Source organism: Benincasa hispida, chromosome 2, assembly GCF_027475165.1.
Source record: "Benincasa hispida cultivar pf3 chromosome 2, pf3_genome.v1.1, whole genome shotgun sequence".
Taxonomy (NCBI): Eukaryota; Viridiplantae; Streptophyta; class Magnoliopsida; order Cucurbitales; family Cucurbitaceae; genus Benincasa; species Benincasa hispida.
Window position 1 is genome coordinate 6,829,667 of NC_143479.1, and position 60,948 is coordinate 6,890,614.

At 34.3% G+C, this 60,948-nt stretch overlaps 3 protein-coding genes across 5 annotated transcripts; 1 reads left to right on the forward strand and 2 right to left on the reverse strand.

Moving 5' to 3' along the window:
* Positions 1 to 24,885: 24,885 nt before the first annotated feature.
* LOC120070652 (uncharacterized) lies at positions 24,886 to 28,220 on the reverse strand. Of its 2 annotated transcripts, none has more exons than XM_039022484.2 (3): positions 27,812 to 28,220; positions 27,515 to 27,638; positions 24,886 to 26,731 (listed from the first exon to the last, which is right to left on the reverse strand). In XM_039022484.2, the coding sequence occupies exons 2-3, from the start codon at positions 27,623 to 27,625 to the stop codon at positions 25,421 to 25,423; spliced, it is 1,422 nt and encodes a 473-aa protein (XP_038878412.1). In that variant the 5' UTR covers positions 27,626 to 27,638; positions 27,812 to 28,220; the 3' UTR covers positions 24,886 to 25,420. The 2 variants fall into 2 exon arrangements, with proteins under 2 accessions (XP_038878412.1, XP_038878411.1); XM_039022483.2 differs by having other exon boundaries at positions 27,515 to 27,633; positions 27,812 to 28,114.
* Positions 28,221 to 29,062: 842 nt separating this feature from the next.
* Positions 29,063 to 43,550, reverse strand: LOC120070638 (mitochondrial import inner membrane translocase subunit PAM16 like 2-like). Of its 2 annotated transcripts, none has more exons than XM_039022467.2 (5): positions 43,106 to 43,550; positions 31,421 to 31,475; positions 30,694 to 30,781; positions 29,431 to 29,564; positions 29,063 to 29,344 (listed from the first exon to the last, which is right to left on the reverse strand). In XM_039022467.2, exons 2-5 carry the CDS (start codon positions 31,421 to 31,423, stop codon positions 29,219 to 29,221), a joined length of 351 nt encoding a protein of 116 aa, XP_038878395.1. In that variant the 5' UTR covers positions 31,424 to 31,475; positions 43,106 to 43,550; the 3' UTR covers positions 29,063 to 29,218. The 2 variants fall into 2 exon arrangements, with proteins under 2 accessions (XP_038878395.1, XP_038878396.1); XM_039022468.2 differs by having other exon boundaries at positions 31,421 to 31,525; positions 43,106 to 43,513.
* Positions 43,551 to 57,230: 13,680 nt separating this feature from the next.
* LOC120070538 (HNH endonuclease domain-containing protein) lies at positions 57,231 to 59,778 on the forward strand. The gene is made up of 3 exons (XM_039022325.2): positions 57,231 to 57,583; positions 57,750 to 57,872; positions 59,479 to 59,778. Exons 1-3 carry the CDS (start codon positions 57,322 to 57,324, stop codon positions 59,634 to 59,636), a joined length of 543 nt encoding a protein of 180 aa, XP_038878253.1. The 5' UTR covers positions 57,231 to 57,321; the 3' UTR covers positions 59,637 to 59,778.
* Positions 59,779 to 60,948: the final 1,170 nt, after the last annotated feature.

Below are 60,948 nucleotides of genomic sequence, written 5' to 3' on the forward strand. Positions count from 1 at the left end.
CCCAACCCTTATAAACCAATCTGTAAATAAAGACAATAAATCTATAGTTCAATCCCGAAAATATCCAAAAATTGCAAAATCCATACATTCATCAACATAAGTGCATATAATATGCAATGCCCACCATAAAGTGAATTTTAATTCTGAAAATTAAATTTAGGAACCAAAAACTCCATTTGATACCAATTGAAGGACTGTAAGGTCCGATGCGAAAGCGGAGATCGGTCCCAAGTTTTTAATTTCACAAAATATTAACAATTCAGAGATAAACACTATGCATTTTAACCAAAAAAAAATTACAACATGCTTAATCAAGAGAAAATAGGGTTTAGATTTACTAACCCTTGAAGTCATAAATGTTCACATATTCCCTTTCAATTGGTCACGAACACTTCAATTTCTTGGATTACGAACAAAAACAGCAACACACAAAATGCCCACCACCACAAAAGAACCTCCTATATTCTTTGATAATTTTTTGGGAGAGAGAAAACTATTTTCGAGAGGAGGATCTTTTCTTTTCGTGAGAATGCAAGACACATTTTTTCACACAGATGTTCTGTGTTTTGAAATAAGAAGAAGAACCTTCTGAAAACCAACTCCCACTCACGATCCTAATTGAGAGAAAAATAGGGAAGGAGTTATTAACTTCCTCATTTAATTTAATTCAAAAATTATAATTGAATAAAATAAATTTAATATACATATATGATAACGAGCTTATCATATATTATACATTAAACTATATGTTATGTAGAATATAACAAATAACCTATAATTTTTATATTGTATCAAATACAATATAACCTGTAGTTAGAATTCTCTCAATAATATATGAAATTTAATATAAATCAAATTTATATTAAATAAATGAATCTAATTCATATAATTAATATTTGAATCATATTCAAATATTTATATTCTCTTAAATTAAACTTTATATTATAATGTATCAAATATATTATATTAATTATATCACGTATAATTAATTAAAATTAATTATATCATATTTAATTAATAATCCCCTATTTAATTTGAACAATTCAAATTAATCCAAAATTGATTCTCAATAATCCCTGTTGAGCTATAGAGGGGATTTTATGGACCTGTAGATTGAAGCTCTAATGATACTTGGATAATCAATTAAAATCTTTAAATTAAATTACCCAACTTCCATTAACTGTCAGTCATTCCACTAAAGACCGACAACTACACTCTTCGCACTACATATATATTTCTGTGTCCATTGGATATAACTAGTCAACAGAGCGATGTCTCTTCGCTTGTAAGTACAGTTGGGTCAAAATTGTTATTTTTCCCTTGTAGTTACATCTAACTCCTTAAGTACCATCGATCCCTCTAATGAACAATAAGTCATAATCCAACTATGACCAAACCCCTCTCGGGCCAAGAAAGGATGTGGCGTCATATTATTCAAGCCCCAAAATCAGTCCTTAAGGGAGCAATTTATCTACTTACCCTGACAGTAGGGAAGAAGTGAATTCCATCTTGTGTAGCCGTGTTCCTAGCTCCTCAATCAGGCAAATAACCAAAATGGTAGGCATATTGAGTCGGCGAACTAGCCACACTCACCCATGTAAATGAAAGGACCGCCTTCATAGGCAGAAGTTCATAACTCACTCAGGATTCAAAATCGTAGGCATTTTGAGTCTGCTAGCACTGTCTCAAGCATCGTACATTGACAAGATGTTGCTCAAGTACTCGATGTAGGACTCCAAGAGGGGCCTACTGCCATTCAGGCATGGAGTCACTTTGTTCAAGGACATGTGTCCTAAGACGCCTCAAAAGGTTGAGGAGATGAGATAGGTCCCATATGCGTTTGCCATTGGCAGTTTGATGTACGTGATGCTTTGTACTCGTCTAGACATCTGCTACGTTGTGGCTATAGTCAGTAGGTATTAGTCTAACCCAGGCTAGGGTGGACCGCAGTGAAGAACATCCTCAAGTATCTTCGAAGAACGAGGGACAACATACTCGTGTATGGATCTAGGGATTTGATCCTTATTGGATACATGGATTCTGACTTTCAGACTGATAAGGACTCTCACAAGTCCACATCAGGGTCCATCTTTACTCTTATGGAGGAGCTGTAGTGTGGTGAAACACTAAGAAGGGGTGCATCACCGACTCCACTATGGAGGCGGAGTACGTAGTGACTTGCGAAGCTGCTAATGAGGTCGTTTGGCTTAAGAAGTTCTTGACAGAACTGGAAGTTGTTCCAGATATGTCTAGGCCCATTACCCTATATTGTGATAATAGTGGGGCAGTGGCTGTCACACCCCATCCCAAGCTCGCGCTCCTAAGGCCGAAGCGAGGTATGATATTAACTAATGCTACTTTAGTTAACCTATTAGTTTCTTTTACTATAACAGCAGTGAAAAGTATTACATGTTTTTATTAGAAACTAGTTTACAAACTCAAGTTATATTTACATGAAAAACTTATCCCGAAAACCAATCTCATTTAATACTATTTCTAAACTTGTGGCAGACCTTAACCAACACCGCAACCTGGACTCATCAGCTACATGCAAGATAAACACAAAGACAAACCATGAGCTTTATAAAGTTCAGTGAGTGGCAAAACAAATACAAGTCTTCCACAAACATTATCACGAGGTTCTTAGGCAAACTCCCACCATATCATGAAGCTTTCACAACCCACCTACACACACGGTAGATGGTTAACATATCATAATTAAAATATCAACCTATGTGCACATAGTTCTCCCTATCATGGGCTTAGAAGCTAGGCTCATCGGCCCTCTGACCATCCCATTTCAAGGTTTCTCTGTCCCACAGGCTCAGCACTAGACTCCTCGGTCCTCTAACCATCCTGTAATGATTCATTTTAGGCTCAGGTTCTAGGTCCTTAAACCCCCTGACTATCCCAACGTCATACATATCTCATAGTATAACCTACAACATATTAAATCACAATATGCTTAAGACAAAAAAGGAAGAAACCATTCACAATGATTTGTTGAGAACTTTCTTCGAAGTTCACCCGGTTTCCCTTGTTCCACCGTTGGACCCTATTTCAAGTTTAAATTTAAGCTTAGTTTACTATCTCTTTCGAGCCTTATCTCAAGACATTCTCTTCTTAAAAAATGTGTGAAAATGTCTTAACTATAATACCTTAAAATTTCTCCTTAAAATTCCTTGGCGAAAGTTCCGAGTCGCAAGTTAATTCCTCTTGGCTCGACTGTCTCCTCACTGATGAGCACCTTTCGGTTCTCCATGATTTTGACAACCTTAAAGTTAGAATTTCGTTAAGGCAGCCCTCACACTGAAACTACACTTAATTTGGCAACTTTTGGTCCAAAAATAACCTGATTTGCACGAGTAGTTTGGAAAACTTCTTATTTGAAGTTAGCCTATGCGTCTGTCCGTACAATCCTGCTCCCTTTGCATCTTTGCTTGCACCTCCGATCGAGCACCGCTTTCCCTTCTCTGAGTATCTCTTATTTTTCCCTCTCTTTGTGGTTTTTAAGTACTTAACCGATGTGTGGGTCGAAGTGAGGAATTCTCCCCTTTTATAGGCGTTCCATACTCTCATTTCCCCGACACCTCCTCCCTTGGCCATATCCAAGTGTTTTCCTTAGCATCTGCTAACTTCCAGCCTTCTCCACCTCCTGCTTGAGGTATCTTCATCTCACACCATCAACGCAACCCTTGCATCAACGCAACCTTAAGTGTCTTTCTCTTCCATAGCCAACGTTTGAGGCTTAACTTTGCATGTTTACTCGTGCACCCACCTCATTTTCTTAAGGCCTAAGACTCCTTCCTAGCATGCCACATGTCTGGATGACGTCCTCCATATGCGTTCATCCTCCATATGCACTCATTCTTCATATGCATTCATCTCATATGCATCCATCCAACTCAATATGCGTTTAACTAAGATGATGACCAACACCCCTTTCAACGCATACTGCTAGCCTCAGATATCAACGCATAGCCTATCAACAACGCATAGCATATTACCAACGCATAGCGACCCTTGGGTCAACTTGGTTCTCAACTCAACACCATCGCATCTCCTATAACCAACGCAACCCAACTCATTTACCTTGTTACCGCAAGCCTTAACAACTTGGTTCTCAAATCACTATGCTCATTCCATCGCATGGCTTATGCCTTAGCAAGGCCGCCCATCCAACGTATCCATCGTGCATGCCATCGCATACTACCAACGCACTCCCTCGGTTGCATACACGCACACCATCGGCCGCACTCCTTCGGTCGCATACCGTAGGCCGCTCCATAACACGCCCTCGGTCGTACACTTTCACGTAGCAAGGCCATCGTAGACCATCAACGCATAGCATGGTCGCATGACATCAACGCATAGAACCGCGTGCATGACATCAACGCATAGCTATGTCACATGACATCAACGCATAGCACGGTCGCATGACATCAACGCATAGCGCACGCATGTCATCAACGCATACCTTTGCCCGCATGCTCTCGCGTCCAATGCATCCATTGTGTCCGCCTCCATCGCCGCATGTCTCTATCGCCACATGCCATCCACCAGCGCATGCCTCACAACGTGTCATCGCATGCCATCGCATCACCACATGCCCTTTGCACCGCATGTCCTCGCACCACCGCAACCTACCAATGCATCTCCTTCAGCTGCATGCCTTTGGCCGCATGGACGCATACCATTGTGTCCAATGCATCCAACGTAGCCGTCGCACCCCATGCGTTGATCGAACCTCCAAAAACAGTGGCTGCCGCATGCGTTATTCTTGGCCCTACTTCAATCTCTCTCTCCATGCCCAAATAACCTCTCAAAACTTTATGGCCAACGCATGGCACTACATCAACGCATAGTCCAACACTTAGACACTTTCACCTTAGCTTCCACCGCATGGTTATACTTAGCCAAATCTTTACTAGTTATGGCTTATTTTCAAAGTTTTTAACAAATTCTTTTTATTACTTAGAAATTTTCCTACTCTTTGTCTTAGGATTTAACTCATTTTTAGTTAATTCCTTTTATTTTCAGCTATGAAATGGAAAATGGATTCCGAGTTTCACAGTGGTGTACTCTAAGGAGCCAAGGAGCCACAGGTGCGGCAAACACATAGAGCGAAAGTATCATCTAATCCGCGAAATAGTGCATCGAGGGGACGTGATCGTCACGAAGATTGCTTCGGAGCACAATATTGCTGACCCATTTACGAAGCTCTCACGGCTACAATGTTTGAGGGTCACCTTTAGAGCATGGGTCTACAAGATCGCCCGCGGCTAGACTAGGGCAAGTGGGAGATTTTCTTATACTAGGCTTTTATGCCCTAGTTTATTGTTTTGTACTAGTTTTATGTACACCCTACTTTGCATTAGGACAAGTGGGAGGTTGTTGGGGTTGATGCTCTAAAGTCTCGTGTCCTGTAGTTTGTAAACTATTTGTACGAACGCTTGTGTTGTATAATATATGATATTTACTTCACATCTTGATTTTGCTCAGTTGTATTTTTTATTTTCTTTTCCACAAACCAATAAACATAAAACCCTTGGTTATCTGTATGTAATTTAAGCCTGTATGTGGTGACATATAAGTGGATCATGTCTTGAGTTATAGGAGGTAAACCTTATCCTGGTAACGCTACGGATGCGGCCCGCTTTGTGGAATGGTCAAAAGTGTTGTGACTTGTCACAGATGGTCTGATCCTGATCATTCGTGTAGAGAACATGCGAGCGGTGGCGTCCTATATAAAAAGTTTGTATAAGACCGGACCACGAAGTGTTAATGTCTCGTTATATAACACTATTCATGACAGAAACTTCACTTCACTAGGATGACCATAGAAAACATGACCTCAATCCTAAGTGAGTTGGGAACTCTTGTTATTGAGGGAAGTCCTTTGATTTGTATGGGTGCGAGTGGCCAGGTCGTCAATTCAAACCTGTCATTTTAGGGATTCGTCTAATTTGAGAGATGGAAACTCAGCTATACAAGATGGAATTCACTCATTCCCCGAGGTAGGGGCAAGTAGATAGATAGCTCCCTCAAGGGCTGATTCCAGGGCTTGAACGATGTGGCACCACACACCTTCTCTTGGCCCGAGAGGTGTTCACACATAGTTGGACTATGTTGTATTGTTCATTAGAGGAATCAATGGTACTTAAGGAGTGAGATGTAACTACAAGGGCAAAACGGTAAATTGGTTCAGCTATACTTACGAGCATCTGTGAAGGGTCATCGTACTCATGATTGATTATATCCGATGGACACAGAAATATATATGTAGTAAGAAGAGTTCAGCCGTTGGTCTTTAGTGGAATACCTGGCAGTTAATGAATGGTGGATCTCGTGGCTAAAGAGTTTAGTCAACTATTCACGTACCGTTGGAGCTTCGAGCCACAAGTCCATTAGGTCCCATAGGTAGCTTGGATAAAGTCGAGAATTAGTGTTTGGGTCAGTTTGAAATGTTCAAATTGACAAGAGAGATTTCGATTATATATGGTATAATTGAACTGGTTAATTATATATGATATAATTGGCTAAATGTATGAGATACATTATTTTGGAGAAAATTAGATAAAAATATGATTTATATCAAGTGGAGGAGAAATTACTATAGTAGATATGTGATATCAATCAAATGTCACTTTGTCTTTCGAACTCCTCAAACTCACTTTCTTTCCAATGTATGCAATCTAGAACATAAGGGTAAGAATATAATATGATTATATTCATTTATTATTAAATTGGTTAATTATGAGATAATTGGCCGACATATTCTCCTCAATCGTGCGTTAGTGGGAGCAGCCGTGTTCGGTTATGTTAATCGAAGAATAAAATGAAAATTTGTTTCATTTTGCAAAAAGTTTTAATCGCAATTGGTGTGGAAACGTAAACGATCGCCTAGCTTGAGAGCCTATACGATAGAGTCTCATCGTCTAAACGATCGAACACCAGCGTCTAAACGATCGCTCCCCTTTACCTAAATGACCGCTTAGCTTTCCTAAACGATCTCTTAGCTTGCCGCATTTTCTAAACGATCGTATACCTATTACTAAACAATCACTTAGTAAAACCTACACGATCGTGTAGCATTTTCTAAACGATAAGCATCCCTGCTATACGATAGCAGTCTCCTACATGCTTATCATCTACACGATTAGCTTTTTCTCCTACCTCTACCAAATTCACCAAAGATCACACTTTAGATTCTAACTCTGAGAATACCAGGGGCTCCAAATAGTGGTGTCGTCCCCCCTTCTTACTTGTTCATGCTTATTCGTGTTGCTGCCATAGCTGACTATTTTGTTGGGTGATAGAATTCGTAGAGGTTCTTCCGTTGCGTTTGAGTTTATTTTTTAAGAAAGTCTTCAACTGTTATGAGAACTCATTCCCTTGTTTTTTTTATTTATCAAAGCATGCCATTAATTAGTGTTAAATTTGCATAACTATCTGTTAGAATGTATGTGTTGTATTTCTGTCACGATGAAATCGGAAAGATCCGAATGCGCTCATGGATGTTCTTCGTTAAGATTTTTATCTTACAATATCACACCTTCTTTTTGCAGACGATAGTATAATTTTCTGCAAAGCTAATGAATCAGACATGATCAATCTTAAAAGAATTATATTAGTCTTTGAATTAGCCTCTGGAGAGAAAATAAATATGGAGAAATCAGCAACAAATTTTTCCCCGAATATAAACAGTGACAGAGCTAAATTCTTTTGCACTATTTTAAAAATATCTCTTATGGATTCTCTTGGTCACTATTTAGGCATTCCCTCAAATCTAACAAGGAAAATATCCATGGATTTCAGATACATTCAAGAAAAAATATGGAAATCAATTCAAGGATGAAAGAGATCTTTATTCTCCAAAGCTGGTAAGGAAATACTGATAAAAAATATAGGTCAAGCTTTGCCTACTTATGTTATTAGTCTATTTAGATTACCAAACAAGTTTGGCAATGACAACACAAGATCCTTCTCAAAATTTTTGTGGGGATCTAAACACAACAAAAGGAAAATACACTGGATGAATTGGAAATGAATGTGTCTTCCAAAGATTTTGGTAGTCTAAATTTTTTAGAGCTAAGGGGTTTTAATTAAGATCTTATTGCTAAACGGGTATGGAGAATTTTGGAGAATTCAAATGAGTTTGTCATGGAAATTTTGAAGAAACTCTGCTTCCTAATGAATATATTCTTAATGCTAATTATAATTTTGACTCTTCTATTATTTGAAAAAGTATTTGTTGGGGAAAAGACCTTTTGATTAAAGAACTACATTATAGAATTGGTAATGGTTCATCAGTCTAGTTCTTCTTTGATTCTTAGCTCCCTTGTCCAAACACATTTAAGCCCATTTGCCTCAATTCTCTAACAAAAAGATTAAGAGTTTTTTATTTTATTCTCCTAAATGGAAAATGGAATGAGAATCTATTGAATGAGTATTTATTTGAAGATAATATAAATTGCATAAAAAAAACATCCCTATAAATATCAAAATTCTTGATAAATTAATATGGCATTTTGACAAAATAGGAACTTACTCAATAAAATCTGGTTATAGACTATTCGTGAAGAAGTTCATTGAGGATGAATCATCAAGTGAAGACCCCATGTCCAGAATGTGGATGAATGTATGGATTAAAAATTCCCTTCAAAGTCAAACATTTCTTATGGCGTACAATTCATGATATCCTTCCTACTAGAATCAACTCAGAAGAAAAGGATTAGAAATCTCACCTCTATGTCCTTTATGCAAAGAAGAAGAAAAGTGCATTGATCATATTCTCTTTGAATGTCCTAGAGCATTCACCATTTGGAACTTGATTTTGGACTGCCCGAGTGTCTTTAAAGACTTTAATCTCAATTTTATTGATAGATGGATTCATATCTCTACAAGCTCTTTCCATGATGAATTAACTCTAATTGTCATTGCATGCTAGGCAATATGGTATGACAGAAATAGTATCATCCATGGAAAGCCCATCGCAAACACTGAAATCAAAATTTAATGGATCCAAAATTATTTGATTGAAACTACAAAAGAAACAATTCATACAGATCGAATTCAAAAAATTCGAAGACTATAATTTCTCTCTCTGGCCTGAAATGGCTCAAACCAAAAGAAGGCATGATTAAAGTGAATGTTGTTGCTGCATGGAAGAAAAATCCTTCGATTACAAGAATCGAAACAGTTTGTCGTGACTTCACTGAAAATCTTAAAGCAATATGCCAAGATTGCTTGAACTTCGTCTATGAACCTCCTTCAACTGAATTGAAAGCTATATTAGAAGGAATTAGACCATCCATCAAGTTGAGATTTAACAAAATAGAGATTGAATCAAACTGTTCAACAACAATAAACATCTTAAAAAGGAATTAGCTTACCTTAGTGAAGCCTAGTGCATATCTGAAGAAGTCTGGAAGCTCGCTAAAAAATTTCAGGATATTTCCTTCTCTTTTGTAAATCGAAAAAATAATGTTATTATCAACAGTAAAACAGTTACATTCTGTTTATTAGTTACAACAATTTATTTGTTACATTCTGTTATAACAATTTATTTGTTACAACAGTTATGATTCTGTTTGAGTTTGTTTGTATTTTTCAGTTGTTAGTTAGTCAAGCAAACTAACAAGTTCTTCTATAAAACGAAATTGAAGTATGTAAATACAATAAGTGAAATTAATAAGAAAGTATTTTCACATACCTTTTCTCTCCATTTGTTATGGTATCAGAGCATTTCCGCAAGAGAGAAAATTAAAAACCCACCCGAACGCCATTACCCTCGTGCAATCCTATCATGACGACATCAGAGAGTTCAACATCCGACAACTCTTCGGAACTCGACGCCCAAATGAATCCCTTCATCCTTCATCATTCAATCATCCCAACCACCAATCTGGTATCTACACCACTTGCAGGATCATGCAACTACTCTTCATGGAGCAGAGCAATGAAACTTGCATTATCAGGGAAGAACAAGATTGGTTTTATTACTAGAACGACTGAAAAACCATCAGAAGGAAGCTTACAATCATCATGGAGATGTAATAATGATGTGATAACCTCATGGATTATCAACTCAGTCTCAAAAGAAATTGCTGCCAGCTTAGTTTACAGGGGAAGCGTCAAAGAGATATGGGATGAATTAAAAGAAAGGTACTGTCAGTCCAATGGGCCACATATATACCAGTTGAGAAATGATCTTGTAACTACTACTCAAGGAAACCTTTCAGTGGAAGTATATTACGCACAAATCACTACGATATGGCAAGAACTTCTTGAATACAGACCAACGAATGAATGTACTTGTCAAGGGTAAAGAAGATGATAGAATTCTTGAATGAAGAATTTGTAATGACATTCCTTATGGGCTTAAACGAGTCATATGCATAAATCAGAGCACAAATTCTATTGATCGACCCTCTGCCAACAATAAACAAGGTATTCTCTCTTATCATCCAAGAAGAAAGGCAAAGATCCATTGGATCCACACCTACAATTGAAAGTATAACTCTAATGGCTAATGCTGAGAAAAGGTTTACATCTGAGAAATCTAAGAAGAAAGATACTTGGCCAGTATGCACTAACTGTGGATATAGAGGTCATATTTCTGACAAATGTTATAGACTACATGGTTATCCACCAAGGCATAGACTAGCAAATAACAATTCAGTCCATCAACAAAGGCCGCAGAACTCTATGCAAACTAGTAATGAAAAGCCATTAGAAGCTCCTAAGAGTAATCAGACTGCCTTCTTTGCCAGCCTGAATAATGACCAATACTCACAGCTCTTGAACATGCTGCAAACACACTTGAATACTCAACAAATTGATTAGATCCCTAAGACAGATACTACCCACATAGCTGGTACATGTCTTTCTACTTCACTCATCGATTTTTGTTGGATCATTGATTCTGGAGCCTCTTCTCATATATGCCATGATAAATCTATGTTTAAAGAACTACACAGCACTCAAAATATGTCGGTTATACTACCAACTAAAGCTCGTTTGAAGGTTGAGTATGTAGGGGACATTCTAATAGCAAAACAGTTGATATTGAAGGATGTTCTATACATTCCTGATTTCAAATTCAACCTGCTATCAGTGAGTGCTTTACTTAAGGATGGAAGATATTCTATATCCTTTACTAACACCAATTGTATCATTCAGGACAAGTCAATTTCGAGAACGATTGGGAGGGCTGAACTAATCAGTGACCTATACTTACTCAAAGTAAATGATGAAAAGAATAAAGACTTGTCTATTGAATCTGCTGTGTTTTTGTGTAAAGCTTCTGCAACTACTTGGCATAATCATATGGGACACCTCTCTATTAGTAGAATAAAAGAATTGTCAAAGATTATAGAGATTTCTGATTTCTCAAATTGTAAACAATTCTGTCACATTTGTCCTTTAGCTAAACAGAAGCGTCTTTCATTTCCTGCCTTAAATAATGTTGCTGAGAATATTTTCGACCTTGTGCACTGTGATATATGGCGTCCCTTTAAAACTCAAACACATGTAGGTCACACTTACTTTGCCACCATTGTTGATGATAAATCAAGGTACACATGGATACATCTCTTGGTAAATAAAAGTGAGATTCTACAAGTCATTCCCAGTTTCTTCAAACTTGTTGAGACTCAATTCTCGAAGAAAATGTAAAGTTTACGTTCTGATAATGCTCCTGAATTAAATTTCAGAGAATTTTTTGCCAAAACAGGAACTACTCATCAGTTCTCCTGTGCATATACTCTTCAACAGAATTCAGTGGTTGAAAGCAAACATCAACACCTCCTCAACGTTGCAAGAGCCCTAATGTTTCAGTTCAATGTTCCTCTCACTTTTTGGGGAGAATGCATCCTCACTGCAGCATACTTAATCAACAGAACACCTATGGTTTTACTATCCAACAGCACTCCCTATGTTGTTCTGTTTAACAAAATTGTTGACTATGGCTTCATAAAGACATTTGGATGCCTTGCCTATGCTTCTACACCAATAGTCAACAGGTCTAAATTCGATCCAAGAGCAAGACCATGTGTCTTCATGGGATATCCATCAGATATAAAGGGCTATAAGCTATATGATATGACTAAAATGACATTTTTTATCTCCAGGGATGTCTTATTCTTTGAAGAAAGGTTCCCATTCCAGTCTGTCAAAGAAGACAACAAGCCCATTTCACATGATTTTATTGATCACTTTGTCATACCAAGCCCACTATTTGATCACTTTGAAAACAAAGGTATTACTGAAAATCTTGTTGTTAATACCTTAGAACGCTTATGTGAGGATAACCACGGTATTGATGATTCACAACCTCATATTGAAACCTCAGAAGAAACCAATCCTACCACCCAAACAACCATTCCCATAGCCCCAAGAAGGTCATCGAGAGCACATTACCCACCTCCTACCTAAAAGACTTTCACTGTAACCTCACATCCCACAGAAAATCACCTTTTCCTCTTTACAAATACCTTTCATATAATACTTACAACCAAAACCATAAGACATACATCCTAAACGTCACTTCCATCTATGAACCCACCTATTACCACCAAGCCGCGAACCACCAGATTTGGAAGAAGGCTATGGCAGAAGAAATAGAAGCCATGGAACGAACTAATACATGGACTATTGTCTCTCTTCCAAAGAATCATCATACCATAGGCAGTAAATGGGTTTACAAAGTCAAGTACAAACAAGATGGAACAGTTGACAAATATAAGGCAAGACTTGTAGCAAAAAGCTACAATCAACAAGAAGAAATAGATTTCTCAGACACCTTCTCACCTATCGCCAAAATTGTCACTGTTAAAGTCTTCTTCGCCCTTGCTACATCCTACAATTGGTCACTCACTCAAATGGACATCAATAATGCCTTCCTAAATGGTGATTTGTTTGAAGAAGTGCATATGTCTTTGCCATTGGGTTATCAAACCTCACAAGTACCATGGAAAGGTGAGAAACTAGCCTGCAAACTTAACAAATCTATATATGGGCTGAAACAAGCCTCGAGACAATGGTCTCTCAAGTTTACAGCTGCTCTATCTTCACATGGCTTTCATCAATCCAAGTCTGATTATTCTCTTTTTACCCAAGGACATGGACATGATTTTGTAGCATTATTGGTATATGTAGATGACATATTACTAACTGGACCATCCCCTCAAATAATCAGCTCAGTCAAAGAAGTCCTCAAAGGACATTTCAAACTCAAGGATTTAGGCCATGCGAAATATTTTCTGGGATTAAAATTATCCAGATCTCAACAAGGGATCATGATTTCCCAAAGAAAATATTGCCTCCAAATACTTGAGGATACTGGATTTCTTGAAGCTAAACCAGCTACAACTCCTATGGATCCCAATTTGAAACTATCAAAGAATGAAGGAGAGCTTCTAAAGGCAGATGACATCACATGTTATAGGAGACTGATTGGCAGGCTTATATATCTTCAAATATCTCGGCCAGACATATGCTTTGTTGTTCATCGGCTAAGCCAATTCATCCACAGCCCCACTAAAGCTCACTTAAATGCCGCTCATCACTTACTCAGGTACCTAAAACGGTATCCTGGACAAGGCATTTTAATCAGCCCTATCACTTCCTTTCATTTAAAAGCCTTTGTGGATGCTGATTGGGGATCATGTCCTGTTACTAGAAGATCCATTACTGGTTTCTGCATATTCCTAGGGGCATCTATCATATCATGGAAATCAAAGAAACAAGTCACCGTTTCTAGATCTTCTGCAGAAGCGGAGTACAGGGCACTAGCCTCAGTTACTAGTGAATTCATATGGATCTCTCAACTCCTCAAAGATCTTCAGGTTAAGATCCTAATGCCCACTACTGTATTCTGGACAATCAAGCTGCTATTGCCATTGCCTCTAATCCAATGTTTCATGAGAGGACAAAACACATAGAAATTGATTGTCATTTTGTTCAGGACAAGATAGGAAATTGATTGTCATTTTGTTCGGGACAAGATAGCTGATGGGTTCCTTAAGGTTCTCTCTATCCAATCTAGTCAACAACTCGCAGACATGTTCACTAAAGCATTGCTTACATCTGTTTTGTCTAAACTAGTATCCAAGTTGGGCATCATTGACATTCATCGTCCAACTTGAGGGGGAGTATCAATAGTAAAACAGTTACATTCTGTTTATTAGTTACCACAATTTATTTGTTACATTCTATTATAACAATTTATTTATTACAACAGTTATAATTCTGTTTGAGTTTGTTTGTATTTTTCAGCTGTTAGTTAGTCAAGCAAACTAACAAGTTTTCTATAAAAGGAACTTGAAGTATGTAAATACAATAAGTGAAAGTAATAAGAAAGTATTTCCACATACCTTTTCTCTCCATTTGTTAGTTATGGCTAATGAAATAGTTATTAGGGCTAAGAGATTTAGAAATTTTGGGCTTTGGTGTAAAGATTTTCCTGATTGGGCTTATGCCCTTGTTGCTTTTGATGCCCGTGAGGCTTAATAAAGAACTCATTTCTCAAAAAAGAAAAATCGTGTTCTTAATATCTATATTAAACAAATAGATATAATGTCACATCCCTTCCCAGATTACCCTCCTAATTCGAGAAGAGATGTGAAGACGGCAGTTGCCAACCCTCTTATGACAACTACTGCCCAACATACTTCTATAAACTTGTGACCTTGGTTTTTGTTAAACCTGATTAGCAGTTTATAATTATCCAAAACTTAATACATAATCATAGCAACAACTCAAGGCATACAGACTACTACTAATCAGAATATCAACTTCAACATACATAACAGTTTCAAGAAAACCAGACCTATTTACAACAGCAGTTCGATACAAATTCTATCCTGTTTCCATGTCATGTTCATATAAAAAACCAAGGTTTTAACAGGACTTAGTGGACCACCTAAAATTCAAGCCTCCTATGATTCTTGAGTAGTGACTGACTGGTAGAACCACTAGGCCTCGGGATGACGACCACTACCTGGGGAGAAAAACATTAAAAAGGGTGACCTTTAAATGCCTAGTGAGTGACTTCTTTAAAGGAAACATGCTTTCATTAACTCATGATTTAAACATGCTCATAATAAAACATATGCATTCGCATTCCAGGGTTCAAAAATAAAAATTTAAAAATGTGAAATCATAGCACATAAACCCTGGATAAAACTCATCAACATTCCTTGTAAAATTCTTCTACTCCCTTACTTGAACATGTGGGAGAGCCTTTTTGCTCAATCCCTAATAACCTTAGTTGAAAGAGAGCCTTTTTGCTCGATCTCATCAACATCAATATTCTAGATCTTACGTGCACATAGAACTGGATATGATCCCGCTTACCTTACCATACATTCGATAGCAAGGATCGTCATATAATTGAGTACCTTACCATACCTTCAATACCAAATGCTCAAGAGTGGGTTTTACTTAGTAAATATTTACATTAACATCATAAACATCATACTCATCATCATGCTTAAGGAAATCAGTAAATAACTCATTTTAAATGCTAAGTCATGGTATAAAACTCAAGTGGAATGCAAAAATGTCTTTAAATCATTAACATGCATTCATGCTTAACTCCCTTTACTTAAAGCATGCGTTGAAACATCACAATTAAAACAACTATGCGTTGGTAAAATCAAGATAAATCTGACTATGCGTTGGAAATTCATGAGTAAAATACTTGGCAAATATTTTGAAAACTAGTCACTCACTGTCTTTGGGTTACTTCCTTAAAGGATTGTAGGTCTCCCCTATATGCTTCTGCCCTGTAAGATTAATGGGAGTCTTTGGTTACGCCTTAGCTTCCTTTTGATTTTAACTTATTATTCAAGGTAACGCATATTAACCCTCAAGTTTAGTTCAATGCATCTTTTCATTTCTTTTCCTACTCAACGCATCCTTAGCATACTATATTTAGCGCATAACCATACTTAACCCAATTTTTACCTTGCGATCAACTAAGGTGTATGTGGCAACTCGCACAAGATACTCTCATGTATCAAAATGTGTTGCCTTCGTCTATACGACTATGGCTTGCCCACACTTAACGTCTGTTGGTCAGCTACTCACTTATGTGTGGCTTGTAGTTGTCTGCTTGTTCATCCAACCAAAATTTCATATATCACTTCCAGTTTGAATAACTTAAATTCCAGATACAATCTCGTGAAACTTCCTTCTAAAAACTTATTCCTAAACATCTCAACTACCTTACCTTAGAACTCCAACTCTGGTTCCTTTCTCCCGAGGGGATTCACCAATTCTTATAACTCGCCCGTGTGGCCTTAGATTCTCAAATACTTGAAGAAATTCTTTCACTTATAGCTCAAATCCATGGAAATTCCTCTCTGAAAACCTTGTCTTAACTGCTTCAAAGTTTAAGCTTAAGTTGGCAGAAACTCTTCTCCTTTGGCTTTCGTAAAAGTGCCAAAACCAAGCACCTCAATTTAACCTTTCCTTTTACTTAAGTTGCATGGTTATTAAGTTTCTTAAAATGACAGCTGGCACACTTAACCCATTTTTAGGGCCTCTAAGCACGCCACGAAGTCTACTAATCAAGTGTTTAAGTTGAATGCTTAAGTCTCTTACTGACGCTCAGGCTTGCATTTCTGCTAGCCTTCTGCCTCGGCCAACGCATACCATGGGTAACGTCGCATTCCCTTGCTCGTGTATCACTATTCAACACATACACCAATTTTACCTTAGACACTCGTGCTTAGACCTATTGCTCATGAACGCATCTCTTACCTCTAGCACGCCTCTGCACTCTTCGGCTACCATGCATTCACTTAGGCAACCTCAATTGCTTGTATCTATCCGTCCTAGGCCCTCACTGAACTCTAAAGCCCTTGATGCATACCTCCTATTAGACTTGGTCAACTTTCCACCCTTAAGTTCTTGAGCCTACAAACGCCCATGCATTCCTCACTTATCTTATCTTTCCCAAAATTTGTCTAAGTGTTGGTTGCTCTTTGCTACTCAAGATCACCTCACTTCAAGACTTAGAATTTTTTTCTCATCTCTACCTCACACGCACACTCATTATAACTTCCATAATTTTCAACTACTACAAACATTATAATCACATATTTACAAGAGCTTATACACATAATTAAATTTAAACGTTATTAACAAGTAAAATAGGATTAGGGATTTACATATAATGCACGATAGTTTATTATAATTTAGTAATCTATATCACTTTAATTTTGACTATTACATGTATAATCCTCCTAACCTAAAAACCTGGATCTGTGACTAACTAGAGATGTTCATGATTGAGTTTTGGACATATGCCAAATCGAACAGAACCATTTGTTTGTTCTAAATCGAACTAACCGAACTGCAAATATTGGTTCGATTTTTTGTTTATCTATTATATATAATATATATTTTTTAATATATATATGTATGTATATATATATACATATACATATACTATACATATATACATATACTATACATATATATATATATATATATATATACACTAATATACATACAAACTTATGTATGTATACACACACAAACACACACACACACATATATACACAGATATATATATATATATATATATATATATATTATAGTTCAATTTGATTCGATTTTATAATATATATGTGTGGTTCGATTTGGCTTTGGATTTGATTTTCAAATTAATAACCGAACCAAAAAAATTGATATCCTTATAATTTCGAATTGGGTTGAACCGTCACTTCAATAAAAAATTAAATTTATTATTCGATTTGGTTTGGACTTATCGATTTGTTTGATTTGGTCATATTAATGAACACCCCTCCTAAGGACCACGGAATTAACCCATAATAGTTTAATATATCATTTTGTTTTTATTTTATTCAAGTGGTATAAAAAAAATTATCAAGAATTTTTATTCTCCGGCTTTTAGTAGTATCGGTAATTTTTATTTCTATTTTTATTTTTAAAAAATTGAAGGAAAAAAAAAGAAAAAAGAAAAAAGACTCCAATTAGTTATTATTTATTTTGATTTTTAAACATATTAATTAATTAATTATGAACATAATATGTATGAACATGGACTCTTTATATTTTATTTCCATTAAATATTTTGTGCATTTTTCTTGTTTCTTTTAAATGATTTTTTAGCACACGTTTAAAATGAAATTAAACATTTGCTTCTGTTTCGATTTCTAAATTATATATATATACATTTGTTGAATTATGAAGACCGTGTTTTGAAACGATAGAGTAAATTAAACAAATCATAGAGCTCACTAGCTTTTGCTAGATTTTTATTAGTGTAACTTCATCAAAATCTATAGAACAAAAAAAAAAGATCAGAGGCTAATATGCAAAGTAAAATCGTAGAGAGAATATAAAAAGCTCATAAATTAGAAGATTAAATTACCATTTTGGTATCAATACTTTGGGACTTGTTGTCTTTGTACCTTAATTAAATCTCAACGGCTAGTTTGTAGTTGATTTTTTTAAAAACAAATAATATTTTTTTAGTCTTTTTTTTTATATATTGTTGCTATTTATTCTTTTTATAGTATATTTTCTTATCTGAAAATTACTTTTATTATTATTTAACTAATTGTATTGAAAATTAACTTTGAAATATTGAATTTTAAACTATAACTTCACCTTTAAAAAGGTGAGACTAAAATTGGACTGGTATCGAAATAGTTGAATTAAAATTATATTTCAAAATAGGTTTAAATATTATTTTGGTCACTATACTTTTGGTGTGGTTCATTTTGGTTTTTGTACTTTTAAAATGTTCATTTTGGTCCATTTTGTTCATTTTGATCCTTATACTTTTAACATGTTCATTTTGGTCGTTATACTTACAATCTATAAAGCACAGATACTTCATGTGAGGCAAAAAAATCAGTATCAAACACATATCAGATACTAATACTTCCAGGTACTTCCCAGATACGTATCTGACACACGATTTGACATATCTATGCGTACTTTTTTTTTAAGAAAAAAGAAAGTAACTCATCTAATCTATCCCAATCTAAAATTAGGCAACTTATTTAAAAAGCTCACTATTCGAGTCCAAACTAAAAGAAAAAAAAATAACGGACCAAACCCTAGACTAGAATCATCTAATCTCCATCTTCACATTTGAGTCCTCACAAAGTCCACCAAAATATAAATCATTTGAATATCTTCAATAATAAGTTTTTCGTTTATCTTCATACTTCTCTCTAATATTCTTCTTCTTTCTCTTTTGCAATATGAGTCACTTTTCTATTGCATTTTATTAGCTATTGTACTTCAACATCTTAGATGTTGCTTTTTTTGTATTGTATTTCAGTGTTTGTATTCTATTTTGTGCTATTGTTATTAACTTCTATGCTAAACTTATCTATATCCTATATTTTTTTAAAGAAAAAAAAGTATATTTAACGTATCAGTATCCTCGTTTTTTAGAAATATATATATTACAAAAATGACGCATCCTTAGACATATCCGTATCTTAGTTTTTTAGAAATTGGCGAATCGTCGTATCCGATCGTATCGTATCGTGTGGCCGTATCTGTGTCTGTGCTTCATAGCAATTACAACTTTGATTCATTTTAATCCTTAAAATTTCAAAAAGTGATTAGTTTGATCCCTTAAAAATAAAATGAAAATTAAAATGAATGGATCAAAAGTATCACTTTTTAGTACAATGACCAAAATGAACCAAAGTTAAAAGTATAAGGACTATAATAAATATTTTGAAAGTAAAATGACAAAAATAACTAAAATTAAAAGTATAGAGATCAAAATGAACCTTTTAAAAATACAAGAACTAAAATAAATCAAAACAAAAAAAATACAAAAACCAATATAATATTTAAACCTTTAAATATGATGAGAGCGAGGAAATTGAACAAATACGGAAAAGATAGATCTTGCAAGTTAGAGAAAGTGATGGGAAATTGACAAAGAATTATCACGTTTATTATTAAAAAAATATATACAACAACAACAATTAATACCAGCTGAATTAGGTTGAAGTGGCCATTTTGGTCATGTCAAAATACATAATGACAAAAATGTTAATAGAAAAAAGTACATGGGTGTACTTGCAAAAAATAAAATCAAGTTGAATTATATTTAAAGGTTCCATTTTTTTTCCAATTTAGTTGTTGAAGTATACAAATTTGCATAAAAGTTCTTATAAAAAATTATTTTAGAATAAAATATTTCAGGTTTGGTATTTGATGGGCCTTATTTTTATTTTATTTTATTTACAAAAACAAATTTTCATTGAATGTTTTTTTGTTTTAATCTCTCACTTTGATTACAAAGCTGGCTAGTTTGAATATATGAGTCATGCTTTGTGTTAGGATATGGATTGAGAAAATTTTTGTAGTTATCTACCTATAGAGGAGATGTCTTCATTAATTTATCAAGTTCGAGAAAAGTCATAATTAATGTAAGTCATTTGGTGTGATTGATTATCACACCAAATCAACGAAGAGAATTGTCCAAAAATATGAAGATCTTTAAGTAACTATTTAATCCAAGACAAATCAAGTGTTGTAATTGCTAAAGCTCAGTACTCTGCCACAATTGAGCTTCTTTGAGATTGTTGATTGTTTCTTAGTAGCCCACGATATAAGACCATTGTTAACAACTATGATAAAGCCATTTGTAGACCTTTTGTCAAGAGAATTTCATGTTCAATCAGAGAGAACATGTTGTCAAATTTATATCCCTGAAGTAGATTTTGATAATGATATTCCTTTGGAGACAGTCTCATTTATGTATCGTAAGACATGCTTTGCTATTATTAAATGACAAGGGGAAGGAGTATACATACACTGAGATAATTTTATCATAATAAATGTTATTTATCTATCGATATTGTATAGCTCCAACTATGGCTCAATAGGATTTACTGTCATTAGGAGAACATGGACTATCACCAATATCTTGAAAGGAATTCAAGGCTAAGGGAGTGTTACAAGGCTTACAGCCAACCATTTTGTCATAAGACATATTTCTTATTTTAATAATATGAGAAAAGTATTCCATATCTATTTAGATGTATGATATGTTATGGTCATTTTTTACCAATAATTACTAATTCGGAAGAGCGGACTATTAAGTATAAAACTAGAATAATGACAGTCAGGATCATAGAGTATATGAAATAGGTCAATGGACCAAGGGAGGAAGAGACCAACGGAGGAAAGATGTTGGGCCATGTCTCGACCTCAGAGGTCGAGACTGAGGTGAGCTTCTTTCCTCACTTGAAGACCCACCCCTCTATAAATAAGAAGTCGTAAGTATCACTCAAGGTAAGCAATTTTTCTGATTTCTAGCTTGCTCTGTCCCTTTTTTTATTACTTACTTAAGCGTGGGAGGTTATTTAGCATGCACCACACCAGTATTTCTTTCTTTTATGTTTTGTAAGTCGTCTTTCTTTCTCGAAATTATAAATTTATCATTGATGACATGTAAAGGTCAGACAAATTTTCCAATCTAAGATTTGTCATCACCATCCTGAAACCACAATTTTTAGTTTTTCTTCCAAATTCAATGGATGTAAAATTAAAGTCATTTTGTATTAGCTTTTTGAATACTTAATTAACAATATGAATTATATATATATAAAAGCAAAAGAATCTTGTATTTATCCAAATGAACTCCACAAATTTTTTGGTGAATTTTATTTCTCAAAATTATTTTAAAGTGGGAAAATTTTGCGTGAATTCAAATTTGATATTTCAAGTCAATTTATCCCTCTATAATTTTATTGGCATTTGTGGTCATAGTATAACTTTACCATTTCATACTTTCACAATTTTCATATCCTAATTCCTAACTTCTATACGTCATTGGGAAACTATTAGATCAAATTTGTATAAAAAGAAAATGTCAATATTATATATATAATGTGTTAGTAATTAAGAGGTCTATCATTCGAAATCTCCTTACTCCTATTATACTTCAAGAAAAAGAAAGAAAGAAAGAAAGAACAGGCAAATTGAAAAAACCACCTCTAAATTATGGTAATAGTTGCAATTACATCCTTAAACTATAAATTGACCCTTCAAACTACTACAAAATATTAAAATTTGATCCTCAAATTTATAATAGTCGTAGAAATTGAATTCCCAAATGACAAAAATTGAACTCCCAAATTTATACAATTGTTAACGTTTCTATAATTATGTAAGTTTGACGTCTCATTATGAATATTGATTTAAGTTTGAGGTCTCAAATTTTACAATAAAAATTTTGAGAATATAACTATAACGACCACCCTATTTAGGCATGATTTTCATAATTTGACCAAAAAGATAATATGTATGGGGATTACCCAACATCCATGACTTTAATTCAACTTCAAGACCAAAATTTTTAAAATTACAGGCTGGAAACCACAATTATGTTATTTAAAAAAGAAAATAAGCTTTATATTTCAATTTTAGTTCCATTCTAAAAACTTTTCATATCTTTTAAAGGCTTTTTTTTTTTTTTTTTTTTTACTTACTTTACAAAATGCATACACTAGAAATAAGAAAATTCAAACTTAAACTAGAAATCTAATTTGTTAGATGAACCATTAATTACTAAATATCTTTTATTGAGATTGCAAAATTATGTTTTCACGTGGAGGTTTCATTTATTATTAATATTATTTTAAAAACGAATCATTTAATTGTTCTGTTGAAAAATATTATTGTGTGTTGAAGTGAATTCCATTAATGAAATAGAAGATTATAAAAGATGAAAATTGATGATGAAATTAAATGACAACAGTTGGAAAGCATAGAAGTAAATTAATATGGAAGCTTCAAAATGAATGATTGTTGGGCTTGAACTTTGAGGTGTAAGGCTTTTTTTTTTTTTCCTTTTTTATAAATATATATATAATAATAATAATAATAATATGATTTAAATCCTATTTTAGTCCTTAAACTTTGAATCTTGTTCTATTTTAGTCCTTAAAACTTTTTAAAACGTTCATTATAGTCCCTCAACTTTTAAAATGTGTGTACTTTGGTACCTACTATTAAGTTTTTGTTAACTCTTAAATAAAATGGTGAGATAATTTATACTTTTTGATGACTAAGGTATCAAATAACTTGGCTACCCTAAAAATCTAGGATTTCAATTTTTGAATTAGGTGGTTAAACGATTTTCTATCAGAGATCTCAAATGTCATCTTACATTTAAGATTTTGGTCGTTTACCATTTTAGCGTGTTGCCATTTTAGCATGTTGGTTGTTGACATTTTACTTCACCATCATCTTACTGAACCTATGTTAGATGTAATTTCATCTTTAGTTAACAAAATCTTAACACCAAAATAAACTATTTTTAAAAGTTCATTTTTTAAAAAAAAAAATTATGGATCAAATAAAACAAGATTGAAAGTTTGAAAACCAAAATAGGATTTAGTCTGATAATAAATTAAAAAATTGATTGAGTTTTCAACTTTTGACCAAAAAAAACTCTTTTTGGAAAATAAAAGAGACAAGACTAAATTTTGCCCCTCTTTTTTCTTCTTCATTCTTTCTCTTTCCTATCAATGAGTGTTCACAACACACCTTCCTTTGAAATATCCCCACCTTGTTTCTTACTTTTTCAAAAGCAAATAGTTTAACCAAATTTTGCTTTCAATTTGTCCCATTTGGAATTGCATTTGTAACAGCAAAATATAATTGAGAGAGAATCTTAACCAAGGAAGATGTTTAAGTCTTGGTAACTATTTCAATTGATTTTTTAAAATTAAGTTTATTTTTTTTCTTAATTTCTTATCATAGTTTGCATCATTCACAAGAATAAATTCATAGTCAAATTTCAAAAAAAAAAAAAAAAAAAAAAAAAGTTTTTCCAAGAAAGATTTAATTTTCAAATTTTGACTTAGTTTCTAAAAATATTAGTAAAAGGTAGATGATAAAGTAAAAAAAAAAAAAAAATTTAAAGTTGAAAGAGGTATTTATATAATTAATTTTCAAAAATTAAAAATCAAATAGGATCCTAGTAATTTTGATTATTTGTTCATTTAGTAAAATCACTTTTCAACTTACTATTGTGTTTAAAAATCATGCTCATTCTAACTTTTGAATTCCATTTCCCTAAAAATTTATCATTTTCTCTGATTCTTTTTCACATCTATTCTTTAATATCCACAAAATTTGAATTGATTCAAATTTTTGTTGTTAAACTTTGATAAAACAATTTAGATTTAACAAAGTTATTTTCGATAAGCATATAAGTTTTAAGAAAAATTTCTAATAATAAATTTGATATCAGTATTAAAATAATTAAAATAATATGACTACTTGGTCATTATAAACCGAACTGTTTCGTAGTTTCTTGGGTTAGGGAGTGGACTAATTTCAGTCCAACCCTTGTCATGGGTTTGAGGCCTACTAGGTGAAGAATATTATACTTAAACCACAAATTTTTAATATTAATTTACCAGATACCTATGTTTCTTTAGTTTTAAAATTGAAATGAACGTTATTTTTAGTTCCTATACTGAAAACCGACTAATTTAGGGAAAAAGAGGGGAAAAAAAGAAAGAAATTTGAAAAGATTCGATTTCATATTGTTATGTTATGTGCTTTTTCAAGTTCCTATTTGTCTCACCCTTACTATAAAACATATAATATATTCAAGATATGTGAGAACTGACATAACAATACACAATTACACAATTACGTAATTACTAGCTTCGAACTTCATTTTTAAATTGAGAAAGAAACAGCAAATTCAGGATGGGGCTTAAAAATACCTAGCATGAGAATTCAATACCAATATTTAGTAAATAATTTTTCATTTATCATTTTTCTGATTTGACATTAATTAAAATTAACGGAACCGAATCTAAGGAAGAAACCCATAATTGCCTTGGATCATTTCCGAATTTCTACTTTGTTATTCCATAAAAAAGGAGGTACATTTACATGGGAACCTAAATTAAAGCAATTTCAATAAGGTGGAAAGTTTTCTTCATTCTCTAGATAACAACAAAAAGTAGATAGCTTACTTTGTTGTGTGATGGAATGGGAAAGTGGTAAAGGGAACACAACTTTGTCAAAATAGAAATAGTTATGTTGAATTGTAAAGCCATGAGGTCTCAAGATTCAAACCCATAAAGCAAAGTGATAGATGCACAGCACTATTAAAAGTCTTTGGTGATTGGGAGTGGGACCTTCCCTAAAAAGCAAATTCTCTTATCAAACTAGCCTTTATTTAACATGGACATGTTTGTTATCCATCAATTTACCCAATGGGCCTAAACCGGCCCAGCCCATTGTCCACATTCAGGCCCATGTGGGCTTTGATGATTGAAGTTTTATCAAATAAATCCTATAGGGTATTCATTTTGGTGTATTGGAGGACAATAGTATCAGCTTTTCCAGATATCTATTTGGTTGTATAACTTAGAAACTAAAATTTCAAGTTAAGAACCTTACCTAAAGGCTGATAGACTGTGGAGGTGTCTCCGTACATGGAAGGTTTGAACTTTGGTGGTGGTGGTGGTGCAGATACTTCCTTCATGGCAGCAAGAGCAGCCTTTTTTCTTTGTTTATGCTCTCTCCATTTTCTTAGCTGGTCTTCAATGGCTTCTTTTGCTTTCTCAGCCATTTCAGCTCTAGTGGCAGCCTGTTCTGCACGTGATCTGAACTCCCCAATTCTAATTGTTGCTGCTTCTAGTTCCTTCTTCAACTTTTCCAATTCATCCGTGCACTCAGAACTGATGTGATGGAAAATTTTGTCTGGTGAGAATTTAGAGGTTGAGTCAATATTTTCAATTGATGACTGATATTCCTTTGAAGTAAACGTTAGGGTGACACTGTCATTCCTTCTTTCATTGACTGCAAGGTTCGAATCTCCTTCCATGCTTGTAGAGTTTCTCTCAAAAAGTGGCTTCACTTCGTCCAAGTCCTGAACAGCAAGATGAAGGTCGGATTTTGCACTCTCATCTTTGGCTTCAGTTGCCACTAATGCTGCAACTTTTGACCTTCCTTTATGAAGCTCAGATTTCAGCAATGCAATTTCAACCTGAGCACTAGCTTCTCTATCTCTCATCTCATCCATTTCAAGTTTCATCTTCTCCAACTGGTTTTTAAGTGTTTCGATCTCAAAAGTTTCTTCATTTGCGAAGTTCGCTTCTTTTAATTCATTTTGTTCCATGTCTAATTCGGTTTGTTTGCTCATCTCTTCTAATTGCTTGTGCAACTTAATCACTTTTTCCTTAGCCAGCTCTGGCTCAGCATCTTTTGCTGATAATGCAGCAGACATCTCCTTCTCGGCGCCACAAGCAACAAATTTTGACAAACGAATCACTTTGTTCAGTTCTGAGATGTGTCTTATGAGATCTACGGTCTTTTCCTTTTCCAAGCCACCATTATTTTCTAGCAACTCTACTTTTGTAATACCCTTAGCCCCTGGTTCTCCATAGGCAGAAAGTTCTGTTTCAATGCCAAGAAGCTCACTCTTAGCAACCTGAAGCTGCTCTTGAAAATTGTCAGTCGCCAAGGATTGATCAATCGTTTCATTCTGCTTTGGTTCAAGTTCATCCAGCAGCACTCTAGCTTCCCCAATTTTCAGCAACTCAGAAAGTTTGTTGATGGCTTTCTGTTGTTGTTCCAGCTTGAGAAGAGCCTCCATACAAGCCGCATCCTTTGCTTCAAGTTGAAGCTTGTAATTAGCCAAATCCTTTACCAACTCGTGAAACTCTCTTTCCTTCTCATACCCCTATGATAATTTTTTTTAAGTAAGAACAATAATATTGTCAAAATTAAAATGATAAATGGTCGCCTAGTGCATGGTAAGAGAATGTTTTATGAACCATACTTGCCTAGAATCAATAGAACCTCTATGATGTGAGGTTATCTATCATGAAAATAGATCACTATAATAAACTTAAAAAAAGTAACGAGAGTTTGCCGACATGAACATAACTCGACTAATATAAACTTGTACAATCAATCTCTAGGTCTCAGGTTTGATCCCCCACCCGTATAGTAAAAAAAATAATGATAATAGAAGTTTAAAAAATTGGTTAATACGGTACAAATAAACTAGATCAGTGCATATAAATATAGTATTTTAAAACGTTCTTTTGAGGGTGTGCCTAGGTGCGCCTAGGCTCAAGGTGCAGGTTTGGTGTCTCGTCTTAAAAAAGTGAGGCTCACAAAATAAGGCATGCCTGAGGCACCTTTTGTGAAGTCTCAAGGCTCAAAATCTTAGGTCTTGAGGCTTTTTTATTATTTTAAAAAATAATAATAATTAAAAAATTTCCTTCTTTTTTAACTTAAATAATGAAATTTAGTGAGCTAAATGTAAAATGGTCTTTATTGCACCTTGAGCTTTAGAAAACTTATAAATTTACCAAATAAAAATTAAGTAGAAGCTCAACAATAGAACAAACAAGAACAACCCGTTCTATAGGTGTACTTCCTCGTAAAAAGAGCGACTATCATTGCCATAAGAAAAAATATCTGGTTGATCTAGGAATAAACCACAGAAAAATCTTACATTATTGGCTGTAAGCTTGTGTTTATTCTGATCACCTCTCGCACCAAACAGAGAAATACCGGCTTGTACAGAATCAATAGGTTTCGTATCGATCTCACCCACTCTTTCCATTTCCAGAACTTACCTAATTAAAATGAAATTCAACCTCAAGATTTTAGGAGAACAATTCACAAAAGAAAATTAATAGAGAATCAAAAGCATGAATGAAACGTATAAGAGGAAGCAGAAACAAGCGAAGATCAAAGAGTAGAAATATGTCATGAATTATAATGATAAACGGAAATGAAATAGCAATACCTGGAAGATTGAGAAGCCAAAATGTGAAAGAGGGGAAGTTGAGAAGGAAATAGGAGGGGAGGCAGAGAAGGAAGGTAGATTTGGGAGGATTGTTCATGTTGGTTGATATCGGAGGAAATAGTGATCTCCGTTTGGGATTCGGAGGTACCAAGGCGGCGGGAATCGTCAGAAACGAAGAAGGGAGGAATATTACAGAGGCGTTTCTCCTTTCTTCTTCTTGGCGCTGTCGTAAAGACAAATTGCAGCTTTTATTATACTCACAAACTTTGGGAAATTTAGTGAGGAAAACTTATTCCCTCGTGGGTTAGTGGTCTATCTGCACCCATTACCATATTTTTATTGAAAAAATGTTAAACAGTAATCCAGGGGAAAATATTCTTTTAGAAGAATGAAAAAAAATTATCACCCAATAATTTGTGATTGCGTTACACAGATATAGATGCATCCCATGCACTCAAGTATCTTTTTTCTCAATTAAAATTTATCATGTGTCAAATGTTTTTCTAAAAATGAATTGAACTATTTTTTTCTTACAATGTAATAAAAATGGATGTACATAGGTGAAGTCTAGACCTTGATCGAATGATTTAGAAAATGAGTTGTTTGATCAAGAAGACCACTGAAGTTGGAAGAGTGAAATAAGAAAATGACTCTGATTTTCGATGTGCATTTTTCAAACTTTGGTATTGAATGATTTTCATCCATGGATAGGAAAATAAACAAATTAACAAAAGTTAAGATCATTGATATAGTATTTATATTATATAGATAATATATATTCATAATATACCTAAAAATGATAAGCTTGAAAGAGACGAAAAGAATGAATTTTATTCAAAGAAAGTGTGTAATGACTAAGTGACCGACCTTGGATGCGTATTCAAACTTTGGTATTGAATAATTTTCATTGGCAGATAGAAAAAACAAAAGTAGAATGTCATTGATATAGTTTTTATATATCCATAATATACCCAAAAGAAAATGAACACGCAATAAATCACTTAATTGTAAATGAAATAAAGTAAAATAATTCTTATATACTATATTAATAATATTGCTACTAAACATATATACAATCAATGACATAACCTATCATTAACAGAACTTAATTTGTGGTTAGATCTGTATCATTGATACAACCTCAATTAGTGATATATTCAAATTAAAGTTAAAATTTTGCCTTCAATTGAGCTACTTATTATTTTGTATAAAGTTGTCATATATGCAATTGCCTAAATGATAATTTAGGTATTACCTTCAAGAACCACTAACTAGCTTAAATTATAAGGGAAATGGTATGTAAACATAGACTGACGTCGATTTCATCATTCATGTTGGCCATCACCAAATTCAAAAATTATACAAAATCAGTAAAATGTGCAAAACACAACACATTCCTCAAGACGCTCAGCTAGGGGCATCTTGACCTTTGCTCTGATAGATTGTTTCTAATCGTTCCTTGGCTCTGTGAACTTTTGACTGAAGATAAAAGCTTCCAGTTTGAGCATTCCTTTCAAACAAAGCATCATATTTCTGCACAAATAGGAAGGTTTGTCAAAAACCTATTCATAATATATAAATGACCAGAAATATTATAGTGAAAATCAATGGATTTTGACCTTCATAACTTCCTCCCATGGCATTTCCTCGGTGACGCCGAGAATCTGCCTGGCTTCTTGCTCCGTCATCACTTTGCTTGTTCTGCGAACAGTGTTTTGTATTGTTTCTTGAGCAACACCGGACTTTGCAGCATCTGCAACACATAAAAGAAACTTGATATTGAGTATATCTATAACTACCCACGTCAAATTCTCCCACATTAAGTAAAGGCTTGGAGAAAGTATCTTCTTAGTCCGTAGGTTTCAAGTCTAATTTCTATTTGGTTTGTAGGATTCAAAAAGTCACTCTTTTAGTTCGAGTTTAGCATTTGGTTTCAATTTAGTCCTTAATTTTCAAAATGTTATAATTTTACCATTGAAGTTAAAAGTGTAGATCTTGAAACCTAGGGACAAATTGAAACAAAACTCAAATCTCGAGGGTAAAATTATATCATTTTGAAACCTAGGGACTAAATTGAAATCAAACTCAAAATTTAAGAACTAAAATTATAACATTTTGAAATTTAGGGATCAAATGAAAATTTTCCCCCAAACAAAATTTGTCCAAGTGGAAATTTAGGGATCAAGAAGGTAATTTTGCCAAAAAAAAAACTTTGTATAAACAACCAAATTTGTCCAAACTAATAAAGTACATGTCCAATAAAAGCATTTTGTCCAAAGATCTTGAAGATATTGTTCAGCCTTTTAAGGGTGCCCAGAGGTTGGAAGTGCTTGTCATACAGGTCATGAACACTCAAAAAGGTTTTGTATCTATTTGTCAACAAAAAGACTAATAATTATAATCTATGCGCAATATAAAACTTAGCTTTTATTTGCAAAACGCTTGACAATGTCGCAGGCTAGAAAAATAACAAAGTTCTTTTGACCACTTGTCGAAAATCTAAGAATAGATTATTCAGGCTTTCAAAGATGAGGAAGGATGTAAAGATAGAAATTCAGGATGTCAACATTCCCCAAGTACATTAAGAAAAAAAAAAAGCTTTGATACCAATTTCAATCATCTGAAAGCAGAATAAAACTATGCGCATAAAGAACTTTGTTGTCATTGGCAAAATGCTTGTTCATCCCAAGCTCACATGTACATTATAGCTTCTAATAGTTCAATGTGAAAGTTTCTTTTGTTCTATATATCAAGTTCCCATCAACCCCGCCAAAAAGATTTTACTCCAATAACCATGATATTGACGACAAATTGGCCAACTTCCGATAGGACCTAGTAGAAAGAAGGAAAAAAAAATGGTGGAATAAAAAGTGTGCACTTACTTGCAATGGCTTGACGATAGGCTTGAACAAAAGCCCTTGCAAGTATCCCAGAGCCCATAACAATTAAATTGGCAAGAATTTTTGCAGCCTGTCCAATACATACAAGCAAAGAGGCTCTCTTATATGAAGTTCTTAAACTGAATAAGACAATTTAAAAATTATGCAATAACTACTCTCCTCTATCAAAACTAAAGACATTGACATAGCAGAAATAAATACACCAGTTCTAATTAGATGGCACTGATTTGATGGGTAAAAAAACAATGTACAGTCGAAGAAAAGATAACATGACACAAGTGATACACAAATACATTTCAAATATGCTTAAGTTGAAACGCTTTAGAAAGCGGGATGACAAGAAAGGTCAGCATTATTTCACAAAATATCTAGAACAGACACAAAGAGGAGGGGAAAAAAGGGAAAAAGGAAAATGGGATGTAATATGAGGAAAATATCTACAAGACTTGTGTCTCTCTCGTCTTTTCCCTGGCCAAAACTTCGGCCAGAGAAAAATTGGAAACGAAATGAAAACTATGAATTAAACCCCATAATCTATAATCAATGTGGAAACAAATTACCTAATGGATGAGATAGAAACATAATAATTCAAATAAAATTAACATAAATGAAGTTTAGACATCTGCTCTTGATTCCATATTTATTTCTCATTATCTTAGAAATCAATCCTCCATCAAGTCAGAAGGAGAGAAAGAAAGAAGAGAGATACCATGATTAATTGGCTGGCCTTGAGAACAGGTCCTGAATCGTAAAAGCCGCTAGAGCTGCAAAATCAATCAAAGCAGCTATTTAGCTGTTAGGTTTCTTGTAAACCCTACAAACAAAAAAAGAAAAACAAGAATCTAAGAACAGGGGCATACCCAACCCCATCTTAAATATATTTCTGATAAACAAAATAACAAGCAAACAACAGAGTTCCAAGCTCATTAATGCAAGGAAATAAGAACAAAGCAATAACAAACAGAAAATTATTCAGCTCCTTCGAGAGTGCAAAAAATACTCTCAAATTCCTCAGCCTTCAGCCAAATTATTCACACCCTTCACTATGCCTCCAAACCCCTACATAAAACCTCTCTCTGGTACCCACACAAAAATGTAACTAACTATACTCTTCCTCAGCCCAAAAGAAATTGTGAATTCTCCTTCTTACCCCTTACCCCCACGTGTGGATAATTGGGGGGCTCACAATACCCACCGTTTCTAGATTCACCTTGCCCTCAAGGTGAAGATCAGTAAATTGTTGCTTCATAAAATCCGAGGCCTTCTAAGTAGCTTCACTATCAAGATGTTTTGGTCATTTGATCAACCATTCTTTCTTAACCACTCCCGTCGGTAACACCAGTCATTCATTCAATTAGAAATGTTGATTAACAATCGACCATAATAGCCGTTAATTACTTAAATGTGAGACCATGTGAGTACAACAGGAAATTAGTTTGTTCAGTAGTTTGTTATTAGATTGCTTTTTCTGTTTTACTTTTCACATCTTTCTCATGTATTGACATCTGGCTATTTATAGCTTGTTTCCCTTAGTGAGAATTTTGAGGCAATTTAGTTTACACTCAAGTGCAATATGGTATCAGAAGTATTTTTCATTTCTCTCTCTTGAATGTTGTCCACGAAATTTCTTCGAAATTTCCCATGGTTGCTACAAGACTTGGATTGACGTTTTCATCCTCGTCCTCTTAATCTTCTTCTTCTACTGCTTTACCTCAATCTGTGGTAGATCAGTATGCTAATCCCTATTTTCTTCACCAATCGGACAGCAAAAATCTTGTTCTCTTCTCTGATTTGCTTACCGAGTCAAATTACACTACCTGAAGCAATGCTACGATCCTAGCGCTCACGGTCAAGAACAAATTAGGGTTCGTGAACACGTTGTTGAAACCTTATGGAGAGTTGTTGAATTTGTGGATCATATGCAACAATGTTGTTACCGTATGGATTCTTAATTCCATATTGAAAGAAATCGCTGCTAGTGTCAATTTCTTGGATTCAACCAAAAATATTTGGATCGATCTGCAACAACGATATCAACGCAAGAATCATCCTCGAAGCTATCAACTTCAATGTGAGTGTCTAATTTGGCCCAAGATAAGTCCTCTGTCACTACCTATTTTGTGAAGTTGAAGACAATTTGGAACGAACTTGCATCTTATCGTCCGATTTGTAATTGCGATCGTTGTACATGCGGTGGTGTTTTAGCCTTTATCATGGGTTTAAATGACTCTTTTCTCTCAGATTCACACTCAACTACTTATGGAGCCTGAGCTGACTATTCAATGCGCATCATTTTCTACTGCTGCTCCCCTCGCTACACTGACGATAAAGAATTCTTCAAATTCTAATCAACTTTGGTTTGTCACAGAAAAATGAACGACTAAGTGCACTCATTGTGGCTCCAAACTGTGGATCATTGTTACAAAGTTCATGGCTATCCTTCGAGATATCGCACCAAATCGAATTCTAGAAAAACAGAGGCTTCGAACAGTGAATTCTTCCTCGGCAATTTCACTTGTTGATTCCTTGCACACTTTGACTTCTGAACAGTGACAAGGACTCCTTGCTTTTCTTTAAACTCTTGACACAGCTTAAACTTCTAAGGCCTCATCTACTGCTCACGTTGCAGATACTGTTCACTATGTCTCTTTTCCTTCTCATTCATGGTTGTTAGATTCTGGTGCATCTGCTCATATTAGTTACCAGCGGGATTTATTTGTCAATATGAAGCCAGTTAGTGGTGTTTATGTCACTTTATCTGATCAGACACGAATTGTTGTTGAATATGTTGGGGATGTCAAACTTACATCCAGATTACTGTTGTGTGATGTTCTATTCATCCTTACATTCACTTTCCATTTGGTTTCTGTGAGTGTGTTGCTTACTGATCAGTCTCTTGTTATTAAACTTGCTGGTGATTCGTATTTAATTCAGGACAAGTTCTCCTCCAAAACGATTGGGCAGACTGACCTTTGGCAGGGAGTGTATGTTTTGAAGAGTTCCTTGCTTTATTCACCTACTGTTTGTTCTGTATTACCTGTTGTTTGCCAACTTGTTTCTGTTAATGTTTGGCATGATAGACTTGGACATCCTTCTTTTAAGCATCTGTTAATGTTTGGCATGTTTTACATTTTCTTCCCCCCACACATCCACCGTGTTGCATTTGTCCCCTCACTAAACAGCATCGTTTAGAATTTCATTCGAAAAATAACATGGCAGATTTTGCTTTTGATTTGATACACTGATATTTAGGGACCCTATCAAGCACCAACTCATGTCGGTTTTCGCTATTTTATTACTCTTGTGGATGATTTTTCAAGATATACGTGGATTTATTTGATGAAACATAAAGCAGAAGCCTTGTCTATTATACCACGTTTTTCTGCCATTGTTGAAACACAGTACGGTGTCTGCATGAAAAAATTTAGATCCGACAATGCTCCTGAGCTTGCTTTCAAAGAATTTTTTTCTTTTTAAAGGAGTACTGCATCAGATTTCATGTGTGGCTCGTCCTGAACAGAATTCTGTCGTAGAACGTAAGCATCAGCACTTACTCTATGTTGCTCCTTCTTTGTTGTTTCAGTCTCATGTAGATCCAATTTTGGGGAGAATGTGTTTTGACTGCTTCTTTCCTTATTAATCATCTTCCATCTCCTTTATTGAAGTGGACAACTCCTTTTTATCAGTTGAATGGGAAACAAGCTGACTATTCTAATACAAAGGTTTTTGGCAGCCTCTGCCTTGCTTCTACCTTACAGGCTAATCGATAGAAATTTCTTGGTTATCCTCCAGCAATAAAGGGCTATCGTCTTTATGATATTGAACACAAGAAGATCTTTATCTCTGGAGATGTTATATTTCATGAGCACATATTACCTTTTCATACTGTCATTGAACAGGATGTTCTTGATTCATTTCCAGTAGGGGTGTTCAAAAGAACCGAACAACCCAACCCAACCCACTGGTTTGGGTTGGTTCTAAAATAAAAATGGTTTGGTTTGGGTTTTTGTTAATGAACCCAAGCAGGTCGGTTCGAATCGTGGGTTCAGAGGGCAAATTTTGGTTTGAACCGAACCGATCCAATTAGCTAGCCCAACCCATTTACATTTTTTTAGGGTTTCCGTTTCTTCACCATCAATGCACAATAGGTCGACACGATGCCTTTAGGGATTCGTGTTTGGCTTTTTGGATTTTTTGGAACGTCTACATCTTCATTCTCCGTCTTCTCTTCACAGTCGTTCATCGTGGCTTCCGATCTTCTGTCGCTTCACATCGTCTGGCGTCTCTTCTTCCATCGCCTCCATTCTCAATCTTCCATCTCAGTTGCTTCCATCGTCTGGCGTCTTCTTCTTCACCATCGTGTTTCTTCACAATCGTTTCTTCACCGTCGGTTCATTCTCCACCGTCACCTTCACATTGTAGTCAGTCAATCACGCCGGTTCATTCTCTACCATCACCTTCATGTTACGTCATTTCTTTGCCTTCACACCAACACCGGTTAGCCATTCAACTCCCTTTTTCTTCTTTTTGTTTTTATATATTTATTTGTCACTGGTTCACGATTCACCCAAGCTCAAAAGCTTTTTTGTTTTTCTTTATTTGTTAATATTGTAGATGGAAAACAGTGAGTTGATCGACAATGAATCACCACCTATAGATATTCCAGATGCATGTTCTAAACCATTGACAATGACAGTCATTGGCAAGAGGAAACCAACTAGGCCATCATCTTCAGTGTGGGATCACTTTACAAAGATGGAAAAGTCTAACATTGAAGGTTTAAGATGCAAATATAAATATTGCGATAAAGATTATGCTTGCAACACTTCTTCATGTGGAACTAGTACCTTATGGAAGCATTTGAGAAAACAATACAAAAATTATTCATTCAGAGAGCAACCTAAAGGGCAAACCATACTAAAGTTTCAACCGAATGAAACTGATGTTAAAGATGATATCAATATGAATTTTCTGTCTACTGCCTTTAGTCAACAAAGAGTTAGAAATGCATGTGCTAAGATGCTAGTATTGTCTGAGATACCATTTAGATTTGTAGAGACAAAGGGGTTTAAAGAACTTTGTAATGCTACATGTCCTAAGTTTGATATTCCTTCAAAAATCACAATTGCTAGGGATATTTATCAGGTGTATGCGGATGAAAAAAAATTGTTGAAATCACTGAATAAATACTCCAATTTACTATGGATTAATGGAGTAAAAGCAGTGCTGGTTGAAATCTGGTTTGAAAGAAATCAAAGAGTGTTCAATGGGATTGAAACTCCTTGGTATAATCGCTTTGAGGCAGCAAAGCTCAATGCCTCACTTTGGTGCTTCCTTTCTAATTGCTTTGAAGCCTACTCCGTGCAAGACATAAGTTTAAATTGACAATCTTTTTGTCAATTGGAAGATTAACCGAAGCATCAAAAATAGAGACAGCAGCTTCGCTTTCTTTAGTACTCTTATTTGTTTTAGCTTCTTGATGTATTTTAGATTTTTATAGCCTAGTTCTATATTTTGTTCGGCTGCAACTTTCAGCTTGTATTGTTTCATTAGACTTCTCTTATTTTAGCCATTGTTAGCTTTCTCTATTTGTTGGATATGATGAGGGTGTTATGGGGGTGTCAACCTAATTGAGATGTGCGGGTGCACCTACTGATCCTATGGTTTCCTGATTGATTTCCTTGTATTTGCCTTTATTATCAAAGTACTCATCTCTTGTACTAATTATATTGTTTAATAAAGGTTGTTTCCTTTTCCAAAAAAAAAAAAAAAAAAAACTTTAATCAAAAGTGATCAAAGAGTGAGCCTAACAATAGATACTTTGACTTCCTTACAGAACATCAATTGCATGGTTCTTACAGCACATTTTGTTGATCCTGAATGGAATTTACAGAAAACAATATTGAATTTTTGCCAGTGCCTAATTATAAGGGAGAGACAATTTGTAAAGTAATTGATGTTGTTTATTGGATTGGGGTATTAATAAAGTTTTTTTCAATTACTATTGATAATGCAACTTCAAATGATTCGACAATCTCATATATGAAGAGAAAACTAAAGATTTGGAAGTCTTTTATTTTAGATGGTGAACTATTGCATATGAGATGTTGTGCTCATATTATGAACTTGATTGTCAATGAGGGATTGAAAGAATTGCATGATTTGATGGCTAGTGTGCGAAATCTTGTAAGATTGTTAGATCTCCTCCTGAGCGATTTAAAAAAAAAAATTAGAGTGTGTTGGACATGAAAAGATTGAATCTAAAGCCTTTGTTTTGTCTGAATGTGTCTATAAGATGGGATTCAACATATTTTATGCTTGATCATGCTTTAAAATTTGAAAAGGCTTTTAAATGCTTAGAAGAAGAGGATGGAGATCTTGTACATCACTTTACTGAAGATGAGAATGGAAAGAAAAGAAAGAGGCCACCAACCTTAGCCGATTGGAACCATGTTAGAACATTTGTCAAATTTTTGAATTCTATGATCTGACATTGAAGGTTAGTGGCTCAACTTATGTCATTTCTAATACATTCTTTCATGAACTTTGTAGGATTCAACGACGTTTAATAGGTTGGAGCCAAAATGTAAATAGTGTGATATATACTGCGGCTTCCAATATGAGAATGAAATTTGATAAGTATTGGGGATCTTTTGACAAGATGAACAAAGTGTTGTTTCTAGTTATTGTGCTTGATCCACGATATAAGTTGGATTATGTGTCCTTTTGTTTCATAAGTATCTATGGGGATGGAATTGTTAGAACAATGACTGATGAGGTGAAAGTTAGTTTGATACAATTGTATGAGTTTAATAAGACAGGTGATTTAAGTGGTTATGCTTTTGAACAACCATGTCACATAGTTAGAAATAAGTGAGAATTGCGATGACATCGAAATGGATTTACAATCAGAATACAAACGAAAAAGAAAAGAGAAAATTTTGAATGAAATAAGAAATAATGTAGAGAGATATTTGTCAAAACCTAATGAGGATCTGACCGAAAATTGACATTTTGAATTGGTGGAAATCAAATGCTCCCAAATACAAAGTTTTATCACAAGTTGCTCGAGATGTCTTAGTCGTACCAGTGTCAACAGTTGCTTTTGAATCAACATTTAGTACAGGAGGTAGAATAGTTGATTCTTTTAGAAGTTCTTTAAGTCCTAAGATGTTGGAGGCTTTAATAGGTACACAAAATTGGCTACGTAAGAAGCTGATGTTATTAGATCTTACTCCATAAATTGAAGAATAGGAAACTTGTGATCAAGTTTTATCAGGTATATAGTGTTACCTTTTATATATTTACTCTATATTAATATATTGAAATTGTGATAACATTCTTGTATAATTAATTTTTAAAATCTTGTTTAGGGTTCAAGGAGCAATGTAAGATTACCGACGAGGGGTTTGGAAAATTATGAGAAAGTTTCTCAGAGAAACACTCAAATTTTGTGGTAAGTGATCAATAAAAAAATTACAAAAACTTTGATAATACTCTAATATTTTCATACATACACAGGATCATGAATGGATCGTTGAAGACTATTGGTTGCTATCAAAAATTCAATGGATTGCTCTTTTTAATGGATTTTATGGACACTACAGTCGTATTTATGGATTTTGAAGACTTTTGTAGATATTATAGTCTTGCTTATAGATTTTTTAGGCACTTGAGAACATTGTTGTCTTTATTGTGAATTTTGTAAACATTATAATCTTTCTTGTGAATTTTGGAGACTCGTTTTGTTCTTGTAGGTTTTGGATATTGTTATTGTGGAATCTTATGTTTTAGCATTTTTAATTTGATTCCATGTATGTTTCTTTTATTTCAATGAATATTATGTAGTTGCTTCATAACTTTGAACATTATTAGGTCATTTAACATTTTCCATATGAGGTAATGAGTAAAGAACTAAGGTCCTTTCAAGCTTTTTTCAAAGAGAACCGATGGAACCGAACCAACCCAACCCATTTTTTACGAGTTGGTTTGGTTTGAGTTCATAATTTAACAAGGATTAATTTGGGTTAGAAAAATACACAAACCGAAGCATAGGATTAGGCCTAAAATATCCTAAACCCAACCCAACCCACAGACACATCTAATTTCCATACTTCGTTTTACCTGAGTTTGGGTACAAAGACGGTGTTTTTAAATGCCCAAGGCGCAATGGCTCTCTGGAGCCTAGGCACAAGGCGCACAAAAAGAAGCAGGCTTTTTTTTTGTGAGGTGCACTATATATAAAAATATTACATTACAAAGAGAAAGCATATTTGAAGTGGAAATATGGAAGGGAAAAAAAAAGACTCCAAACACAAGAAATTTTGCATTTAGGCTTAGTAAACTTGATTCTTTTAGTTAATAAACAATGAAAACCCTTAAATATTACTGTTTCTTTAAAAATAATAAAGAAGCCTCAAGGCCTAGGGCTTTGAGCCTTGGGGCTTCACAAAAGGCGCGCGCCTTATTTTGTGAGCCTCACCTTTCCAAGCAAGCCGCCAAACCTGTGCCTTAGGCCTAGGCATGCGCCCGAGAGGGCTTTTTAAAACATCGTACACAGGTATGTCGTCTCTATCACTCAACATGATGTTGACAATGATGTTCTAATAACTCCTAAGTCTCAACATGACATACCTTTAAGTTCATCTGCTAATAACAATGATGCTTCTCTTAATCCTGAGTCTAGCATGATGACGTAGCTATTTGACAATGATGTCTCTTCTAAGTCTCGGCATGATAATTTTGTTCTTGTCAGATGTTCCTCCTAAGTCTCAACAAAATGTTCTTCAAGCTCATAATGATGATATCCTGTAAGGGTGTTCAAATGACCAGAACAACCCAGACTATTCAACCCAAACTATAAGGGTTGGATTGGGTTAATTTTGTTTTTAGGTTGGGTCGGGTTGAATATTTCTATTTTTTCTTAGGGTCGGGGGTTCTAGGGTTGAATAAAAAAATGTGGGTTGACCCAACCCAAATTACATATATATTAATAAAATTATATATTTCTTTTAGAACTAATGAATTTTTTAATTCTTTATGTTTTTTTGGTCTTTTTAAATATAAAAAATATTTAAAAATATTTACACTTTATAGCAAAAAGTTCCAAAAGTACAAGCACTTTTAGAACTTTTTGCTACAAAGTGTAAATATTTTTGGGATTTTTCTATTTATAAGAATCTCCCTTTTTCTTTTAAGAATGTTTTTGTATAAAGTTTGTAAGATATTTGGTATGTAAGAATTTAGTTTCATGAGATTTTAGTTATCAGATGTGTTGTAGTTAAATTTAAATATTTTAAATTAAGAATAAAATTAATATTAACCCGACAACACAACCAAACTCAACCCAACCCAAATTTTGAAGGTTGGGTTGAGTTGGAGCCCATGTTTGGGTTTGGTCCAAAATAATGTCACAAAGGTTGGGTTGGGTAGGAGATCATGTTTGGGTCATTTGGGTTGCCAACTTGACCAACTCAAATTTTCAGGTTGGTCCAAAAAAAAAATGCCACAATCCAACCCAACCAAACACATATATATACCCCTAATATCCTGAATGAGCATTCTGTTTTACCATTATCTCATAATGATGCTTCACTAAATGAGACTCATGTTCACACTGAACCCCTCTAGAGGTCATCTCGTGTTTCCAAGATGCCTTCTTATTTGCGGGACTATCATTGTAGCATGTTACATTCTGTACCATTACTATCTACATCAACCAAATATCCTTTGGATCAAATTGTGGCATATGACAGATTATCATCTAATCATAAACATTTTTTGCTCAATGTGTCTTCTGTTTATGAACCACAATTTTATCATCAGGTTGCTCCCTTCCCTCATGGACAAAATGCTATGAAAGATGAGTTATAAGCTTTGGAAGTCAATCATACTAGTCAGTGGTTCCTCTTCCCATTGGCAAACATTCTATAGGCTGCAAATGGATTTATAAAGTGAAACATAAGCCCGATGGAACTGTGGAACGTTATAAGGCGTAGCTAGTTGCAAAAGGTTATACACAACAGGAGGGCAAAGTTAGTCACCACTGAGGTACTCCTCTCTATTGCCACATCTTCACCTTGGTCGTTGATTCAACTAGATGTAAGTAATGCTTTCTTGCATGGTGACTTATATGAAGAAGTCTATATGAACTTGCCTTTTGGGTACAAACATGAAGTTGTTAGTCAAAAGGGGGAGTGTCTTGTTTGCAAACTTCATAAGTCAACTTATGGTCTTAAACAAACATCCAGACAGTGGTTTGATAAGTTTTCTCACGTTTTGCCGAAACTTGGTTTTTTTATCAATCTAAATCTGATTACTCATTGTTTACTCGTGGGAAAAATTCGAGCTTTGTGGCTTTGTTAGTCTATGTTGACGATATTATAATTACCGGTGCATCTTTGTCTCTGATTGATTCTTTATAAGCTGATCTAAATGATGTTTTCAAGCTGAAAGATCTTGGCCCTTTGAAGTATTTTCTTGGTTTGGAGCTTGCTTGCTCTACTAAGGGCATCTTGTAAAGTCAACGAAACTATACTCTTCAATTACTTGAAGACACTGGCTTTCTATCTTTTAAACCAAATTATGTTCCTCTTGATCCACATCTCAAGTTAAAAACAGATGATGTTGAGGCTTTACAAGATCTTCCTGTATATTGGTGACTCATTGGTCCTTTGTTTTATCTTACTATTTCTTGTCCAGACATAGCTTTTGTAGTTCACAAATTAAGTCAATATGTTGCTCAACCAAGGAGTGCCCACTTGTGTGTTGTCCATTCTTTGATACGTTACCTTAAAGGCTCTCCTGGCCAAGGCATTTTTTTTCAACTTCTTCTTCATTTCAGCTTAAAGCATTTTCTAATGCAGATTGGGGTTCATTCCTTGAATCAAGAAAGTCCAGGACTGGTTTTTGCGTGTTCCTTGGTGATTCTCTTACCTCTTGGAAAGCTAAGAAGCAAACGGTTGTGTCTCGTTCTTCCACATAAGCTAAATACCGTGCCTTGGTTGCTGTTACAAGTGAACTAACTTGGCTAAAGCAGTTGCTTAATGAGTTGCATATTGTCTCTCCCTCTCCTACCTTGGTGTTTTGTGATAACACCTCTGCTATTCATATTGCTTCAAATCCAATCTTCCATGAACGGATGAAGCATATTGAAGTGGACTACCATTTTGTTCGAGATAAAGTTGTTCGGGGCAAGATCAAACTTCTTCCAACCCATTCTTTATGCAATTGGCAGATATATTCACTAAGGCCTTGCCTTTCATTTCTCATTTTGTTGTCCAAGATGGGCATTTTGTACATTTTTACACATTCAAATCCTCCATCTTTAGGGGAGTATTAAGGAAATTAGTTTGTTAAGTAGTTTGTTATTAGATAGTTATTCTGTTTTACTTTTCACGTCTTTCTCGTGTATTGACATCTGGCTATTTATAGTTTGTTTCCCTTAACGAGAATTTTGAGGCAAGTTTAATTTACACTCAAGTGAAAGACACATGAATGTTCATTCCAAGAAATGCAAACCACAAAAATGTGTTCTAACAAATAAGATATAGTCAGTCAATTTGTCATCAATTCCAATTTAACTACTACAAAAATAAGCATATAATCCCCAAAAGTTAATTTTTCACATTCGAACAGCCTTTATCGAATCAATCAAAATCTTTCATAAATACTTGAAACAAAACATATAGTTTCAAATAGCAATTTCAGCAGAAGCATTTCATCAAATCAAATCATTCAAACCTTTCGGTAAGTTTTAGAAGTAACAAAGTACTTGCAATTTGAGATCAGACAAAATACTTCCAATTCACATTCAAAATAGTAATATACTTTCATTTGATCAATTAAACTAAAAATATGCAAAACACTTTTAAGTCGATCCTCAAACCACATAAAGCATACTTTCAAACATTTATCAAATCACAATAGTCAAAACTTCTATATCAAAATGTATATCGTGGAAGGGATCTGGAAACTACTTGATCAACAATCCTACAATAAAATCACTTTTTTTAACAAATATCAATTTCCTCAGTCTAAACAATTAAGACAGAGGTTGGAAATTATAACTCAATTCAAAAACCTTAATCAACGTTGAGAGAGCGTTCAAGATGGATAATCTTACCCAAAATCAACCATAGAGCTTAACTGATCGATCCAAGTTAGTTCAAAACTACAAACAACACGCTTTCGCGGGTAAAAAAAGAAAAATAAACTAATCTAATACACTTTAATCAAGTGTGAACCGGCTCAAGCGCGTTAATATTTATGGAACCTTAATCAAAAAAACTCCGAAACTGATTCAAACACAAGAACAGATGAGCTCCTAGCGTTCAGAATAACATTCGAACACTTCAATTCAATTAGAAAAGGAAGTTAAAGGAACAATCCTTACCGAAAAGGCTCCGGTCCTTGTTGGTTGGTGTTAGAAAACGTCCGAATTTGTTGGTTGTGGGTAAAATGACTAGAGATCAATCGGAGTGTCGGACGACGTCGAAGCTTGTCGAAACGGAGATAAACGATGCTGCCAAGGCCTGGGCAAAGCCGTTCGAAGTCGTGCTCACGTGGGTGAGGTCGTGAAAAGATGAGCCGCCGGAGTCTGTCGGACGTCGATGCTGTCGTCGGAGGCTCGCTGCTCGTGGTCAGTGATCGCCGGAGAACGAGATTGAGCAAGTGGGCGGCGGCACCAAGGGGAAAGAGGAAGAGGGTAACCTCTCTAGAGTTTTTCCCTTTTTTCCGCTTTTCTATTTTGTTTTTCCTTTTTTTTTTTTTTTTTTTTTTTTTTTTTTTTTTTTTTTTGCCCTTTTCGCTCTTTTGTGACCTCACAGATGGAACAAATTTCTTTTCCACAAGATCTGTGGATTCTCGAACATAAGAATTTGATAATTAATTACAATTTTACAATCCAACATTTTGAGAATTCAAATATTTTATTTTAATTTACTTTAAATCTACTCACCCAAAATAGATTAAAATAATATTCCAAATAACTCAATTAAGTCTAAAAATTAACTTTAATTAACCATTCAATTTAATCTATTTTTATCTAAATTACTTAATTAATTAAATCCAAAATAAACTTCATTTGACAAAAATTAACTTCAGCTTATTAAACTAGGATATGTAATATCCTGCACCCTATTTTATTTTAAAAAGTTAGGAGTTAAAACTACATGGATTGCACGTGTTACATAAGGTTAAAAATGAAATGCACTCGTATATGTAGGGAATTTTTTCCACCAAAATTTTAATATTTTTTATCTATTTAGATTTTTATATTAAGAGAACCGGCAGATTAATAGTATTTACATTTATAATTAGAAAACTTTAAAATAAAGTTAAACTATTTTTATTAGAATTACAAACTTACTTCTAACATATCTATAATTACTATTCATATTTAAAAATAATAATAATAAATAAATAAAAAGATCATTATTTTCAAATACTATTCCATCTAGATCTCAATCTAAAAATTAATTTAAACATCAAACTCGATCTCATAATAAAAAGTTAATTAAATAAATATGGATGTTTGTTGAAAAAAACATATAAGGTTATAAAGTTTAACAAGATGTGGGGAAAAAAAACAAACATGTGCACTACAAATAAGAAAGATTAGTAAAATGTCTACCTATAGAAATGTTATATGGATAGTAGTATCACAAAAAATTAGAAAATATAGAACCTGGTATACCGAAAAGAATCTGAGGCCAACGACTTCATGTTGTCTCCTTATGACGATTTTACTCACCATAGTGCCTGATTTTCATGAGTAATTGTTTCCTAGGATAGAACACGTCCACAAGATCCAACGAACTATATTTTGTGGAAATAAATCGAACTTGCACAAATTTATAAGAGGGGAGAAAAGTTTTGGGAGAGAAAAATGTTTATGGAAAAAGTTGATAAAAGCAATTTGAAGAAGAGGCATATTGATAGATATAATTCATGGTCGTTCGAATAGTAATGTCTCTTATTCAAGTTGGTTATTTTCAAAAGAACATGTTCATTCATGAAATAATACAACTCTACATGAAAGTTCACTACCATTTATTTTAATAAGAAATACAAAAAATAATAAAATAAAGTTGTCAACTAAACATTAAAAAAAAAGAAGAAGAAGAAAAAAACAAAAACAAAACTTCAATATAGTTCTATTGAGTTGTAAAAACATGTTGTTATTAAAATAAAATGGATAAAGATGGTAGAATAAAACCAAATATTATAAGAGATATCTTAGAAAATTGATAGCATAATTTAATCACGATTTAAAAAAAATAAATCTAAAAAAAGTAGTGAGACCGAGATTACAAAATTAAAACCAAAAGAAAATGAAGGAATACCTTATGGAAACTAAAGGTTCAACCTAATTATTTGTAGAGAAAAGTTTAAAATTTTAATTTGATTTTATAAAATTAATTTAGATCCGATTCACAAATTTTAATTTAGATTCGTGACTTGTGACTTCGAGGTGATGGAGTTTAGAACATATAATATTTTTTTCGATATTAGGTAAAATTAAAGAATAAGATTTTTTAACCTTTATTTTAGAAAATTTTAAGTTTTTTTTTTTAAAAAAAAAAAACATGTACTATATATATATTGAAAATTTATACTCATTCACAGTTATAGCAAAAAAAAAAAAAAGGAACAATTTATTCAATAGTTTAATGTAAAATTACGTATGACATTAAATCTCAAATTCAAAATTTATAAAAATGGCAAAAAAAAAACGAATTTTAGAAAAAAAATAATCCAATAAGATAAGATAAACTTTAGAAAAAAATACTAGATTTTAGAAAAGCAAATCCATGCTAAAATTTTGTTTAAAAAAATGGTTAATGATAAAATTGTGATACAAAATCAAATAAACACTATTTTTTTTATTAAATCTCGTTAAAAAAATCGTGAACGATGCAATTTTAACTAAAAAAATCAATGATCCAGGTGTCAAATTACACAAAATAAATTTATAATCGTAATTTATGGTGGACAAAAGGTAAAATCAAAAGTTTATTTCTCATGGTTCCTCCCTTTAGATAGTAGTGATTTTTTCCATTTTTTCTTATTACCGACCTTAAATGTAAAGTGAATTGTAGGGAGCCAACAATATAAGGAAAGTTTGAGTGCTTTTATTTATTTTTTTCTAATGATTAAATCAAAAATCAAATTGTTTTGTTCAGTCTTCATAATACATTCATCTTCATATATATGTAAAGGAAAAAAATTACATTCATATAAAAAGAAACTTGATGGATGCTAAACCGAGCGTAACTTAATTGACATATAAGTGTGCTAGAAAACTACGACGTCTGCTTCGAATCTCCCTATCCTAATCGTACTAAAAAAAGGAACTCGACCGATTAAAGGGGATAATTCTGATTAAAAAAAAAATCCAATAAACACACAAATTACATTTTCTCCAAAAGAGTTGAGAAATACAAAACTTTCATGGCACTTCTAACTTAACTTCTAACATTATTTTGTTTTGTTCAGTACTATAATGACTTAACTAATTAGATTGGGCACGACTAGACTTTTAGTTAATAGTTTCAAGTATAATTAGTCTGTCGAAATGATTAGAGTTAACCACTAGTCACAATCAATTTTCACATTAAACATGTGGTGAAGGTCAAAAGCAATGTGTATATTTATAAGAGATACATTTTTTTATGGTATTTGAAGCGTGAACTTGGTAGATAACTAAAATTGTAATATTGTTTAAAATTAAGGGTTAAGATTGTAGATATTTATTTAAACTTGTTAATAAAAAGGTATGTTTATTCAAACCGGTTATTTTGAAATTGAAAATTTTTGGGTCGGTGGGATAAATGGCCAAGATAAAACAATATTTTTTTAAAAATGACCAAAACTATTTTAATATATAAAAATGGTTAAATGACTAAATCTATTGTAGATTTACCCTTGCAATCAAATCACGTGTATTTTAAAAATGAATCTCATAAACTAAAAACAATATGTAATAAAATCTAAATTACCGAGACCTAAAACCTAGGAAAACACATTTAATACTAGTTTAACAAACTAAAAAAAATACAAGTGGCTATTAAATTCCCTACAACCTTTCAAAACACATCGGAGACATTATTTATCATTAAAAAGTAAATACCTTGTACTACAAAATATTATTCAAATCCCATAGCAAATAATTTTAAGGACTAAAATATTTATTTGAGTCATGTAAATAAAATGGATTAAAAAAAGCCACACGAATACATAGAGACTATTAATTCCTCCCCAACCTTTCAAAATCATATACATCATCTCTCCTTGAAAAACAAATGTCTTTGACGGCTAAAATATTTATTTGAGTAATGTAAATACAATCGATTAAAAAAGAAGCCACACAATTACATTGAATTTAACTGCAAAAATCTTTTTTGAATATGGAAATACACACTCTATTAAAAAATAAGGATACGTAATTTTTTATTTATTTATTTTAACTAAATAAGAAAGGTATTAGGGTAAACAAAACAAAGTCAAAGAGAAAATAAAATATACATACATTCTACCGAAACTTTGGCTTGAACTTTGTTGTCGGTTAAATTATTTCTAGAATTATCTCATATAGGCTTAAAAAAAATAGTGTCTTGATTTCTCTATCTAAATTCATAACCTCTTTTTGCAATAAAAAGATGTAAACACCATTGAAAGGATGGAGAGTCTAATCCGACCATGATCACCTTAAGAGATGATTTAGAGGAAAGCTAGAGTATAAGTGAATCATCGCTAGTTTGGATAAGATTTTGAATAAATAAGCTTTTGACATTTGCACAAGAAATTAGTAAACTTGTAGATTTGATGCGTATATATATATATATATATATTTTTAAACAAATACTTGAGGTTAGAGATTATAGCACGAAATTAAATATCTAATCCTAAAATAAAATTAAAATTGATTATTTAAAGGGGAAAAAAACCAGCAGAAGCTTTTTTTTTTTGCTACTGTATTACTGTGTTGGTTGCAATCCAAAATAGGAATGTGGACAACGCAAACTATCTGCAAAAGGGATTTTTTTTAAAAAAAATTAATTTTATAATAAAAATCAGCATTTTGTTGATTATATATATATATAATACGTACGTGTGTATATATATATATTAGGGGAAAAAAAAAAGGAGAAATCATTTTCTTTAGTGCTGTGTTGATCGCGGACGAACTATGAAGTCACCTGGGATTCATAAACCACTAGGGAAGAGAAAACAAGCACTGAATTTTAAATTAAAGTTGTAATCTTATCTAATAATCAGAGACTAAATCCCAACAAAATCTCGTCAATTTTAATAATGTTATAGATTTTACTAAAACAATTGGGATATCATTAGAGAATTAATTGGGAATATGGGCCTACGCATCACATTTGGACTTAAATTAGAGAATTAAAGAAATTATATTTTTCAATTGGATGCCCTATTTTTCAATTGGGAATGATGTAAGTCTGCAGTTAAGAACTGACTAGCAACTCAATTCCAAATGAAAGATTTGGAATATGCCCAATTTGTTCTAAGTACATAGATCTTTCAGGATCGTAAGAACAAAGTGTTAGCACTATCTCAGGTATCGTACATTGAAAGATGTTGCTCAAGTACTCGATGCAAGACTTCAAGAGGGGCCTACTGCCATTCAAGCATGGAGTCACTTTGTCTAAGGACATGTGTCCTAAGATGCCTCAAGAGGTTAAGGAGATGAGAAGGGTCTCATATGCATCTACCGTTGGCAGTTTGATGTATGTGATGCTCTGTACTCGTCCAGAGATCTACTACGTTGTGAGCATAGTCAGTAGGTATCAGTCTAACCCAGGCCAGGGTCACTGGACCGTAGTGAAGAACATCCTCAAGTATCTTCAGAGAACGAGGGACTACATGCTTGTGTATGGTTATAGGGATTTGATCCTTAACGGATACACGGATTTTGACTTTCAGACTGATAAGGACTCTCGCAAGTCCACATCATGGTCGGTATTTACTCTTAACGAAGGAGTTGTAGTGTGGCGAAGCACTAAGTAGGGGTGCATCGCCGACTCCACTATGGAGGCGGAGTACGTAGCGGCTTGCAAAGCTGCTAAGGAGGCCGTCTAACTCAGGAAGTTCTTGACAGAACTGGAAGTTGTTCCACATATGTCTAGGCCCATTACCCTCCATCGTGATAATAATAGGGGTAGTGGCAAACTCCAAGGAGCCGATGAGTCACAGGCACGAAAAACACATAGAGAGGAAGTATCATCTAATCTGCGAGATAGTGCATCGAGGGGACGTGATCGTCACGAAGATCGCTTCGGAGCAATTGGTGACCCGTTTACAAAGGCTCTCACGGCTACAGTGTTTGAGGGTCACCTACAGAGCATGGGTCTACAGGATCGTCCGCGGCTGGACTAGGGCAAGTGAAAGATTTTATTGTATTGGGCTTTTATGCCCTAGTTTATTGTTTTGTACTAGTTTTTTGTACACCCTACTTCGCTTTAGGACAGGTGGAAAATTGTTAGGGTTGATGCCCTAAAGTCTCGTGTCCTGTAGTTTGTAAACAGTTTGTATGAATGCTTGTGTTGTTAATATATGATATTTACTTCACATCTTGTATTTTGCTCAGTTACTTGTTTTATTTGCTTTACCACAAACCAATAAACATAAAATCCTAGTTATCTGTATGTGACTCAAACATGTATGTGGTGACGTACAAGTGGATCATGTCTTGAGTGATAACCAAAATGGTTTGTAGTATATGGATATAGGAGGGAAACTCTATCCCGATCATTCGTGTTGGGGACATGCGAGTGATAACTTGTAGAAATACAAGTTATTTATATTGCCTTATTCAGATATTACGGCCAAAAGAGAGTAAAGTTGCGTCAATTGTATGAAAATTAGCTAAGAAATACAATAATTACAATTTATCGCAAATACACCCACTAAGACCATTAAAATGGTAGAAAATGATATTTCAAGTATGTTTTGCAGGAAACCAACCCACTGTATGCGCTCATGGCTCAAGAGAAAAAGATCAACACATCTACGTCACATTGCGTCCATTAGTCAGGAATGAATAGACGATCAACGCAATGCGACAATCGATCCAGAGTTGAACTTCAACCGCATGCAGTAATAAAAACAATACCACATGCAGGCACACGATCAAAGATACAAATGAGCAGCGCAAATGCGGAGGATTGTGATACGTGTACAACTAACCGTTGTGCATATTCGACGGACTGATTGCATAGCAGAAGGAATATTTATTCCATCATTTTCGGACGTTCCATAACAATAAAGTGGGGACCACAAGTCAGAGAGTCAAAGTCTTCAGCCTATAAATACCCTTAAAGAATTCACTGAAAGATATACTTGATACGGGGGATAATTGATACGAGGCTATTAAAAGAGAGGTGATCTGAGTGCTGATCGGAGGAAATCCAGGAAGAAAAGAGACAAGGCCGAGAGGTAAGTCTCAGTGCAATTCTGCCAAATCCCCGTCGAGAAGCTCTGTACTTAGATCTCTTCTATCGATTGAGCAAGCCTGAGAAGGAAGCTCATCCTTCCATTCACTCCATCAATGCCGGCAAGCGATTCTCCATTTTAGATCTATGCAAAGGCATTGGTGCTTATTTGTATTTGTTTCTAACTTCTATTCATCAATTGTATTTCATCTTTTTAATCTCTTCATTCACAACCATGTATCAGACGCTAAATAGTATTATTGAATGTCTCGATCATTTCCATTTCCACTTATCTCTCTATTTTCGTTCCTCCATAAATCAGTTTCTCCTTGATGTTTTCTTAATCCCTTGGTGATTGATATGAATTAAACAAGTAACTTAATATATGCTAAAGAAACAAATATGTTTAGCTAAAACATGCTATACGACATCTTCTCCTGTTAGAGCAGAAGTGAAGATGTCATTCTGATATGTCAAGAGAATGTTAGAAGAATGCGTTAACTAAAGCAATAAGTACTTCCAGAGATGGAAGCAACCTTGATGTTCGTCCCTGTTTCACCACAGAGATGTGGGAAACGCGGCCGATCACCGAGAGGTGTACGCCAAGGAAAAAGCGGAACCGTACTTATGCATTTAACGCAATTAAGGAACTTGCGATGTTTGTACTAACTGTATTTTCTCTTTCTGTTTCACACATAAGACTTGCCACCACATAACACGATCTTTGTATAATCTTTACAGTCAGTCTCACCTTCAGTATCTTGTATCATGAAACCTGTATCTTGTATCATCATAGCTTAGGTTTATTTTATCGTAATTTACTTTTACCGTAATTTACTTTATTATCGCATTTTTATCGCTTACCTTTACTTTATCGCATTTTTAAATACTTGTACAAACAACCTTTTTATAAATTGAAAAACCTCTGGTCGCATATATCACAAATATAATGCAATTAACCTAAAACAATCCTTGTGTTCGACCTCGGATCACACCGAGAAACTTGCAGTGAAATTGTACTTGGTTTCAACGCAAGGAAACTTGTGACAACGCGCAACATACTACAAGAACATTCATTAATAACGCATATCTAGAAGTAGTATCGCATATCATTGCATAAAATCTATGACAACAAGTTTATGGCATGAACTTGTAGCTTAGATTCAAATTTTGCGTTACAAGTTTATGGCGCCACTGCCGGGGAATTGGTAACGGGGACATGGACTTGAAACTTGCTTGCATCATTGCATAGTTTATGCCATTACAGCGAGCGGGGGCGTCCTATATAAAGAGTTTGTATAAGACCTGACCACGAAGTGTTAACGTCTCATATATATAACACCGTTCATGATAGAGACTTTACTTCACTAGGATGACCATAGGTAACATGACCTCAATCCTAAGTGAGTTCGAAACTCCTACCATTGAGGACGGTCATTTGATTTGTATGGGTGCAAGTGGCCAGGGTCGCCAATTCAAAATTACCATTTTGGGGATTCGTCTGATTTGGGAGTTGGGAACTTAACTACACAAGATGAAATTCAATCTTTCCCCGAGGCAGGGGTAAATAGATAGATAGCTCCTTAAGGGTTGATTCTAGGGCTTGAATGATGTGGCGCCACACACCTTATTCTCTTGGCCTGTGAAATGTTCACATATAGTTGGACTATGTTGTATTGTTCATTAGAGGAATTAGTGGTACTTAAGGAGTGAGATGTAACTACAAGGAAAAAACGGTAATTTGACCCAGCTGTACTTACGAGCATTTATGAGGGATCATTGTACTCATGATTGGTTATATCCGATGGACACAGAAATATATCTGTGGTAAGAAGAGTTCAGTTGTTGGTCTTTAATGGAATGCCTGATAGTTAACGGATGGTGGATCTCGTGGTTAAAGAGTTTAGTCAACTATTCACAGACTGTTGGAGCTTCGAGCCACAGATCCATTAGGTCCCCTTGGTAGCTTGGATAAAGTCGATAACCAGTGTTTGGGTTAATTTGAAATGTTCAAATTGACAAGAGGAAGTTCGATTATATATGATATAATTGGACTGGTTAATTATATATGATATAATTGGCTAAATGTATGAGATACACTATTTTGAAGGAAATTAGATATAATTATGATTTATATCAAGTAGAGGAGAGAATACTATAATAGATATGTGATATCAAACAATAGGATAAAAATATAATATGACTATATTTATTAATATTTTAGTTGGTTAATTATATGATAATTAACCCAAAAATCACGTTTGGACGTGGGTTAGTGTGACAGCGTCGGTTATTGTAACCGATGAATTAAAATGAAAATAGTTTTCATTTTGATCGTCCGTCCGAAAAGAAAAAGTGAAGCGCGCTGGTGAATCGAAAAACGACCGCTTAAGAATTTCGAGAGCCTATACGATAGTCGCTCTCTGCCTAAACGATTGTCCATCTCGCGCCTAAACGATCGCACACTTGTTCCTACACGATCGGATAGCTTCTCTAAACATCGTATAGTGTGTCGTTTTTACTAAATGATCGTATACCATTTCCTAAACAATCGTTCAGTAAAACCTATACGATCGTGTAACTTCTCCTAAACGATAAGCATCATGCTATGCGATAGCGCCTTTTTCCCTGCCACTTGCTTATCTCCTACACGATCCGTGCTTCCTCCCTCTACTGAATTCACCAAATACCATGCTTTGTGTTCTCACTCCGAGAATACTCGGGGCTTTTTTCTGGTGGTGTCGTCCTCTCGAAGTTCGTGTTCGTGCTGCTATAGTCGACGCTACTGTTATTCGTTGGTTGATCGAGTGGAGGGTTCCGCTACGTTGAGTTCCAAAGTGTGAATACTGTCTTCAACTGGTATGGCAAATCATTCCCTTGTTATTTTCTTGTTCATAGCATGCCGTTAATTAAGATTTGTTTGCATAATTGTGCGTTAAACGTATATTGTTGTATTTCGGTCACTATGATATCGGAGCGATCTGAACGTGCTCATTGAACTCTTCAGTAAGAGATCATTCGAGGGTGTGGTGCCACATTGCTCAAGTCTCAAAATCAGCCTTTAAGTAAGCAATTTATCTACTTACCCCAATGACGAGGAATAAGTGAATTTTGTCTTGTGTATCTATGTTCCCAACTCTCCAACTAGACGAGTCCCCAAAATGGTAGGCTTATTGAGTCGGCGATCTGACCACTCTCACCCATATAAATCAAAGAACAACCTTCATAAGCAGGAGTTCACAACTCACTCAGGATTCAGGTCATGTCTATGGTAATCCTAGTGAAATGTAAGTCTCTATTATGTACGGCGTTATATAATGAGACTAGTCATTTCGTGGTATGGTCTCATACAAACTCATTTGAAATAGAATACCCCCATCATATGTCTCCACGTGAATGATTAGAATCAGATCATTTGTAACACTTTACAACAATTGTAACATCTATAAAGCGGGTCGTATTTGTAGTGTCACCAAGATAAGGTATCCAGCCTTATCCATCTACTACAGACCATTTAGGTTATCACTTAAATATGATCCACCTATATGTCTCTACATACATGTTTAAGCTACATATGATAACCTTGGATATTAGTTTATTGGTTTATGAGTTTAATGCTACTAAATGTCAAATAAAATAGTTCATATTTTATTAAATAAATAAAATATTTGTACAATACAATTACAAACTATAGAACCTTACGAGATTTGGGACATCAACCCCAACAATCTCCCACTTGACCTAAAGCTAGTGGGGTGTACAATATAAAAGTCATACTAATATACAACTAGACAAAGTAATAAACTAGGGTATAACACACACCTAATACAAAATATTCCACTTTCCATAGTCTAAATGTGGCTTGTCCTGTAGACCCATGATGGAACGAACACATGCGCAGTGGAAGGAAAAATGGATCTAAAGTACTATAATTAGGTTAATTACAAAAGATAGGCATGCAATTAAATCAAATAAAAGGAGAAAAAGAATACAACATTTGTAGACTTTGAATCTTCTCCAAATTAGCTCCAATCTCCTCACGAACGATTCGTAGCCACCACGAGAGTCTTCCCGTTTATACTCTGGCCTTAGAACGGGATGGTGAAATCCGGTGAGTGACTAATTTGGAGAGAAAGATGTCAAGTCCTTGAGAAAAAAATGTTATGAGATTATCACATAATCTCATCAATTTCCACTATGGCCAAGATTTCTTAACAATCATAAACTCTTCCTTTTAAAGACCATTACATGCAAAACATGAAACTTTCAGTTTGATGAGAATTTGAATCTAAAAAATTCACTAACTCAAAGTGGGATTTAGTGGGACAAGTATATTCAAATGAAGACAACACTTAGCAATACAAAAGTTGGCATTTCCCACTCAGAATTTGTTGGATCTTTCCACTAACTTGGTCAATGATCAAAGTTTGACTCTCAAAGTCCAAAGTCAATAATTTGACTTTCATTGCACTTTTTACCTAATTAACAATTTGACTTTTGATGCAATTTTGACAAATTTCATTTAATTTCAAAACTAATTATAATAAACAAATTTAAAAATAAATTAATATTATATAATTAATTAAATAATTTAATCAATTTAATTTAATATTAAGTCCAACAATAATCCCAATGAATATGAATCCCTATTCATAATCTTTATATTTAAATCTTATTTAAATATCTCACATTTTCTCTCTTTTTTATGTTTAATTCACAATTAAACATTAGGTTAAATATATCATATATATTTACCGTTTTGCTTCAAAAACCGAATTTGAACACTTCAAATTCATTCGTCACACTAATCTAAGGTTTAAAATGGATCATAGTCCCACTATGACTAAACCTCTATCGGGCCAGAAGAGGGTGTGGCACTGCATTGTTCAAGACCCGGAATCAGCCTTTAAAGGAGCAATTTATCTACTTACCTCTACTTTGGGGAATAAGTGAATTTCATCTTGTGTAACTGAGTTCCCAAGTCCCCAATCAGACGAATCCCCAAAATGGTAGGCTTGTTGAGTCGGCGATTTGGCCACTCTCACCCATACAAATCAAATGATCGCTCTCATAGGCAAGAGTTTGCAACTCACTCAAGATTAAGGTCATGTTACTTATAGTCATTCTAGTGAAATAAAAGTCTCTATTATGAACGAGTTATATAACGAGACTACAAATTTCGTGGTCTGGTCTTATACAAACTATTTTGTATAGAATATCCCTGCTCGTATGTCTAATACTTGAATGATTAGAATCAGATCATTTGTAGTACTTTACAACATTTGTAACATCTACAAAGCGGGTCATACTCGTAATGTCACCAGGATAAGGTACCCAGTCTTATCCATATACTACTGACCATTTAGGTTATCACTTAAACATGATTCACTTGTATGTCTCCACATACATGTTTAAGTTGCAATAATAAATTTGGATGTTAGTTTATTGGTTTGTGATTTGTGCAACTTAAATATCATATATTTCATAGACAGAGTGAATACAATATCAAATATTATTAATAACTTACAAGTTTGTTCGTACGAGGTTTACAAACGATAGAATCCTATGATATTTAGGGCATCAACCCCAACAATAAATCCTTAAGTACCACTGATCCCTCTAATGAACAATAAGTCATAGTCCAACTATGACTAAACCCCTTTCGGGCCAGGAGAGGGCGTGGCGCCACATTGTTCAAGTTTAAACCCTTAAGGAAGCAATTTATCTACTTACTTCAATGTCGATGAATGAGTGAATTCCATCTTGTGTAGATATGCTCCAAACTCCTCAGTTAGACGAATCTCCGAAATGGTAGGCTTATCGAGTTGGTGATTTGGCCACTCTCACCCATACAAATCAAATGACCACCTTCACATAAAGAAGTTTACAACTCACTCGGGATTCAGGTCATGTCACATATGGTCATCCTGGTGAAATGTAAGTCTCTATTATGAATAACGTTATATAATGAGATTAGTCATTTCGTGGTTCGGTCTTATACAAACTCCTTTGTATATAATACCCTCACTCACATGTATCCACGTGAATGATCAGGATCAGATCGTTTGTAGCACTCTACAACAATTGTAACATCTATAAAGCGGGTCGTATTCGTAGTGTCACCAAGATAATGTATCTAACATTATCCATCTACTGTAGACCATTTAAGCTATCACTAAAATATAATCTACCTGTATGTCTCCACATACATGTTTAAACTACAAATGATAACCTTAGATGTCAGTTTATTGGTTTGTGGGTTTAATGCTACTAAATGTCAAATAAAATATTTCATATTTTGTGAAACAAATAAATGTTTGTATAATACAATTTCAAACAACATGACCCTGTGAAATTTAGGGCATAAATCCCAACATCAATATCACTATTCGTAACTATCAGCGATAACAACCGGTAACACACTTCTCAAATTGAAAGTCATCATCGATAGCAACTACCAGTGATAGCAACTGATAACGCACTTCTCAAATCGAAAAGCTATCACTAATAGCAGCTATCAGTGATAACTACAGATAGCACACTTCTCAAATTGAAAACTATCAACGATAGCAACTATCAGTGATAGCTACTCACAGCAAACTTCTCAAATTGGAAGTTATCAATGACAACAACTATTAATAATAGCTACTGATAACACACTTCTCAAATTGAAAGCTATCATTGATAGAAGCTATCAGTGATGATTTTCAATTTTAGAAAATCGGGAAGTGGCTGGACATGAATTTTTAGTTTTTTACTATTTTTTATTCAATATATACAATTATTTTATTCTTATACTATATATTTTACTATTCTGCACTTGAATTATATTGATGCAACTAGTCTTTAATGTAAGCCTGCGCATGAGTCATATCTAGTCCTTTATGTAAGCCTGCGCATGGGTCTAAGCCCGCGCATGAGTCATATCTGGGCCACAATTGGAGTAAAATGGACTTTCAACGGGCCTTCCCCAATTTCCATTCGAATCATGGGCCGTGAGCCGACCCGTTCGTGGACTCGTCGAAGAAGAGCCGAGGGGCAATGACCAGCGTTTAGGACCATTTATCAAGCACGAAATGATCTTACGTCTTCAGTTTCTTCCCTTTCTGTCTTATACGAGTCCGATCCGCTGGACGGCGTCCCGACTCCGATGGAAGCTACTTCCAGTTCGCCGTCACCGACTCGTTCCCGCGGCGGACATAGACACAGTGGCTCCGGAAGTGGGGACGAACGGCCAAGATTTTTCGACACAAAAGCGAAAGCCATTTGTTGGGATAAGGCGGATGTTGTCCCTGGCCGACATCCCGAGCGTTGGCGTAAGGACGCCGCTGGTAATGTCGTCTGTAAGCGCTTCTGCAACTGCCAGGGCTGCCTCTGCTTTGAGTACGATCACATTGTCCCTTACTCCAAAGGTAATGTGATTTCCATCTCTGCCGCCATTAGTCGACGACTGGTTTCTGATTCCCATTCGAGAAAATTTTGATTCTGCTGTTGCATTTTCGTTGTGGATGACTGGATGTATGTAAAGTTAGGGTTTAGCTTTGATTGTGATAAAATCCGGTCGGCGATTGTTTGCAGGCGGGGAATCCACGGCAGATAATTGCCAGATTCTTCAGACGAGAGTAAACAGATTCAAATCGAACAGAAACGACGTTGATACGTCTGAGTTGAAAGGCTATTCATGTGATATCAAGTTTACTGGTATTTCTTCATCCTTCCCCAATTATTTATTTCGGAGATCGTGCTCTTCTATTTAGTCTTTTCACACTCGTTAGGGCTCGAGAGTCGATACTATAAAATGACGAACCTATGTTTGATATCTGAATTTTCATATCCCCAATTATTGGCTGGTAATCTATGAGCTGCCTATAGCAAGTTACATAAAACCAGACTTATAAAACTCACCTTCTATACTGCCTATTAATTTTCATAAACCCTTTCTGCCATACTATACAAACGCAAGAACTTAACAAATTCACGCCCTTTAAAGCTACGAATGCAACATCCATGTGGAATACTCAATTAGTACACTCTTCTGTTGTTTTGTTATTGCAATCTCTCCCAGTAGAATATAGCTTTTAGCATCAATTTCTTTCTCTCTTAGCTGCCCCATGTGGCCATATTTTCATCAGGTTTTGTAATGATATGGTTTTTTTGCTCAAAATTTGTAATTTCTGTAAAGTAAAAACTCGGCCGTTTCATGAGACTTGGTTGGCTGTCGTGCTTTTGTTGAGCTTTTGACGGTACTTGGTAACATTTGGGGGGGGGGAAGTGGTCTAGAAACATCATTACATTTTCAGGAAAGTGCTAGAAAGTGAAGTTTCAATTGTTTTAGAAATATGCGCTGGCCCGTTCCATATTAGCTGTCATTGCTGGTGGTAGTTTGTGATTAAAAATTTGAAACAAACGAATGCTTGTATTTTAGGACATCTGAAACACGAATGAAGAATCTCCATAGATTGCTGTTCAGAACTTCGAACTATAAAACTCATCTCCTTGCGGTTATGAATTCAAATCATGTTGTGTACCCACGTACAATATCAAACATCTTATGAAATTTTCATCATTAAATGATGAAGAGAAATTAAATTGGAATAGAGCACGCTCTGTGGATCTTGATCAATACCTAAAACTGGAAAAATGTTTTGGGTAGGAATTCTTCAAGGAACAGATGGATTACTTCATAGTTCATTGTCCTTTTCCGTATTTGGGTTTTAATGACACCAACTTACATGCATCTCAACTAATCGAGAATCACTTTATCTTACCACATTTGGTTACAAAGAAACTCCTAGAACATTTCTCTTTTTTTTTTTTTTTTTTCTTTTAGAAAAAACTACTTTCATGAGAAATAAAATTGAAAGAATACAAGGGTGTACAAAATAATCAAGCCCATGAAACCCCTCATTAAAGAAAATGGGTTCAACTAAATAAAATATTGTCCAAAGAGTAATTACAAAAGATCTTCAAAATTGAAGCCTAAAGAGAGATATGAAACTTCACCTAGTACCAAATATCACTAGAGTCTCTCTCCACCTCTGTAACATCCCAAAGAAATCGGCCATTCTCACTAAAAGGCGAATGGAGGAGAAACTTCTCGATCAAACACTAATACTCCTCTTAGATCTTAAGTGGATGTCCACCATGAATTGAATTCATTTGGCTTAACCCGTCACATGGGCGCTAGTGTCTACTAGACCATCTCATGGTTGTTAAGATGTTAACCCTTCGAGCGTTTTCTTTCTCTCTTTCTCTTACATCGTTACGATCTATATATTATGTATTTGGAGTGCATATTTGCTTGCAGATAAGGAGCTTGACATAATTGAAATGGCTGTTTATGGAGATGTAATCCGGCCAGGGAACCAATGTCGTTGCAGAACAGTTTCTGAAATGCTTGGCCAATATAAAGCCAAAGACCGTTTGGCCCCCTGCAAATTGCCATATAATGAAGATTCTTTGTAACAACAGATAAGACTTAAAACTAAAGCATGTTTGCCCCATTTGGTATAGATCTATAATTTAATACGCTTAATGTAAGATTATATCGATTAGAATTGTGGACCTCCATTACTTGATTAGATCAATATGAGTCAACTTCGACCAATATTTCTTTATTCATTATTTTTTTTATTATTTCGTGTGTTCATTAAATAGTTGATGTGGAAGAGGAACCGATCTCAATTTAAGTATTTTTTTTTTAAAAAAATTTTAAGTGGTTAAATGCAACTAATGTAACTGAAAGGAAAGTTTTATTAGCCACAAATTTCAAACTTGTGGCAAATAGATTTTTTTTTAAATTAAATAAAAAAACAGCAGATAGATCTTGGGTCAATATATATGAAGTTGAAAGCTTTAGAGATTATTAGACTATTTTAAAATTTTACAAAATTATTGGATGCTAAAAGAAAAATCAATAATATGTCAAGGGATTCAAACTCTTTTTTAATGTCGGTTGGATATGAATATTCATATCGAGATTTAACTTTAGCAGATATTTCTGTGAATATCAATAGTTGAGTTGTTTTTACTCTTAAACAAAGTTATTAGTATTGTTATTAGTATCTTTTATATAGGACTAAATAGATGACAAATGCCAATTATACCTAAAAAAAGCGAATATTGAATGGATTTACCCTCATGTTATGTTTGATGAGTATTTATAAAAAATCAACTTATCAAATATATCGATGGTTCTTTAATATCGATCTTGAATTTTTCAATTTAAAATATGTAGACTTATAAATTAACTTAATCATTATTGTTATTATCGTTATTATTATTATTTTTATTATATCATTGGGCATAGCTGCAACTGCTCGGGTTCTAAGGAGGGGTGAGTATCGGTTGGTCGGAGTTGGTTTTTCGGTCAAATTATCGACTATGGTTAGTTTAGTAAATGTTCAAACCAATCTTGATTGTCGAAGAGTAAAAGTCAGTCAATCAATTTTTAAAAAAATTTTCAATTAATTTTTTTTTCTAAATTGGCTCGATTTTTCGATCTATCATGCTCACCTTTATTGAGGAGACGTTTTTTCCTTTGTTTGGGTTTTTACATACAAAAGGAAATCAACAAACCCATGCACTGCAGCCTCTTACATCTTTGCACTTTGTTTGAATCATTTTTAGGTTCGAAATTTAAACATCTAACTTTAACAAAACCTTAATTAGTTACTCTTTTCTTTTCTGACCAAATAAAGTGCAAGAATTGTTATGGAAAAAAAAAAGTGCAATAATTTGTATTTTCAAACTCAAAGTTGTCTTAACGGTTACATTA

Bases quoted from the DNA above. Each gene is read 5' to 3' on its own strand.
- LOC120070538 (XM_039022325.2), top strand. From the start codon at position 57,322: ATGGAAGCTACTTCCAGTTCGCCGTCACCGACTCGTTCCCGCGGCGGA. The intron at 57,584-57,749 runs GTAATGTGATTT...GATTGTTTGCAG, and splicing joins CATTGTCCCTTACTCCAAAG to GCGGGGAATCCACGGCAGAT. The intron at 57,873-59,478 runs GTATTTCTTCAT...ATTTGCTTGCAG, and splicing joins ATGTGATATCAAGTTTACTG to ATAAGGAGCTTGACATAATT.
- LOC120070652 (XM_039022483.2), bottom strand. From the start codon at position 27,908: ATGAACAATCCTCCCAAATCTACCTTCCTTCTCTGCCTCCCCTCCTAT. The intron at 27,634-27,811 runs GTATTGCTATTT...TAATTAGGTAAG, and splicing joins TTGGCTTCTCAATCTTCCAG to TTCTGGAAATGGAAAGAGTG. The intron at 26,732-27,514 runs GTAAGATTTTTC...AAATTATCATAG, and splicing joins ACAAGCTTACAGCCAATAAT to GGGTATGAGAAGGAAAGAGA.
- LOC120070638 (XM_039022467.2), bottom strand. The intron at 29,565-30,693 runs GTAAGTGCACAC...TATGTGTTGCAG, and splicing joins CTATCGTCAAGCCATTGCAA to ATGCTGCAAAGTCCGGTGTT. The intron at 29,345-29,430 runs GTCAAAATCCAT...CTATTTGTGCAG, and splicing joins CATGGGAGGAAGTTATGAAG to AAATATGATGCTTTGTTTGA.